Below are 72,089 nucleotides of genomic sequence, written 5' to 3' on the forward strand. Positions count from 1 at the left end.
CCCCAAACCTAACTTTTCAAATGACGGAAACATCTCTATTACCTTCTGCAATTCGGTTTTCTACCTTTTTGTCAAATCATGGAAATTCTATTTTTGATATTTTTCTTCGCTAACTTCTAAACACGTTACGCTTGAAAATATATCAGGAGCTAACGCGAATGCTTTCCAGAAGTTAACTCCGAAGTAGGCTTCTTGAAGTAGCGAAGGTACAAGATAAAAACGAATGGATTTGGTAGTGTTTTTGAAAGTCACTGGTAAAGAAATCGAACCTAATATTTTCTGCTTGTTACCACCCACCGTATATACGAGCGGCTGCAGTGGGTGATACTTCAGACCATTGGATTTTAGAAATTCTTCACAATTTTTTCCCAGGATAGAAACGTTAGCTCCAGGGTCCAGCAAACATACTATGAAATTGTTTTCTATCTTCAGCATAACTAGAGGTATTTCATATTCGGTAAGAAGAATCGTAGTACTCCGGAGAATCTTTCGCTCTTTTACACGTTTGGCATATCTTTTACGGCATTTTGAAATATTTTCCGACACCGTGAAATTGGATTGATTTTCAAAAATTCTAGATCTCACTAGCTCATAATTATGTTCTCTTTGTTCGAGACTAGGTGGAATTGCGGACTGGCAGGCAACATCCCTACTAAATGACTTCAACATTTTTACTGGCTTGGGAACTACACATGAAGAAGCTGGACTATCTGAATCTGATCCGGTTGAACTATCTGTACTATCAGGGAACGCTACTATGACCTTCGGAGGTTCCTGCGTAGGAGTGCTACTAACATTTCGTCGCTTGGCGCGCAATACCGCGTATTCGCAAAACGCAATACCGCGTATATTCCATAATTTCCAAAATCGAGATTTTTTTACCTTGACTAGGACTCATCGCCTTTAATGTATTTACGTTAAAATTCCGTCGTTTTTATCAACCAAACACCAAATAAAAATCAAAGGCAATACCGCGCATAAAATTAAAAAAAAAAAAAACGTGGGCGCAATACCGCTTATATTTTAGTTCTGACTATTACACAAAAATGTGTAGAGTTGAATGTAGGCCTTATTTTAGTAACTTGGTAAATATACACTTTGATTTTTTATACTCTATAAATTAAAGCATGCTTTTTTAGGAAAATATTAAACATTTGTCCTTATTTAAACCAAAAAAAGATGAATGTTATATCTGTATCGGATTCAAAGAAGGAAATATTTCTGAACATGAGTATAATAACCACATTGAACGAAAAAATGCGGCAACGGAAGAAGAATAATGAAAAGATAAGTTGTTAGCAATAAATGATGAAATACATTTAATTACAGCTAATATCCAAGCTCTTAAGTTATGCCCTAAAGTAAATGAAGAAGAAGCTCGCTGTAGATAACTTTACCATTTACAATTTATCTACAAAACAAGTTTTATGTTATTGGTTCGATGAAACCGAGGCCAATCTAAAATCATCCACTTTTACATCATTTTATGTTGATTACATATCTTCATTGCTTCGGGATGATCCAAAAACAGTTGTTGTATATACAGATGGATGTACCTATCAGAATAGAAATGTTGCTAACGCTCTTCTAAACTTGTATCAGAGTACAAAGTTGAAATTTATCATAAATATTTAGAGAAAGGTCATACTCAGATGGAAGTAAATTCTGTTCACTCAGTGATTGAGAGAATTGAAAAATAAGGAAGTATACCTTCCAAGCCAATATGCTCTTGGAACAGAGGAATCGCGAGCAAGATTGGTGGACCATACCTTTTTTTAAGATTATAGCAACAAAAAATTCTATACATACAGCTCTATACGACCTGGTATAGGAACAGGAGAACATGTCGTAAATAATTTGCGTATATTAAAATACTGAACAATCCAATTCAAACTAAATTTTAACGATGATTACAAGATACTACCCAGGCGATCTAAAAAGAATTTAGGAAAATATATACCCTCTGCACTCTACAACTCACGTTTGAAAATAAAAATAAAAAAATAAATGTAAGGCGCGATAACCTCCGAAGAGATCTAAGGCCGAGCTTCTCTTCCAATTTGCGTCGTGCTCCTCCTACATGTTTTATGCCGACTCCGAACGGCATCTGCGAGGCAGATGAGTTTTCACTGAGAGCTTTTCATGGCAGAAATACACCCGGAGCGCTTGCCAAACACTGCCGAGGGGCGACCCCGCTTAGAAAAATTTTCTTCTCATTTAAAAACTTTATTTCTAAAATTTTTGATGTTGCTTTGTCCGGGGTGCGAACCCAGGGCATACGGTGTGGTAGGCGGAGTACGCTACCATCACACCACGGTGGCCGCATAACCAAAACTAAATATGAACATTTACAACAACTTAAGAAAGTCATACCACCTGATTGCCACAACTTCTACGATAACTTAACTTTTGACGATAAATAAGCCATAATCGCTTAGTTGCTTAGTTATTTTAACACTAATTTAACTTTTTATAAAAAATATAATGTATATTTACTTTGCTAATAATAAATAAAATAATTTTTATGGAACCTATTTTCTTTGAAATAAAGCAATGCAATACCGCGTATTTTTCAAAAAGTTTTTTTTTTTTGCAGTTTTGAGTGCTTTTTTTTTGGTAAATTATTATATGTGCACGGTGAGGCAACCCGAAATGAAAAAAAGTTTGATCAGTTCAAGATTGGAACAACGGTTTGGCTAAAAATCAGTTTTTTCTTCCTCCTACACAATTTGGCTTCTATCAAATACGCGGTATTGCGCGCCAAGCGACGATTTGGGAACCCGCCATTCGTGTAGGCTCCATTAACTGGTTCAGCGCACGAGACAACTCGAGCACTGGCTGATATGGGGGCTATAGCCCCGAATGAGTTTCCCCTCTCTGTCTTCTCGCTCGGATTCTGGTTTCCCTGTAGACGATGAACCCTGGGAAATTTCGGAGAGAGGACTGCCTATAATCCGCACTTGAAACAAAACGGGGTTTTGATGTACTCTTCGCAATAGATGTACGAATACCCCACGCTTTGATAATTCCAACACTGGATGCCTGAATAATCCAGTCTCCTCGTCCTTATAAAAACCAATGCCTCGGTCTGCGGGTCTACTTCGCCGTCTTCATATTCGGGTCTTACGTCTGGTGTTATTGCGCGAGCCTCGTTAACGTGGCGACAATGAAACCCCGTTGTAATGCCCCTGCTTTCCTTTAGCACTTGTTTGCCTCTCTGCGCAACATCCCGAAGGTCGTGCGAGTTTCTGACGTCGGCATTAAAAAGCATCAATTTCAGACTACTGTTGACGTTCCGCTTTAATATGTCAATCAGTAAAGGCTCTGCCATGGGCTCCCTCAACCGGGCATTTAGCCTTATCGTGTCAGTGTGAAATATGTCATAGGATTCATTAGTCTTATGTTTGTGCATTGAGATCTCCATCATGATCTCATGATCGCTTTTCAGAGTACCGAAATTTCTTTTCAGTGAATAGCACAAAAATGCATAAGTCGCGTTTGGGTTTTGTTTGGTAAACAACCAGTACCACTCTTCGGCCCGCCCAGAAAGGAATAGGTGGCAACTAGCCATTATTTGGTCGTCAGAGCACTGTGTACGCTTACACAGGGTGTCTAGCTTAAACAGGAAATCTGCAAAGTTCCCAGTACCATCGAACGATATTTTCCACTCCTGGGGTTTCACTATTATGCTCCTCGGAACAGGGTTCGTTGGGGTTACAACCGATCGTCACATCTCCCTCTGCATTTTTTCCTGCGAGGTCCGGAAAAGTTGGTGTGACACTTCCACCCACCAATCTCCACGAAGAGCTTCGGCACGGATCCATGGGTTATGCGCCCTATCGCTTGCAGCCCTTCCAAAATTCCCATGATTTAATGGCAAAGCCGTAGCTCCGTCCAGTGCGTATGTCGACACATTGGTCATTAGTCCCAAGGTATTATGCGCGTTTATCAGGAGCGCGTTCAGATTGCTGGTGCTTCCCGGTCTATCCATTTTTTTGTGCTGGTCATTTTGGTTCGAGCTTGCATTCGCCCCCACTGGACCTCCATCTCGATTACCTACTGGTGTATGTATCACCAGGGGATGCTTAGCCTTCGAAAACGCACCCCTATTATTGCTACCCCGGTGCTGGTTCCCTCTAAAATTGCCTCCACCCTCGAACGGAGTGTTCCTGGCCATTCGCCCAAACTATTGGTCATGCGAAATTATAATCAAAAACAAATTGTGTAAATTGCTAAAGTTGAGTATTGGTATTTAAAAAAAAAAACGTTTATCTAAAGCAAAACGTAAGGCAGTTAGGGGTTAATTAAAAAGGTCAGAATTCACACCCCCCCCCCCTTCACCCTATATTACCAACGATTTTCTTTAAAAAAAAAGAAAAATTTATGTGCAAGGAAAAAAATTCGCGAGGATACAATCAATATTAATTCGATAATCCTATCGAATAAAAAAAAATCAAAAGCTGGAAGTAAATTGGTTATTGAATTATACGTGTTATATAATCAATAAAAAAACAGTATAGGTTTCGTAACACTACTTGTGCTTTTAGGTGTTAATGGTAATGCTGACATCCCATCATTAGCAGCACAGGTATGATAAAAAGATTTTGTTACAGAAAAAAATTCACTCATACTTGTCCCTAGTGCTCCCAACCGTAGTGCAAAGGAGGTCCTAGGGACCCACCTTTCAGACTGGTTGGGGCCGTTGGGGTCAGTTCCAGACACACACAGTTTGGTGCCAGCACACCCAGCCGCAACGCAAGGGCGATCTCCACGGGCTCACGTCTTGGACTGGCTGGGATACCCCTCTGGGGCCTCTCCGTTCACTCAAACTGGACACCCCTCCTGCCTCCGCCGCAATGGATGGAGCGGTTTCAGAAGCCGCTCCCCAGACTGGTGGGACAAGAAAGGGTGCCGCTTTGAATCCCAGCTCAACCCGTCGCAATGCAGGTGGTATTCATTACTATCACCTGGCACGTAGGATGAGCTGGGGTCCTTATAATACACACATTCTCACACTCGGACCAGACAACACAAATTCGGCATAAAAGAAGAAAAAAATTTCCAAAATTTAAACATTAAAAAAAATAAAACCACAATTAGCGGACATATCTATGCCAAAGCCGACTACGGACAACATCCGGGAAAACTAAACCCCAAATGTACAAAGAACTAAGTGCGTTCAGCACTGTCTCACCGGGTGAAATGCAAACTCCGGATGACACGACGTTCAGTCTAGTGGATCCCTCAGCTACTGGCGATGATGATAATTCCGGACACCCTGATCCGTCCAACCATCCCACCCCAACGCAGGGGCGGTCTCCAGCGGCCCACCCTGGAACTTGTTGGATGGTCAACTTCACAAGTTGACCCGGAATTACCCTCGCGACCAGCGCCTTCGGAGCCACACTGGGCGCCATCTGTTATGGCGCCCTCAGCAACTGTCAACGCGAAAGTGCCTCGGACACCAAAACGTTGGGCGCCATCTGTTATGGAAACGCTTCTAAAATGGAGCAGCAATAACGTCGGCTGGGCGGGGTTCTTGCCAACCCTGCTGTCCTTCGCCATGAACAGAAAAATTCCTATCTTGCCTATTCAAAACAAACTGTCAGAAAGCGCAGAACTCATTCAAAACGCTTAAATTTCAAAGTAAAACGACATCCGGCAGAACCGGATGCCACGGACAGACCGTTAAAGATTCAAAATTTAAAAATAAAAAAAAATCTAACGCAAAAAAATTAAGCGAACCGGCAATGACCGGTTACTAACTTGCTGAAACAAAAGAGAACTAAAACGGCTGAAAATAAAAATAAAAATAAAAAGGCCGAATATACATAGGGGCGCCGCGGGTGTTGTTTCGACGCCCGGTGCTTAGCCCCATCCTCAATAACCATGGCCACCGACGCCTATGTGCCTTCTAAATGAGAAGAGCCATCAGCAATCCCATTTTACAAAAATTTATTGACAATTCATTTTAAAAAAAGGAATCGTAAATTACAAAATACCTTGTATGAAACAAATTTTACTTTTTTCTTTACCTTTGTTTGATATTCATTTTTGATATATAAAAAAAAAAATTGTTAACTCCCCAATAAAAGGAGCTTTAAATGATTAAAAAGAAAATGCAAATTTAAACATAAGCTTTGGAGGTAAGTGTGTTTATAAACCTTAGATATATGTAATTAAGTGGTATGTTAGCTAAATTTGTATAGTATTTTATTTTAATATATTCTATTATATTTTATTTTTGGTATATTTAGTTTAACTTTTATCGTATTTAATTTAATTTTATTTTATTTTTATTATTATTGCATATATATAATATTTGTTATTTCATCAAATTTCATTTCATTATAGTTTATTTTATTTTTGTTTTATTATATTTTATTGTTTCCTTTTTCTTTTTGTTGGATTTATTTATTTTAATGTAATTTTATTTTATTTCAATTTCTCCAATTTTATGTAATTTTATTTTGTTTCAATTTTTTTCTTTATTTAATTTAATGTTACTTAGTTTAATATTACCTTCATATATATTTTCCTCCTTTTATTTCCCTATTTATAAACTTTCCTTTCTATTTTATTTAATTGAGTCTGTACTTAAAATTTACATTTTACTTAGGTATACTATGTAAATTTGGCTTTCATTTAAGAATAAAAAAATTTATATATAAGGATTCAGATCGAGCATGTCTAAATTAGTTACCTCAAATATATAGTATGATTACTTGGGAAGTCGAAAATTAAAGAAAACTCTAGTATACTTATGTATGTATGAATGTACTAATTTCCAGTAAGGCAAACGAAAAAGCTGGACGCTCTTTAAACAATATATTTAGCTTTACATTTCAATCCAGTGCATACAACATACAAAATTGCATGTCTAGGATTTGAAGCTAAGTATACATATATAGTCAATATATTTATCATGCTTATACATTTGATATCAAATCTTTACTTGTATTCATTTTGAATTTTTAAATTTAATAATCCGAAATTTTAAAATTGGGTTCACCCTAGATGTTAACATTCCGATAATCATGAACAGATAGTGCAGTGTTGTTGCCGGTAAGTTGTTGCTGCAGGTAGGTTGTTATAGCTGGGTGGTTGCTGTTGTTCAGCTGGCCTATGTATGGCGGCCTGCCGATGTGGTGCCGGCAATTGTTGGCGTTGGCCGGCGTCATAGCAGATGTTGTAGGCGGGCCTATGTATGCAGCCTGCCGTTGTTATGCCGGCAATTGTTGGCGATGGCCGGCGCGTTAGCAGTGTTATAGGCGGGCATATGTATGCGGCCTGCCGTTTTTGTGCCGGAAATTGTTGGCGTTGGCCGGCGTCGTGCATTGTTGTAGGCGGGCCTATGTATGCGGCGTGCCGTTGTTGTGCCGGAAATTGTTGGCGTTGGCCGGCGTCGTAGCAGTGTTGTATGCGGGCCTATGTATGCGGCCTGTCGTTGTTGTGCCGGCAATTTTTTCGGCGTTGGCCGGCTCTCGTATCAGATTTGTTAGGCAGGCCTATGTATGGCGGCTTGGGTTGTTGTGCCGGCAATTGTTTTGGCGTTGGCCGGCTGTCGTAGCAGGTGTTTTGGCGGCCTGCGGTGTTTAGAAACGACCGTTAAATTAAAAGACGGACGTATAATCCATAAGGATAATATTAAAGTAATAAATCATATCATTACAGGTATGTAGTGCACTCGGAAATATACGAGTACTCGTCATCTCCGATAATAGTTGTAAATCATGGGAGGGTAGCTATTGGAAGGAACATTTCTTTATCATCCATACCGTTAATTTAAAACAATATGAAGATATTTTGAAGGAAAATGAAGACCTCTACGAAGTCTACGGCAAGGAAAAAGGCGAAAAAGCAATTTTGGAACACGATATAAACTAAATTAAAAAGGATCTTTCTTTATTTAAAAATTCAAGGTCGAAAATATCTATTAATTTTATAGGATCTGTTTGGGAGCTTATATCTGGCTCCCCAGATCACCATGATTTGGGAATGCCACGGTAGAGGCTCTCATAGAAAATGGAAATACGCAATGGCGGCCACCGTGGTGTGATCGTAGCGTGCTCCGCCTACCACACCGGATGCCCTGGGTTCAAACCCCGGACAAAGCAACATCAAAAATTTTAGAAATAAGGTTTTTCAATTAGAAGAAAAATTTTCTAAGCGGGGTCGCCCCTCGGCAGTGTTTGGCAAGCGCTCCGGGTGTATTTCTGCCATGAAAAGCTCTCAGTGAAAACTCATCTGCCTTGCAGATGCCGTTCGGAGTCGGCATAAAATCATGTAGGTTCCGTCCGGCCAATTTTTAGGGAAAATGAAGAGGAGCACGACGCAAATTGGAAGAAAAGCTCGGCCTTAGATCTCTTCGGAGGTTATCGCGCCTTACATTTATTTTTTTTTTTTTAATTTGCAGGTTCAGATGAACGATATAACAAACAAAATCAATCAACTGATTAAAAGAACAAACGCAATACCTAATCATAATTGTGAAAGCAGTAAGCTAGTATAAGTAAGCATGATAAGAAATATAATTATAATATCCGGCTTGACTAATATTGTAAACAGTATAGCACTTTCTAAACTAAACACCATAAATCCTATGATATTTGACCTGTATGAAATAAATGAGTTAATAAAATTAGATTATATAATTTCAATAGCGGATATAATGCTGTGAGCAAAAGTAAAAATTTATGCATCGGAACACGCAATCAAATGCTTTGTGAAATGTCCTGATCGTAGTGAATCTTGTAACTTAGGTAAGATATACGCCGTTATTCTTAGCGGTTCATTTTTAAATTTAGAAACTAATAGTATGGGTAGGTGTATTGAAGCTGTGAAAGGGCTTACCGCATGCCAATCAGCCGCAGACATGTTAGTGTGCATCGAATCCGTAGACTCGCCATGTGTCACCGCATTTCTGAACAATAATACAGCAACATGTCAGACTATAACAGCAGTCGGAATACCCAAAATACAGAATGTTGATGAATGTCTCGTGATATTCAACGAAGCCTGGGCTGATGTGCGAGAAGATGGTAAAACTACAATGACACTAGTGAAAGGAACTTACTTGATTAACTTTAATAACAGTTTATTGATTAATGACTCAAAGTTTGAAACTAGCCAAAGCCCAACACATATCGTTGAGCCGCCAAAAAAGATATCGATAAACATCTCCGACCATAAAGAGCCCCTTACTATTGAGTATTTAAACAATCTTCATATAATCAACACTAAAAGGCTAAATCATATCGCAGTCGAAGCTGAGCAGAAAAATGCCGTAACCTGGCTATGGCTCTCACTTACGTTTATTTCAATATGTTTCATTACATTTCTCATGATTAAACTAAAACAAAACCCTAAAATAACTGTTAACAATAGCACCTACGGAGAAGGCCGTTCCATTAGTGTGAAAGAATTTCAAATAGCTACAATTAACACTATAAAACAAGTCAACCGAAACAGGGACGTCTCAGTTTAGGAGGAGGAGAAGTTAGCAACGCTTTTCTTCTCACGCCCGAAATTACTGATGATACGTCTACCATTGGACGCGTGATCTGATACTTCCTACCGCTGGCTACTAGCACTAACTTTACAACATTATTCTCACGCCTAAACTGCTGACGATATGTCTACCATTGGGCTTGTGACCAAACACTCCACATAGCTTGCTATAAGCTTTAACTTTAGCAGCAACAATATTGACTAAACCCGAAACTCACTGCCGTTCACATCAACGCGCAACAATAAGAATTCTCAAGCACCAAACTAAAGATACAGTGGCAACAACAACATCGGCTAACATCAGCGGCTAAGTGCAAGCAGTTAGGTTAGGTTAGAGCTAAGTTATATTGTTAGAATTAACAAAGATTATCGAAAAGTAAAGATGTTGCAGGGACGAAAAATCGTGTGAAGCAAGCTTCACAAAACTTCTAGTAGGTCATATTTACCACTTACCACAGCAGAATTTGTTAACTACCACTGTCTGTATTTGTTATTTAATAATTATTTGTACACTTTTTATTCAGGTAATGTGTTCAGAATTTTAACTTTTACTCTCTTAAACTCCAATCAGTGTATTTCTGTGCTTAAATTATGTTAAAAATTGTGTTAAAGTTTTTGGTGTGGTGAAAGTGACCTACTAGAATTTTGTTACGCTCCGCTGCTTTCCACCGAAGATTGCGCCTGCAACATCTTTACTTTTCGATAATTTTTGGAATTAATTTATTCTATAAAGAATCGTAATAAAGAGCCCAGGGCTCAATATAATAAGTGTCGCGTGTTTTATTTATTTACACATTTTTCAAAACCTTAATCCACATACATATCTATGTAAATTGGCAACGATAAACTTAAATTGCATTTTTGTATATTTCACATTTGCATTGTTTTTACTTATTAAAAATGTTTTTATTAAATCAATCGCGCTTTTGTAGCAACATGCACATTTATATATATATACATGTTTACAAACCATAGGCATGATAATGGAAGAAGGGAAAACGTATGTTAGCATGTAAGCGTATGTATGTACTAATAGAGTGCAGCGAAATAGCGTTAAACTAGTATTCGATTTTTGCGTTTCCACCTTTTATAATTGTTATAATTGTTATTGTAAAATTACTGGCTGCCTGCGCGCAGTCGTACATAATTTTATAACCGAGGAATTATTACTGATGAATTGTTTTTAGGAAATAACCGTCCGCCGGCATACGAAATGATATATAAGGGCGACAAATTAGCTTGTAAGATCAGAAGGTAGGAGATAGGCATATGAGTCAGTGGGCTTCTACGACTGACCAAAACACGACCTGAAGGTTTCTACTTCATTTCGCGATTAGTTTTATATTCAGTAGGAGGTTTCTTGTGCATCTGAAGGATAGCTTAGCAGAGGGGTTCTACCCCAGCTACTCTTATCTAGACAGGGACAGAGAATAGGAGTAGCTATTAAGGACATTGAATTTTTAAATAAACTTTATAACGTATTCGGAATGCCTTTGTTTATTTATTTCAATCGGAATAGGTTCTCCCACCAACTATAGGAACCCTGGACGGACTAGGCATACCTCAGCAGAAATAAGTCCGTCACATATGGCGCCCGAGCGGGGACGGTATCAAATCATATACTTGTGGCGCCCGAGCAGGCTTAAGAATCATCAAGGAAATCGTCAAGGCTTTACATAAAGGATATTCAAAGGAAGGTAACAAGGATATACGGAAAGCAGAATAACGAAGGCGAAGCACAGAAACTAAAAAGGAAGGATACAAAAATAAGAAAATGGTAAAGGTATCATGTGTAGAGAGATAATACACCCGAGAGGAGCTGGTAAGTTAACACTCGGAGTCTGGGATGGATGATACAGGAACGGTAGACGAAGTAAGGAAGCGACGCGCGGCGTTCGTACAAGCAGAAAAGTACAACGAGAAATGGCAGGATCGGCTTACAGACACGCAAGGACGACATCTACACTAAAAATACCAGAGGCAAGTAGCCCCAAGTGCTACGAAAACGGATGACGATAATACAACCGGCGCATCAAATCAACACGGGGTCCCACAACCACCACTATATGCAATGCAACAACCAGGCACATACGCAAACACTATGGACAGGGTAAGAAAATGGGGTTTAAAATACGACGGGGGCAAGGATCCTCTATGGTTCATAGAACGCGTTGAAGAACTAGCAGAAGGATACGTAATAAACGTCAACTCTATACCAAGATCATTGCCGGAGCTACTCAAGGACAAAGCGTTGGTTTGGTACCGAAATAACAACCGGAACTGGAAAGAGTGGGACTCATTCAAGAAGGATTTCGTAAAATTTTTCCTCAGCTCCAGATACTTCGAACAATTGGATGACCAGATACGGGCACGCATGCAAGGACCAGGAGAGAAGTTCAAAGTTTATGTCTAGCACTGCAAGGGCTGATACCACATGCCGCCTACACAGAAGATCAGAAGTTAAACCGCATATACCGGAACTCCCGAAGAGAAGTCCAACTGTATGTTAAAAGAGGCGAGGTCAGCAGCCTGGAAGAATTGGTAAGTTTGGTAGAAGATTATGAAAATATTACCCCTGACAGAGATCCGATGCGACCAACAGCAAGACCATTTGTACCAAGGCGTCCAGAAGAACGTTACCAATATATAAAGGCGGAGGAGCGAGAACAGCAGGCAGAGGAACAACCATCCCAGAAGTCAGACCCGGCACCAAGATACATCGATACAAGTACGGCGTGCATACGATGCGGAGGAGGCGGCCATGTCGAATACGGTTGCCGTAGCGCTCGCAACGAATTCTGATGGACATGCTGAAAAGTAGGCACACTCACACGAAACTGTTGTAGGCGAACGCAGGGAAATGGCCAGAGAACTCATTGGCACCGAGGAGTGGGGTCTCTCCAAACGCAACCTCGGGAAAACTAAACACGTTGAGACAGACAAAGGGCCGGATTTTGGCAAAAATCACATTGAATGGCGAAGAGGTGGTGGCCACAATCGATACAGGGCCGACGCGAAGCTTCGTGAGTGAAATAATGGCAAGAATGCTGAAGACAGGTATATTCAAGACGATGGAAACGCGAGTGATACTGGGAGATGGCAAACTTAAGACGATCATAGAAACGGTAGATGTAGAAGTGAGAATGGATAACCAATTGCTGCGAAATGAAATGCTAATCCTACCAGGACTAGTCGACGAAGTGGTGCTTGGGACGGATTACCTGGCGAAGCTGAACATGGAGATGAGATGCGGAGAACAAACACTAACCTTGAACACAGACAATCAGGAGGAGGAAGCGACCACATGTACAACAATGGTCGAAAGTATTCACGAAGACAACAGCCCAAAAGTTACGAATAAAGACTAGTCGGTGAGTAAATTTCTCAGCAAAGAATTACAGATGTTCGAGGATATAGCAGGGCTATCCAATGTGGCCACGCACAAGATAATGATGAGAGACAAAGGCCCCATAAAACAAATGTATTACCTGAAGAATCCACAGGGAAAGTTAAACGTGGTGACAGATGCACTTTCGAGGCAGCCGATGGACGTGCAACTAAGCACGTTGACGGTGGAGCAAGGAAAAGACGAGTGCGAGTGGCTGAAAGCCAAGATGGCAGAGGTGAGAAAGGCACCGGAGAAATTCCCAGACTATGTGATCGAGGACGGAAAGCTATACAGGAGAATAGAGAGTCAAGTTGATGGTGAAGACACAGTACCGTGGAAGCTATGTGTACCGATCCCACAGAGACGCAGAGTGCTGGCGGAAATTAATGACACACCAAGCGCAGGACACATAGGCGTTCGAAAATCTACTGCACGAGAGACGACGCGATATTACTGGACCGGAATGTTCAGAGACGTAAGGAAGTACGTACAGCAATGTCATGGATGTCAGATATACAAACCTAGTCAACAACAGGCCGCGGGTAAGATGTTAACTAAAATTCCAGAAGAACCGTGGGCAACAGTGTGTGCAGACTTTGCTGATCCAATGTCACGCTCAAAATATGGTAATTCAATGGCATTGGTTTTCGTTGACAGATTTTCAAAATAGGTCGAGATAATGGCAATTAGAAAGGCAAAAACAGAGAGCGTAATACGAGGATTTAGAGGGAGAATTTTGGCACTATTTGGCATTCCAAAGATATTAATCACAGACAACGGAGCGCAGTTCGTGAGCACACGATTTAAGAAGTATTTGGAGGAGCTTGGCGTAAAACACCAGCTGACAGCACCATACACACCGCAGGAGAATCCGACAGAAAGAGCGAACCGCAATATTAAGAGGATGATAGCACAGTTTTCAGGGAATGAGCAGAGAACATGGGACGAGCTGATACCAGAGATAACACTCGAATTAAACACAAGCGTATGCGAATCGACAGGGTACAGTCCAGCATATGTAATACAAGGCAGAGAACCAAGGATTCCCAATAGCCTTTACGACGAGCATACATTCGATACAGGTGAGAGAGTAGCTAATCCAGCGGAGAAATCGATGAAGATGAAGGAGATATTCGAGATGGTACGACGGAAGCAAGAGCGACCATCAGCAGAGCAAGCAAAGCGTTATAATTTAAGAAGAAGGCAATAGCGACCGGCTATAGGCGACTTAGTGCTGGTAAAGGAGCATCCGCTGTCAAAAGCGGTGGATAACTTTGCAGCCAAACTAGCGCCCAGGTACAGTGGACCCCACCGGGTGACGAACTTTGTATCACCAGTGATCGTAGAGCTAGACAAAGTTTTCAGAGGAAGGAGGACAGCCCACTTAAGTTAGCTGAAAGCATACCACGCAACCAACGCCGCCGACAACAACGAATCCAGGATGCAAAGTCATAAACAGAGCAACAAAAAGAACGCTAGTGAAGATCAAATCCCGTCAACATAATCCAATCGAACAACAAACAATTTCTCCGAGGTACAACAACAGAGAGAGAACAGCGAGGTAGCCATTTGTGGTACGCTTACACGAGTCAGCGAAGAGACCGAGAGACAACAAGGAGAGAACCAAAGTACAAGCCAACAACTGATAGCATACATAGACGCCCAAGTGCAAAACAATACGGTACAGGTTGTGAGGACCCAAATCCACCGGCTTTGGAGCCCACACATTCGAACCTACAAATATTTATCAAAACTCATTAAAACGTGTATAAATCCTACTTGAATTACAATGAATTTATACATATAGCATGTAAAATGTACAAAACTGAATTATATGAATTAAATTTACACATACAAAATAATCATTTTTCAATTACCCTAATATACATATAAACATTCATGACAACATCTAATTTCTTCGTTTAAATAATTGTCTCTGCCCGCATACGGTAAATATTTTTGTTGAACATTATAATTTCCACAGATAACCCATAACCGGCTGGAATTTTAAATAATGCTGGGAATACAGCAATGCAATAAGCAACACACATAAGCTCCCATTGCGAGAACACCAAAAACATACAAACATACGTATACCAAGCCATTGCGACCAAGCACAGCAGGCACTAAAGCGAACCGTCGGGGCGGACATCGCACAAAGAGAAACGAAAAAATGCAATGTACTAGGAAGCGGTCACGTTAGCATACCAACAACACAGCGTGGGTACTAGACACAAGTTACCTACGAAGGGCAACCAACTCGTCGACAACAACAAGACCCAATAAGCAAGCAGCAGAGGGAAAACAAAAATAACTATGCTAGCTAACTGGAGATGCGTACCAACGAACTCACATGTTAGGGGGGGCAGTACAAGAGGCATTTTTACATACGCTATTTGGAGATAAATACTTATAATGCGATATATGGGTAGAATAAGACAGTTAAATGTAAGATACCTTAAGTAAATACATATAATAAGTAAAATTTATTGTTGTAGGATAACTGTCCACCTGCGCGTGGATAAGTATAAAAGGGCGACAAATTTCGCGAATTGAGACAGTAGCCAGCTAGGTATAGTAGCCTGCTAACGCCTTGTTTAGCGGTGAATGGGACTCCTGGGATTTTTCCATCTAACGAGTTCTTTATTTTAGCAACTTTGTGGGTTTTTCCAACCCCATCGTTAGAGGGATTGTGGTGGTTTTTCCACCTCCGCAACCTTCAGGAAGGGCAGGGTATTCTTAAGCTATATACTCGGTGGGGGTTTTACCAACTCCACCGACTGGGAGGAAGTGGTGGTTCTCCACCTCCACTTTCTTTACGAAGTAGTCTGAGATTTTTAGTTTAAGCGTAGTCCAGGTGGGGGTTTTCCCAACCCCATCGGCGTAGAACCGACGGTGGTTTCCCACCTCCGTCGACATAGCTTTAAGGGTAGTTTGAATATTTTGGAATAAAGAGTTTATACCGTTTCTTTTTTTAACAACAAAACGGGATCTTTCTCTTTAAAAGGAGACGATAGGGATTCTTCTCTAATTCCACAGGGATCCTGGACGGACTGAGCATACCCCGGCGGTAGTATCACGCTCGAGGAACCGAAGATTACACCTAGGAAGGCAGTTTGCTATAGCAGCCCTAAACGAACACATGCCGAGACAACTCCGGAATAACGGATTATTACGTGAGATTCTCCTGCAACTCATACACGAAGGAATTTCATTTCAAGAAGTACCCGAACTTCGGATCAACCACTGAAGCCCGGTAAACTCTAACCACGATTACATAATCACATGAATATACCCTGTAACTAGGCTCATGATATATCACTCTTTTTTCAATCCACCATATATGGTGAGAGCACCCTACGGAAAGTCCACCAGTTTTTCATTTACAGTATAGACTGGCATCACACACACCACCGACGGGAAGGGCAGCGAAACGCCAGCAACGAACACAACGACGACTGTGAAATATTAAACCGTATGGCCAGCGAGGTCAACGGCAGCCTCAACGACAACAACAGCGACATATTGAGCCTGATGGCCAGCGAGGCCAGTGGTAGCATCAACAGCAGCAATGACAACCATGACGACAGCGACGACGTAGGCAGTGTGGGCGAACACTACTTCCGCGTACGGATCACACGCACCGGCATGGTGACCGTAAGCTTCGCTGTGGTAGGTGAGGGGGAGTATGAGGACCCCAAAACCGAGGGTTTTGTACCCTCACAACATATACCTAATTTTTTCATTTTTCAAGAAACATTTTATACAATAATTGAATTTAACCCTGAATTTAGCATTTATACATTTTTATGACATGAATTATATCTTTATGAATTACACTTCAAAATACATATATGCTGTTGTATATTGAATTATTATTTTCTAAATTGAAGGACAAACCAGACTTGCGCCCTATTGCATGCAAGAAAAATATTTACATTTTCGCCCACATAAATTTCAAATATAGGTCACCCTAACATACACTAAAATATTTGGAAGGGAGTTGGATACGCACAAAACACAAAATTGCGCCGGTCAACCAACTCTTTGCGCATCCAGTGCACTTAACTACAAATACAACATACATAATAATTTGGATAAACGGAGATCAGCAGCAAAAGCCGCCAAAATAAGCGCCGCTTCTAATTGGAACTTTTCTATACATACTTACACACGAGCATACGACACACCAACGCACGCCGTAAGCAGAAGTCGAAGGCATCAAGCGAGGCCAACGTACCATCAGAAACAAGCGACAGCGAACATACACATAAACACAAATGATTGAATTCAATAGGTAATGCGAAGATTGGAAAACACGTCAGGCATACAACAAATGTATGTACGAGATTAGGCACACTGTTCGCTATGTATATTAGGGCTCCCAAAATTGGGATAATAAATGCCGGGATAGCGGATTTTCCTACATGACCGAAAGTATGCATATATATATATATATATATATATATATATATATATACATTTGTACAAATCATAGGCATGATAATGGAAGAAGGGAAAACGTATGTTAGCATGTAAGCGTATGTATGTACTAATAGAATACAGCGAAAGTTGCCTTAAACTAGTATTCGATTTTTGCATTTCCACCTTTTATAATTGTTATTGTAAAATTACTGACTGCCTGCGCGCAATCCTACATAATTTTTTAACAGAGGAATTATTACTGATGAATTGTTTTTAGGAAATAACCGTCCGCCGGGATACGAAATCGTATATAAGGTCAACAAATTAGCTTGTATGATCAGAAGCCAGGAGATAGGCATATGAGTCAGTGGGCTTCTACCACTGACCAGAACACGACCTGAAAGTTTCTACTTCATTTCGTGATTAGTTTTATATTCAGTAGGAGGTTTCTACTCCAACTGACGGAGAGCTTAGCAGAGGGGTTCTACCTCAGCTACTCTTATCTAGACAGGGACAGAGAATAGGAGTAGCTATTAAGGACATTGAATTTTTAAATAAACCTTATAACGTTTTCGGAATGCCTTTGTTTATTTATTTCAATCGGAATAGGTTCTCCCACCAACTATAGGAACCCTGGACGGACTAGGCATACCTCAGCAGAAATAAGTCCGTCACATATGGCGCCCGAGCAGGGACGGTAATAAATCATATACTTATGGCGCCCGAGCCGGCTTAAGAATCATAAAGGAAATCGTCAAGGCTTTACATAAAGGATATTCAAAGGAAGGTAACAAGGATATACGGAAAGCAAAACAACGAAGGCTAGGCACAGTAACTAAAAAGGAAAGGATACAAAAATAAGAAAATGGTAAAGGTATCATGTGTATATTATCTCACCCGAGAGGAGCTGGTAAGTTACCACTCGGAGTCCGGGATGGATGATACAGGAACGGTAGACGTTCGTACAGGCAGAAAAGTACAACGAGAAATGGCAGGATCGGCTTACAGACCTAGCTCTACAACACGCAAGGACGACATCTACACTAAACATACCAGAGGCAAGTAGCCCCAAGTGCTACGAAAACGGATGACGATAATACAACCGGCGCACCAAACCAACACGAGGTCCCACAACCACCACTATATGCATTGCAACAACCAGGCACATACGCAACCACTATGGACCGGGTAAGAAAATGGGGTTTAAAATACGACGGGGCAAGGATCCTCTATGGTTCATAGAACGCGTTGAAGAACTAGCAGAAGGATACGAAAGAAACGTCAACTCTATACCAAGAGCATTGCCGGAGCTACTCAAGGACAAAGCTTTGGTTTGGTACCGAAATAACAACCAGAACTGGAAAGAGGGGGACTCATTCAAGAAGGATTTCGTAAAATTATTCCTCAGCTCCAGATACTTCGAACAATTGGATGACCAGATACGGGCACGCATGCAAGGACCAGGAGAAAAGTTCAAAGATTATGTGCTAGCACTGCAAGGGCTGATGCGACATGCCGCCTACACCGAAGATCAGAACTTAAACCGCATATACCGGAACTCCCGAAGAGAAGCCCAACTGTATGTTAAAAGAGGCGAGGTCAGCAGCCTGGAAGAATTAGTAAGTTTGGTAGAAGATTATGAAAATATTACCCCTGAAAGAGATCCGATGCGACCAACAGCAAGACCATTTGTACCAAGGCGTCCAGAAGAACGTTACCAATATATAAAGGCGGAGGAACGAGAACAGCAGACAGAGGAACAACCATCCCAGAAGTCAGACCCGGCACCAAGATACATCGATACAAGTACGGCGGGCAGACGATGCGGAGGAGGCGGCCATGTCGCATACGGTTGCCGTAGCGCTTGCATCGAATTCTGCTGGACATGCGGAAAGGTAGGCACACTCACACGAAACTGTTGTAGACGAACGCAAGGAAACGACCAGAGACCTCATTGGCACCGAGGAGTGGGGTCTCCCCAAACGCAACCTAAGGAAAACTAAACACGTTGAGACAGACAAAGAGCCGGAATTTGGCAAACATCACATTGAATGGCGAAGAGGTGGTGGCGGCAATCTATACAGGGGCGACGCGAAGCTTCGTGAGTGGAACAATGGCAAGAATGCTGAAGACAGGTATATTCAAGACGATGGAAACGCGAGTGATACTGGGAGATGGCAAACCTAAGACGTTCATAGAAGCGGTAGATGTAGAAGTGAGAATGGATAACCAAGTGCTGCGAAATGAAATGCTAATCCTACCAGGACTAGTCGACGAAGTGGTGCTTGGAACGGATTACCTGGCGAAGGTGAACATGGAGATGAGATGCGGAGAACAAACGCTAACCTTGAACACAGACAATCAGGAGGAGGAAGCGATCACATGTACAACAATGGTCGAAAGTATTCACGAAGATAACAGCCCAAAAGTTGCGAATAAAGACTAGTCGGTGAGTAAATTTCTCAGCAAAGAATTACAGATGTTCGAGGATATAGCAGGGCTATCCAATGTAGCCACGCACAAGATAGTGATGAGAGACGACCCGAAGAATCCAAAGGGAAAGTTAAACGTGGTGATAGATGCACTTTCGAATCAGCCGTGGGCGAGCAACTCAACACGTTGACGGTGGAGCAAGGAATAGACGAGTGCAAGTGGCTGAAAGCGAAGATGGCAGAGGTGAGAAAGTCTCCGGAGAAATTCCCAGACTATGTGATCGAGGACGGAAAGCTATACAGGAGAATAGAGAGTCAAGTTGATGGTGAAGACGCAGTACCGTGGAAGCTATGTGTACCGACCCCACAGAGACGCAGAGTGCTGGCGGCAATTCATGACACACCAAGCGCAGGACACATAGTTGTACGAAAATCTACTGCACCAGCGACGACGCGATATTACTGGCCCGGAATGTTCAGAGACGTAAGGAAGTACGTACAGCAATGTCATGGATGTCAGGTATACAAACCTAGTCAACAACAGGCAGCGGGTAAGATGTTAACTAAAATTCCAGAAGAATCGTGGGCAACAGTGTGTGCAGACTTTGTTGATCCAATGTCACGCTCAAATCATGGTAATACAATGGTATTGGTTTTCGTTGACAGATTTTCAAAATGGGTCGAGATAATGGCAATTAGAAAGGCAAAACAGAGAGCGTAATACGAGGATTTAGAGGTAGAATTTTGGCACGATTTGGCATTCCAAAGGTATTAATCACAAACAACGGAGCGCAGTTCGTGAGCAAACGTTTTAAGAAGTATTTGGAGGAGCTTGGCGTAAAACACCAGCTAACAGCACCATACACACCGCAGGAGAATCCGACAGAAAGGGCGAACCGCAACATCAAGAGGATGATAGCACAGTTTTCAGAGAATGCGCAGAGAACATGGGACGAGCTGATACCAGAGATAACACTCGCATTAAACACAAGCGTATGTGAATCGACCGGGTACAGTCCAGCATATGTAGTACAAGGCAGAGAACCAAGGATTCCCAATAGCCTTTACGACGAGCATACATTCGATACAGGTGAGAGAGTAGCTAATCCAGCGGAGAAATCGATGAAGATGAAGCAGATATTCGAGATGGTACGACGGAAGCAAGAGCGAGCATCAGCAGAGCAAGCAAAGCGTTATAATTTAAGAAAAAGGCAATGACGACCGGCTATAGGTGACTTAGTGCTGGTAAAGGAGCATCAGCTGTCAAAAGCGGTGGATAAATTTGCAGCCAAACTAGCGCCCAGGTACAGTGGACCCCACCTGGTGACGAACTTTGTATCACCAGTGATCGTAGAGCTAGACAAAGTTTTCAGAGGAAGGAAGAGGACAGCCCACTTAAGTTAGCTGAAAGCATACCACGCAACCGACGCCGCCGATAACAACGAATCAAGGATGCAAAGTCATAAACAGAGCAACAAAAAGAACGCTAGTGAAGATCAAATCCCGTCAACATCATCCAATCGAACAACAAACAATATCTCCGAGGTACAACAACAAAGAGAGAACAGCGAGGTAGCCATTTGTGGTACGCTTACACGAGTTAGCGAAGAGACCGAGAGACAACAAGGAGAGAACCAAAGTACAAGCCAACAACTGATAGCATAAATAGACGCCCAAGTGCAAAAGAATACGGAGAATCAGGTACGAACATTTCCAGAAAATCAGGTACAGGTCGCTCGAGGAACCCAAGATTACACCTAGGAAGGCAGTTTGCTATAGCAGCAAGCAGGGTGAGAGCACCCTAAGGAAAATCCACCAGTTTTTCATTTACAGTATAGACTGGCATCACACACCACCGACGGTAAGGGCAGCGAAACGCCAACAACGAACACAACGACGACAGTGAAATAAATAAACCGTATGGCCAGCGAGGTCAACGGCAGCCTCAACGACAACAACAGCGACATATTGAGCCTGAAGGCCAGCGAGGCCAGTGGTAGCATCAACAGCAGCAATGACAACCATGACGACAGTGACGACGTCGGCAGTGTGTGCGAACACTACTTCCGCGTACGGATCACACGCACCGGCATTGTGACCGTAAGCTTCGCTGCGGTAGGTGAGGGGGAGTATGAGGACCCCAAAACCGAGGGATTTGTACCCTCACAACATATACCTAATTTTTTTCATTTTTCAAGAAACATTTTATACAATAATTGAATTTAACCCTGAATTTAGCATTTATACATTTTTATGACATGAATTATATCTTTATGAATTACACTTAAAAATACATATATGCTGTTGTATATTGAATTATTATTTACTAAATTGAAGGACAAACCAGACTTGCGCCCTATTGCATGCAAGAAAAATATTTACATTTTCGCCCACATAAATTTCAAATATAGGTCACCCTAACATACACTAAAATATTTGGAAGGGAGTTGGATACGCACAAAACACAAAATTGCGCCGGTCAACCAACCCTTTGCGCATCAAGTGCACTTAACTACAAATACAACATACATAATAATTTGGATAAACGGAGATCAGCAGCAAAAGCCGCCAAAATAAGCGCCGCTACTGATTGGAACTTTTCTATACATACTTACACACGAGCATACGACACACCAACGCACGCCGTAAGCAGAAGTCGAAGGCATCAAGCGAGGCCAACGTACCATCAGAAACAAGCGACAGCGAACATACGCATAAACACAAATGATTGAATTCAATAGGTAAAGCGAAGATTGGAAAACACGGCAGGCATACAACAAATGTATGTACGAGATTAGGCACACTGTTCGCTATGTATATTAGGGCTCCCAAAATTGGGATACTAAATTCCGGGATAGCGGATTTTCCTACATGACCGAAAGTATGCATATATATATGTGTACAAATCATAGGCATGATAATGGAAGAAGGGAAAACGTATGTTAGCATGTAATCGTATGTAGTAGTAGTAGTAGTAGTAGTTTATTATTCATTTTGCTTATATCTACACAAATTTTAAATATAATTACAATAAGGCAAAGTATTAATATAAATTCAAGATATAAGAAAAGTTAGGGCACTTTATATGTTATGCAGAACATAGCGTCAAATGCCAATCCTATATTTGTTAATAATACAGTGGGGTGGACTGTTAAATTAATGGTAAATTTTTACATGAGGTTATAAAGATAACAAAATAACAAAACTTGTAAATTCATAACAAACTTGTGTACATAAGGTGGGTTGAGTAAAAGTGAATAGTATTCAAAAATAAACAGAAGAAATTAGTTAAATTACAACTCTTAAGAAATCAAATTTTTAATTATCTGTCCGAAGCAAAACTTCGATTTCGAGATACGACCTGCTTAGAAGGAAGGATTTCAAATATTTTAAAAACGGGCGAAGATTCCTTAAAGCCCGAACTTCTGCTGGTAGTGCATTGAATAGTTTACGAGACACTATTGTATAAAATTTGTTAGAGTGTGTGGTTCTCCAAGAAGGCACAGCGACGGTGTTGTTTGTGTTTCTCCTCAGATTATATACTTCAGATGCCATGCTTTCCAGATAACCACATCTAAGGAAAAAAACTTTTAAAACTTTAAAATAATATAGGTCTCTCACTGGAAGAATGAGTAACCTTCTAAAAAGCTCCCTAGAGGAGCGCATTCGGTTCACCTTGCATATTTTCCGTATTACACACTTTTGCAATGTTCTAAGTGGTTGAATTTTGTTCAAGCTGGCGCCTCCCCAACAGGTGATTCCATGTAGCAATTTTGAGTGAAATAATGCGTAGTAAACTGTTTTCATAGTTTTACTAGAGCAGTAATTCCTGAGTTGATAGAAGCAGCGTAGTGAATATTGCAAATATTTTTTCAAACGGGAAATGTGCCTAGACCAATTCATATTACAGTCAACGATTATACCTAGGTATTGAAATTCCTCTACTATGCCAATTACAAAGCAATTGGCGCTACAGGATGTAAGAGAATTGAAAGTACAAGACTTTAGCTCAGGAAGGGTGAATGCAAGATCGTCAGCAAATGCAGTAACATTTCCTTTAAAGGGTAAGTCAAAAATGGAATTTATATAAACTAGGAAAAGAATAGGGCCCAGCACGGAACCTTGTGGAACCCCAACTATTATTGATTTAGGATCACTGAGAGAGTCTTGAATTCTTACCCTTTGTACCCTACCTGTTAGATAAGATCTGAACCAGTCGTGTATAAACCCACGAAAGCCGGCACAGTATAATTTATCCAGTAAATATTTATGGTCAACTGTATCAAAAGCCTTCGTAATGTCAACGAAGAGACCCCCGCAGCTTTTTTTGCTATCCAACCCTTTGCAAATGAATGAACAAAATTCTAGGAGCGCATCTTCAGTAGAACGGCCCGACCTGAACCCGAACTGCCTCGAGCTAAAGAAATTTTTGTTTCAAGAAAAAGTAATATACGGTTTTTTAGTGCTGTCTCGAAAACTTTAGAGATGGATGGCAACAGAGAAATCGGTCTATAATTATTTTTATCCTTCTTGTCACCCCTTTTAAATAGGGGTAAAACTATCGCACATTTCAGCTGGTCAGGGAAGACACCGGTGTAAACACTGGTATTAAAAAGAAATTTCAAAATGTCTATTAAATTAAGGGCTGTGTTTTTAAGCAGTTTATTTGATATCCCATCAAAACCACACGAACTGGAGTTGTTTAGATTTTTAGTAATTTTTAGAATCTCTAACCCTGTGATGGGTTCAAACAAAAAACTATTTCTGGAACCGGATACGTCATTACTCGACAAAATACAATTGCATGGGGTAGAATGCGACTGCCCTACTGCTACAAAGAACTCATTAAGTACCGCGGAAACGCCGGACGGATCTGAAATAGTTTTGCCCAGCTCGTTTAAACAAATTACTTGCTCATCACTTGCGCCGTTCCTATTGACAACGCTATTAATAAGTTTCCATTCTTTTTGCGAGTTCCCTTGGCAATCTACAAATCTATTCCGGAAATAGTTATCACGATGTACAGCGATATCTTTCCTTAAATCTTTGCATAATTTGCTAAAACGAGAGTGGAGTTCCCGATTGAATGGATGTTTACGACATTTACTGCCAAATTTATTTTTAAGTTTAATTTTTTTAACTAAATTCAGGGTAATCCAGGGTTTTAGTTTGGTTTTGTCTCTTCGCGGGGTACAAGTGTAGCTTGCACATCTTATATGAAATTGCAATATACCTATAAACAGCGAGCACGCTTTTGAGATATCATGTTCCGTATTCACCCCAACCCAATCTTCGTGACGAAGCCTGTCATTCAGCAACGCATAATTTATTTTATGTATAGTACCTAGTTTTTTTGATTGTTTATTTCTCTGGTATAAGTTTTCTATTTTAATCCCGGTCATGGTATGATCAGTGATTTTAAGGTCCAAGTTTAGACCCCTGGAAATACACATGCTAGTAAATCTACAAAAGACATGATCTAAACAGGTTCCCGAAGAAATTCTGGTTGGTTCGTTGAGATAAGAAATAAAACCATGACTAGCCATAAGGGTTAAATAGTTTTCGGCTGTTGTATTTGACTGGAGTATATCCAGATTTAGGTCACCTAATAAGACTGTATTGCTTGATCTCTCATCATCTAAAAAGTTGGAAAATTCTTCCAGAAAACTCTGAATAGATTCAGCGTGTCGTCTTTAAACGCATGTTATGGTCACATTCTTATTATTATTTTTTAGAAGAACTTTTACAACATCCGCACTTCGCAGAATAAACCTCTCTATGTTGCAATCAAATGTGTCTCGTACAAAAACTCCAACACCACCTGCAGAGTATTCATCATTACTACTTGCATAAAAATTAAAATTGGGTATATGGAACAATTCACTCTCATGGGAATAAATCCATATTTCCGATACAAAAATTAGATCAGGAAAAGTTGGAAATGCCTCTAAATTACATATTAAGGAATCAAAGTTTTGCCGTAGACTTCGAATATTTTGATGGACAATGTAAAGACAATTATTATATGGAGTTAGAAAATCGATACTGTTAATAGGGCTGTCAACAAAAGTGTTTAGGCCAGCAGGCTAACCCCAAAGGAAAATTAAGGGCCGGCCACCCTAATGCAATTTAATACAAAACCGCTTATTTATTACGTCCGTTAGCACAGATACTAAAAGCAAAATTGACGTTTCGTTAAGTTACCCCGCCAAAGGCCTGTTAGCTTTGGGGGTAAACGGAATGAGTGGAAAGGGAACTCGTCCATTTGGATTAAAGCCGCAGCAGGATACGCAAGCTCCGATCGTCACCGCCAGAACGCAGAGTCCCCGCATATATTAAAAAGAGAAACTAATCTGGAAGCCGCCAGCTTACGTTTTCATGGTCCATCAGCGCCAGTAAGGGAAGCAAGCCTAGAGGAAATACAGTCCACTAACCAAAACCATAATATTCATCACGTTTGTAATCGTTGAGTACACAGCCATTCCGGACAACAACGGAATTTGTACAGCGTTAGAGTTCACAGCTCATCACTGAAGAATTTCATCAAATCACTTCAAAGCGTTTGGTTAAAAGGTATGTGCTCAAATTAAAAGTGACATAAATAAAAAAGTGTTTAAGTTTTTCATTTAAATCACATGCGGTGATAAAAGATTTGCTAAAAAAGTGACACAAACGAAAAGTGTAAAAAATATTTTTTCTTTTCATATAAATCACATGCGGTGATTGAAATTTACTGAATAAACAGTGTTATTACAAAGCCTTTTGTCTATCCGATACTCTCCCCCACCCGTGGTAAGAGGTATTGGACACAGCCTAAGGCTAGCAGTCAGTGGCATAAAATCTTAGTAACTTTCCTTAAAACGTTCCACTGCACTGCACTTTCGGTTCTTGCAACCATCGCGTTTATAAATCATTAAACATATTTTGAGCTTAATCGTGACAAAAGGTGCTTGTCCAACTTCTATGACACCAATGTGGTCGTTCTTAGAATATTGAAAAAATCGCTAACACAGTGCTTTCTGCTCGTTAAAAATTTAAACGCGCAAACACAAACGCTCATATTGCAACAGACCATTTATTGGCTCTAGCTACACGCGTTAATTGTGGCAAGCAAACTTTTCTTTGAACACTTAGCACCAGCAATATTCATTTTAGCGGAGGAGACATAACCTCACATATTATATTGCACACCGGTCACATATACAGGCTCACTGTGTTTTCCTTTTAAATGCAATATCTTCTTTTTCTTTAAAATCAATATAAATTGGGATCGAGTCGTTTAATCCTCACATTTATATTCGATTTTTTTGTTCACTGTATTTTTATATCACATATTTATCATACTTATATCACACACACGTATATAATTATTTTTCATAAAATCTGGTATTCAGTGGCGAAGAGCTGAAAATAACACTTTACTGCATATATATACATATATATTTATTTATAATAAATTTTAAAAAGATCATAAAGAGGTGATTCCAAAATTTTTCTTTTGCGTAAAAATTTTTTTTTTTTTTGAGTGGTGGTGTTAGGTTATTGAAACCCTTCCCTTTGCTTCTGAGCATCAAACTTAAATTTTCTAATTAGGCTCTGCATAGTAGCTATTCTCTGTTAAATATCAAACGATATGGAGAAATTCATTAAAGCAGCTGATGAGGTGGCACAGTTTGAGGCTGAGTTCAACAACAGACCTCAAGCTGAACACACAAAATATACTCTAGCCATTCACCAAGAAGAGTTAAAAAATAATTGGAGAAAGGCAAAGCTAGCTTATGAGGATCTCTTATACTCTGAACCGGCAGAGAAAAAGGTGTTAGCGCAGGCCAAACCTAAATACCAGGCAACGTATTCCGTATATGTACGCGGCAGTTCAACCATGGCTGAACTAATAGCAAAACTAAATAAACGCGATAAGGAGGGAGAAGATACACCTGACCCAGAACACAGCATGCGACTACCTCCGTGCGATACGGATGTATTCAAAGGTGACTACCTCTCTTGGCCAACGTTCCGTGACATGTTCACGGCAATATACATACGAAATAAGCGCCTCACCCCAGTTGAGAAGTTATTTCACCTCAACCAAAAAACGCAGGGTGAGGCAAGGGATATAGTTAAAAAATGCCCCCTTACAAACGATGGGTTTGACACAGCGTGGAAGAATTTAGGGGAAAGATATGAGAATAAACGAATTCTCGTCAATACCCAATTAAAAATATTATTCAATCTTGAAAGCGTAGAAAGTGAGTGTGGCACCGCTATTAAAACACTTCAGCGGGAAAAAATAACTGCATCTCAGCTCTAAAAGCTCATCAAATTGACATAGGCAATTGGGATGCGATATTCACATATCTATGCTCCACCAAACTACCCGAGAGTACGCTAGCTTTATGGGAACAGACCATAGAGAATAAAACTGAAATATCGAAATGGGAAGATATGGATAAATTTTTATCGAATAGGTTCCAGACATTGGAAACAGTCTCGGGATTAACAGGTAGCAAAAATACCAAAGCTCCCAAACAACCACCACCCAAACATAATAATGATTCGTCTCAAAAGAAAGTAGGCGCCTACCAAGCAAATGTAGCTAGAAACACTTGCAGATGCTGTAAGAAAAATAACCACAAGCTGTCACAATGCCAAAGCTTCCAACGGCTCTCTATCGTAGACAGAGTGGCGTTTATAAAAGACAGTAGGGGGTGTCTGAATTGCCTCTCAGCGAAACACACAGTATCCAAATGTACGTGCTCCTTTAATTGTAGCATTTGCCATCTCAGGCATCATACACTCCTGCATATTCAACAAAATGCGGGCACGAGTGCAAGACCAACCACAACCCAACAAGCACAGTTAGATCAAAGACCATCTACTTCGGCACAGGCTCAGGCCCAACGTCAGTTTGCCACGGCAAACAATCAACCAACCAACTTCAATTCCTGTTTTGCGAATACAAGCAAAGGGGTTCTATTAGGCACTGCGCAAGTCAATATATTTTATAACAATGAACACTTTTCGGCCCGCGCCCTAATAGACTCCGGATCAGAGTGCTCGTTCATTTCGGAACGACTTAAGAAAAGGATAAATTTGCCCTGTCGGAAGCTAAATGCACAAGTGTCAGGGATAAACAACACGGTGTCAGCCCAAGTGAAAGAGGCATGCTTCATTCAGTTGCGGTCATCAATAAACCCGAATGTACGCATACACACTACAGCATTGGTTTTAGCCCAGCTCACCGGCAATCTGCCAACCTGTCAAATTGACCCCATGACACACCAAGTTTTCCCGGACTTGGTGCTAGCAGATCGGAGGTTCTTTGTAAATGAACAAGTAGATCTTATTTTGGGTGGGGATATTTACGCGCAGATAATGCTAGGCGGTATACGGAAAAATGTTTTAGGCACCCTCCTTGCGCAGGAAACAGTATTTGGCTGGATATTAACTGGCCAAACGGAAGCGGCCAGCCCAGCCGGCAGGTGTGTGTCATTTTTTAATGAGGTATCACTGGATAAACAAATAGCGTCATTTTGGGAACTGGAAGACATTCCCAAAAACCATATTTATACCAAAGAGGAAAATTACTGCGAGGAGTTGTATCAAAAAACCACCAAAAGAAATGAGGATGGCAAATATATCGTGTCTTTGCCTTTTAAGCAGGAATTTAAAAAGGGTGTCTCATTAGGACCGTCGCTAAAGAGCGCGTGCTCACAATTTTTCAGAAATGAAACCCGGTTAGCCAAAAATCCCGAATTGCAGACGGAATATAACCGAGTCGTATCAGAATATGAAACATTAGCTCATATGGCACGAGTAGAAGAGCATGTTCCGGCAGATACATGCGACACCTATTTTTTACCCCATCACGCAGTAATTAAGGAAGAAAGCACCACCACTAAAGTGAGAGTTGTATTTAACGCCTCCTGTCCCACTGCTAATGGAATCAGTTTAAATGATGTCCTTCATTCAGGCCCAGTCCTTCAGAGTGATCTAACAATTCTCATACTCCGTTGGAGATTGTTCCGATACGTATTCAACAGTGACATCGAAAAGATGTACCGGCAGATATTGCTAGAGCCCAGGGACACCAGGTATCAACGCATCGTCTTCAGGTCATCCACCAGCGAACCCATCAGCATATACGAATTGAAGACGGTGACCTTCGGAGTAAACTGCGCGCCCTACCTGGCCATAAGGACCCTTCTTCAACTAGCAGAGGACGTAGAGGAAACCTATCCCATCGCATCGGACATCCTACGACAGTTTATGTATGTCGACGACGTTTTAGCGGGCGGACACACCATTGCCACCGCCACGAAGGCACGGGACGAAATCCAAGCGGCATTACAATCAGCCGGCTTCTCCCTCAGGAAGTGGACTTCAAATTGCGATCAACTATTGGAAGGTATTCCAAGATCGCACTTATTAAATGAAAACTTCTTAAACTTTGAGGATGCTAGCATGGTTAAAGCCTTAGGGATCAGGTGGAATGCCCACTCTGACTATTTCTATTTTTCTACGAAACCCATAGACAACCAAGTCGTGTTCACAAAGAGAACAATATTGTCTGCTATAGCAAAATTATTTGATCCACTAGGTTGGCTAGGACCATTCATTATTACCTCGAAAATCATAATGCAAGGTATTTGGCTGGAAGGCACGGGCTGGGACGAAGCCGTATCTCCCGCGATATTAGACAGATGGCATGATTTTTTAGAAAGCTACCGAAATATTGAAAGCATTCGTATACCCCGTTGGGTACAGTTTTCCCCGGTAGCGAGCAGCGAACTACATGGCTTTTGCGACGCTTCCGAGAAAGCATACGCAGCCGCAATATACCTGAGGGTACAAATCGAGAACCAGGTGTTCGTAAGTCTGCTCTTCGCAAAAACCAGAGTAGCCCCGGTCAAGACTATATCTCTACCCCGCCTTGAACTATGTGGTGCGGTTCTGCTAGCAGAAATAGTAGAGTCAGTCGCAAAAAACCTCAATTTTAACATTTCTACAACCTATCTATGGACGGATTCGACAATCGTCCTGGCATGGGTTCGCAAACCCCCATGCTCGTGGTCCACTTTCGTTGCCCATAGGGTGACAAAAATAATTGACAAAGTAGGGAAGGAAAACTGGCTTCATGTCGACTCGGCATCAAACCCGGCAGATCTCGCAAGTAGAGGTATACCCGCTGAAGATCTTATCAACAAAGCCCTGTGGTGGGAGGGCCCTTCTTGGCTTCATGAAGATAGCTCAAATTGGCCTACCCAAGAAACAGAATATACCACCACGTCAGAAGAAAAGCGGGTCCAGGTACACTCATCAATAGTAGATACAGACTCTGATATCCTCACAAGATTTTCTGACCTCTCGAGAGCTTTGAAAGTACTATCCTACGTCTGGAGATTCTTTCAAAGAACTAACCCAAAAACAAGAGCCTCATTTCAGGCGAATTCTTGCTCAATTTCATCGAGCGAAATAAAAGCAACGACCCAACGTCTGATTGTTATCTATCAAAAGAGGCATTATGGGGAGGAGTATGCAGCTTTAAAATCTAAAAAACTCATAGGAGCAAAGAGCGAGGTACTACCACTGAACCCATTCTTAGATGAAAGGGGGGTTATGAGGGCAGGCGGCCGCCTCGAAGCTTCCGAAGATATCCCGTACAACGAGCGACATCCAGTCATTTTGCCGTATAGTTGCCAGTTGTCGCGTCTTATTGTAAAGTTTACCCATAGGATCTCACTCCATGGGGAAAACCAACTTATGCTACGCCTCATCCGTACGCAGTATTGGATACCACGGGTCAAGAACATGATAAAATCGACAATCCACAATTGCAAGGAATGCACGATTTACCGAAAACGTGTTCAAACCCAGCTAATGGGAATTTTACCCAAGGAGAGGACTACGTACTCACGGGCATTCACAAACACAGGAGTTGATTTTGCGGGACCCTTCGATATAAAGAACTTTCGAGGGCGAGGTTGTAGAGTGTCGAAGGGGTATGTGTGCTTGTTCGTTTGCTTTGCAACGAAAGCGATTCACCTGGAACCCACCTCCGACCTCAGCACCCAATCATTTTTAGCAGCATTTGCGAGGTTCGTATCGCGAAGAGGCTGCCCTAGTAAAATTTTTTCCGACAATGGCACGAATTTTGTCGGGGCTTCGAGAGCACTTAAAGCGGAAATGAGGGAATTCCTACAAAATGCCCGCGATAACACCCTATCCAAGTACTCCCATCAATCCATATCATGGCACTTCATTCCCGCATCAGCTCCTCACATGGGGGGACTGTGGGAGGCGGGAGTGAAAAGTTTTAAAAGCCACTTCACAAAAATCGCTTCAAGTTGCAAATTCACCTTTGAGGAGTTTGCGACTTTGCTATGCAGAATTGAAGCCTGCCTCAACTCCCGACCATTGAGCCCTGCGTCAAACAATGCATCAGACCTGGAGCCACTAACCCCAGGTCACTTTCTGGTAGGAGGACATCTCTTATCTCCACCAGAACCTGACGCCAGCGAAAACTCTGCCTCAATCATAAATCGATGGCAAAAGTTAAAATCCCTACATCACTCCTTCTGCAAGAGGTGGAAATCGGAATACCTCTCTGAACTGCAGAAAAGAAATAAATGGAGATTTCCCAAAACGAACCTAAAAATCGGGGACCTGGTCGTAATCAAGGAGGACAATTTGTCTCCAAACGAATGGAGACTAGGACGGGTGGATAAATTACACCCAGGACCTGACGATCGCGTCAGAGTGGTCGATATCATGACTGTGAAAGGTCAGATAACCCGACCCTTGGTAAAACTCATCATCCTACCTTACAATCGCGATGAGGCAGAAGAATCTGCGGCATCGAATTAAAAATCTTTCCTATTGTATCCCACTTCACGAAGGACCAAACTAATGAGTCTACGTCGTGAACAAAGTCAACTTATAAATCTAATGCAATTTCAACCAAAACAATGGTCACAAGAGTCATTGCTTTGACATCTAACGTGATGAATAGTAAAAGACTTGATCATAAGGACCTTCAAGTAACATATTTTATTATTAAAAGCTGGCGCAAAGATTTGCAAACCACCACTTTTAAAACAACACGCTTATTATATTACATATATATCAACCGCACTCTATCGTTACAATGTCTGAGAAAATTTATTTCGGTAAACCAGAAAATCAACGCGACCAACAAGCGCTTAACAAGCACGTCGCCAAACCGAAAGGTAACCAAAATAAACAAGCGGCAACTAACAAGCCACCAACCAGGCCGATGCCTGCCCCACCCAAGCTGGAGACAACAACCAATCTCCGCACCGGTGACCCCTTTGCTGAATCGATATTTGGTAGAGGCTTAACCGTTCGGGAGTTTAACGCTCGTACGACATTTTCTCCTAACCTCGTAGCTACTGTCGAGATTTCGCGAGACATACACCAACAGCTCCGAACCGACGATATCCAACTAATAAAACAGATTACTCCTGAGTATCTGGATTATCATCACACTTTCTGTGTCTGGGCACGAATGATACAATTGAAAAATTCAAACCAAGAACCGTTAACAGAAGAAGAAAACTGGTTTCTTGATGTTATTAGAAATCGAGAGTATTCGCTTCGAGAGCCCATGTCAACTTACCTCCGTGGTATTGGCAACATCGTCACCATTACAGGTGAACACCTGTTCCCTTCCTTCCCACCACTGCCAACTGCGCAAGTTAGTGGAAAGAAAGGTTTCTTCGGAAACATAAGTGTGGACACCCACAATCTCTATGAAGAGATTCCCTGTTTCGGTGTTTTAGCCGAAGCAGTTCAATACGCTGTCCCCAACAGTCCACCAGGAGCATACACAAGTGTATTGTCTACTGCCACTGTACCTGTTAATAAAAATCTAATTGGATTTAAACCATTATTAACTAGGCGCAGCGAAGCTAAAGATTTAGCTCTGGCCCATGGCATAACATTTCATTTGAAGAATCTAAAGTTAATACAGCTATCAGTATCGGCTTTATTAATGCCATCTCTGATATTTTAGCGTCCACTAAAACGTTTAAAGTATCACACTGCAATTTTAGCCAATTAAGTGCTAATGGATCACAATCCCAAATTATTATTTGTAATAGTATAAACCCAAGTGATTCGCAGTCCGATGTAGTTCCTGAACTACAACCCCATTGTCTCATTAAAGAACGAGACACCCAATTTGGAGCTGCCATCTTTTGCTCCTACCAACTGGTTAAATCAGAACCAAGATCTAATTGGCTGTGCGTGTCACCACCAGCACCACCAGGAGACCAAGATGACCCTTATGCACCATACGATCAAAATCGTAATAATCGTCGAGATCTACCCACCCATTATAGTGATAAAGTATTCATCACTACCTCTCAAAATGCGCGTACTTTCCGTAGCGACATCATCAATTCACAGGTAATAGCTAAACGCTAACCCTACCTCCATTTTCTTTGGTTTATTGTACCTTAACAGAACACAGTCGTTGGTAATGCGATAATTCCCCCATAAAGGCAAGAAATTATGTAGGAATCTCTTTTTCTAATTGTCGCCGACCATCACTTTTTTTTTGGGCCCATTGCCATCGCTCTTTGGTATCAAAGGAGGCATTCAATCATATAAAAGACAATGGCACAATACCACACAATTTAGCACAACTATTAGTATTTCTATTATACAAATTTTGTATTCCGTATCTTGCATGGTTTATGTTGAATTACACGCTTGCTGAAAAATGGACACAAGCCATCACTGAACTAAAATACGTACATATACAAATACGCAAGTTCCTTATCCCAGTAATGGAAGTGGTAGTAATAATACACATTACTCTATGTATCCCAACACGTATTAGAGTCAACAAAATAATGGAGATGCGACTTCAAATAATTTGTAGCAATCAAACCATAATCGTCTTCTACCAGAAGATGACAATGGTGGTTTCGGAAACGAAGATGGCGCAAATGGAACTTTAAGCGGTTCTAATACAAATAGTAATGCTACATATATCAATATATATATAATTCAACGCACTTACATCATACCGCCAAATTAGAGCTGCTGTTTTGTGGAATTTTTGCAAATCGTGTGATGAAAATATTATTAATGATATTATTGACGGTGTCAAATGGAGGAATCTGGAGGATACAAACCAAAAGTTCTACCAAACACAGGCAAATTTCAGTCAGATACACGCGCATAAGGTGACGACTTCTTCAATGGGGCAGGGTATCGACAGTCACGAGGAAAGGGACAAAATTGATTCCAAATATGGTTTCAATCGTGTGAAGGATAGTATAGAGCGCACTGGAGATCTAATAAATATGCATGCGACTGAAATATTAGATGAAGATCGTCGTTTGGTTGCTGCCTTAGATCTGTTTTTCATACAAGGATGGGTCGCGTTTCAAATGCACCGTCGCTTATAAACCCTAATCTTGAAACGCCCTGAAGAAAAACAGACACGCGTGGCACGCTTTCTTCGTCACAAATACTCAGGCCAATTGGCTAATGTAGAACATATAAATAAGGAAAATATTTACCAAATCATTTAATAGGCAAGTATCAACATTTTCTAAAGTCGTCATTTTTAAATCAGACAGTTAGGCACAATACAGAGCGTGAGAGGGCTAACACTTTTTATAGGCAAATGTTATCATCCTCATTAGCGGCATCTCTGATGAATTAAAAAAACAAGATTATATGGATCTCATAGCGGATATACGTGAGCATGATGTCCCTTATCATGTACGTGTATCCATTGATTTGAGCATCTTTTGTGGTCAAGGGTATAATATACGTAGTCGTAGCGGTGGTTTGGAGGTGCCAATAATAACACCACGTCCTGATTTACTCTAACGGCCTGAACCTGTAGTATTGGCTTTGGATATTGAAACCACTAAAATTTCCCGATGCACAAACAGATCAAATTATGATGATATCATATATGATCGATGGTCAGGGATATCCAATAACAAATCGTGAAATTATTTCAACAACTGTTGATGATTTTGAAGATACGCCTAAACCGGAGTTTGAAGGTCATTTTATAGTGTTTAACGAAGAAGCTGAAATGTTCAAGTCAAACGAATTTGACAATCGAAACATTGCCTAGAAAAAGCACACTCGTCGACTGCTCAGCAGTTACATCGAAATATTCACAATCTTACATACCTAAATACCGAAACACTTACCAGTGAGGGCATGAGTGCAACTTCCCAATCGCGTAATTGTAGTCCTACATTGCCCACGTCTTCTTATACATCTGGTCTGCATGTAGAAATTTCAACGACAATGATACCAGCCTACGATAGTCTACGAAAAAATAATCTTACAAACCTTCTTCCACTGCATCTTGCGAACAATCCATTGATGTGACATCGCACATTTTAGATAAACTCGAAAAATCAATGGTCAAACGGCCCATAACACGTTCGGATAAGGGCCAAATTACAAGCACCGGACGACTGTCAGGAAATCTAACCGTTCCACACGCTGATAACTTACTATACCACCATCATCATTCAATTCACCAGCGCGATCAAATCCAGTCATATAGTGGATGAGTATAACCAGCATAATCCAACCGTTTTGCTAATCTGTTTAATTGCGATTGTGAACTTTGGTGAAGCGGGAATCGTCGGTAAAATATACCCAGCGTAAATACATACCCCACCGGCATTCAATACAACTGCACATTTATGCGTTCATTATAGTCGATCACATTGAAAATTCCACCAATGCATGCCACGCAAGAAAACACTCAAATTCAACGAGGTAAAACCGAGAATGGCATATAGCCAATAAGCTCTCAATTGTTATATTTATAGCAAAAAAAAGAGAAGATAGCTGTCATGCCATTATAAGAGGCCATGGTACGCAATTACGATTTACATTCAATTTCATTTGTGGATGTGGGATGTGCATGCAAGTATTTGGCAGCAAAAACCCAAGCGGCCTTAATAATGCAGTGCAGAATTTGTCCTGAAAATAGATAGAAGAAATTAAAAAATGATAGTAAAAAGAAATCACAATCGATTTACTATACTTACCGCTGCTATGCCACCGTACAGCCTCGTGGAATTTTTCACAATGACATTTCTCATTCAGGAAATGCCTTTAATAACTGATCGACAGTGATGCCAATACCCATGGCCGCAATTAATGAGCACTTGACTCACCCTGCACCATTTTAGGCCAAAAAGCCAAAGGCACCAAATAATCTGGTAGATCGTTAATAGCAAATAAGTCGTTACTATTCAATGAAATACCAATTCAGAACTTAGACCAACTCGTTTACGAATGAATGTATGAGGTGAAAAATTAGTACAAGGGAAGGGGTAATAACCGATTAAACCACCAGTGTAATAATGTCCACACATTAATCCAGCAAAGTTTTGCACCTTGTTGGTGCCCGGTAAAAGCGCTCTCGTCAGTCCACGTCATCTGACTAGTCATTTTACGATCATGGGTTGTATTCATAGTCACTTTTGCATGGGCGTGGTAAAGTTTTGTGAACAAATTTTTTGTTGGTGGGAGCCCAGGGTGGTTTATAGTAAACATCACCACCATTTATAGCAAGGCTCTGCACTTTAAAATACACCCAAACCCCAAATCTTGAGCTTTGTTTCTCAGTTTTGTATACCTAAATTTGTATACCTAATTTTGTATATCTAGATTTGTATACCTAAGTTCGAAATTTGTACACCGGGTTCTGAAATTTGTATACCTAAATTTGTATACCTGTTTCTAAATTTTGTATACCTAATTTTGTATGCCGTATACCTCATTTTGTATACCGAAATTTGTATACCGGGTTCCGAAAAATTTTATAAGTCACAATTTTGAGGTAATCTCGTCACTCAGCCACAACCAGATATTTTTTTTGAAAAATAATCGACACGTATATAATATGACTTAATGAGTCTAATTGCAGGCATCATGACCCGCTACGGCCAATTGCGCAAGGCATATGAAAAAAGGGCCAGCTATTTCAAGGTCCCATGCCATTTGTGTTCGGCTAGGCATCCGATCCGTTTATGCCCAGTCTACCGTTCAAAGACGCCTGAGGAACGGATGCGCGAAGCTCTTCTGGGCAATTATTGTGGCAATTGCCTCTCCATGGCGCATCGCACGGCTGGTTGCACAAGCAACGGGAGATGTCGACGATGTGGCGAGAAACACCACACCACCCTTCACGTGGATGAGCAAACCAAAGCCTCACGTGAGCCGTACAAGTCGTGGAGCGTACAGGTAGAGGAGGAAGAACGCGATAACCTCGAAGGGGCGTTATCACTATACGCCTCCGATATTGAGGCGGAGGAAATGGGACGAGAAATCACGGAGAGGGACACCTATTCTCAACCGGCCAGCATGGTCCCAGAGAGATCGGAACCACTGCCCTTCCGACTCTCCGATAGACCGGAACCACTGCCCTTCCGACTATCAGGGGGATCGGAACCACGGCTCTTCCGACCCCTGCTACAACATGAGCGCCAACAGTCGAACAGAACCCCCCACCGTCGTCGCCGACACCGACAACGCCCCCAGCTGGCCAACAACAACACAAATCGCCGTCACGAAGCCATCACGACCAGCCTGCCTCGCTCTACGCCGACCGCCGCCGATTCTCGAGGAGTCATTGCCACTCGCCAGCTAAGGACGCCGCTAACGTTCCGCAGTGGACGTACAGGGCTGGACCCCGTCGCTGGACCGGTACTGCGGCCCATGATCTCGCTTTCGCCGACCGCTATCGTCAAAATAGAAGCTGGAGGACGACTACATCTGGTGCGAGCATTGATCGATGTTTGTTCGCCGTCAACCGTCATATCGGCCGACTTGGTCCGGGATCTGCGGCTGGACGAAACTCGAGTGGGTAGCCAGACAGGCTGTGTGGTGTGTCTGCGGGGGAAGCACGGCGATAACAAACGCATTGCGACCCATGCCGTCGTCACACCACATTTCCACCGAGTGGCGCCTAGTCACAGCCTGGATCCAGCCATCGCGGCTATGTATACACACATCTGTCTCGCCGATCCAAAATTCTACGTCGCGTCGCCAGTACGCCTAGTTCTCGGGGCAGACGTATATGCCGACATTATTCTAAATCAAGTTCTGCCAGCGTCATTCGGCCCGCTCTTGGCGCAAAGCACGATATTCGGCTTCGTGCTTTCTGGAGTATCTAGAGCCTAAATGGTCGCAGATAAATATCAAAAAAATGAAATTTGAATTTGAATTTCCATTATGAATTTTGTAATAAAGAATATGTTATACTTTGAACTCATGCGTACAGTCTGTCCATCCACAAATTTCTCATCTTTCTCCCTCTAGATATTGTCTACTCTATCAGCAGAGCCAGGCGAGGTTGCGTACCGCAAGGGGGCCGGCATGTTTAGGCCAGCAGGCTAACCCCAAAGGAAAATTAAGGGCCGGCCACCCTAATGCAATTTAATACAAAACCGCTTATTTATTACGTCCGTTAGCACAGATACTAAAAGCAAAATTGACGTTTCGTTAAGTTACCCCGCCAAAGGCCTGTTAGCTTTGGGGGTAAACGGAATGAGTGGAAAGGGAACTCGTCCATTTGGATTAAAGCCGCAGCAGGATACGCAAGCTCCGATCGTCACCGCCAGAACGCAGAGTCCCCGCATATATTAAAAAGAGAAACTAATCTGGAAGCCGCCAGCTTACGTTTTCAAAAAGGATTGTTGCTGTTGCGAGGGAGCAATAAATTCATCATTTAAATCTTAAAAAGGATATTCACAAAAAAAAATAATAATAAAAAAATAAAAAACTAGTCTGGTAACCCAGACAAATCATCAAAAGATCTCACAACAACAACATCACTTTTGTCTGCCTTTCTTAACATTATTTTTGAGTTTCTAACCCACAGATATTTGTAATGCTTCTCTTTCTTAATTTTATAGGCAGCAGCGTAGAGAGCTCTATTATAGTAACTAAGGCTATCATTAATGTATATTTTTTGCCTACTGTTATCGGAAGAGAAAAGCCCAGACGTGAGTTTTTTCTTTGCTAACGATTTCGCGCGCATTATACTCTCCTTGATAAGATGTGAGTTGAAACGTACACATATAGCGGTGCGCGGGGCAGGGGAAGCACTGATCGGTTTTAGTTTCTTGATGTAGCTTCGCTCAATTTGATGGGTTGGTACTGATAAGCCTAGTGCATTCGTAAAAATACACTCAAGACATTCGCTTAAGTTATTCGCCTCTGCATTAGGTACACCAACTATCTCTATATCATTTTCCAGCTGCTTTTGCGAATTGAAATTCACCTGACGTTCAAGCTTAGCAACCTTCTCTTTTAATACTTTCTTCTCATCTTTCAAGGTGTTAATAGTCGCCAAAAAATCAATATTGATTGCTTTTAGGCTCATAATTTCTTTGTATAGCAGCTGAAGAGTTACACCTTCTCCATTCTCGTCGCTGCTCACAGACTTTTCGTTTTCCGTACCTGCATTGTCATTGCTATTCGGTTTTTTATTGTTGCTTGTTGATTTGTTTTGTTGTTGCTGTGACTGAGCAGGTATTTGCGCATTTGTTATGTCTGATTGTAATGCTTTAGACTTACATTGTTGCTGCGATCTTGATGAAAGTTGTTGCTGCGGTGGTTGAACTGCTGAGAAAGCATCACGATGCATAGAACCTCGTCGGGCAGATGTGCACTGATTTCAGCGATATTTAACGTTGTTCGCCTTCATATAATCAATTTCCGCTGTTGTAATTTTTACGCAAGTTCCGTGGAAAAAGAATTTGCATTCGATGCACACAACTTTGGTTGAATCCGCACGCTCAACCTTTCCTTTGCATATAACACAATACATTATTTTAATTAATACTTTTAGTTAAATTTGTTTTACGAATATTTAGATTATACAGTTAGCTGATTGTGTTTACCAAGCGCGCACCCCACAGCACAAAGAAAACACGACCACTTCACTCAAGTGTTGTATGTACTAATAGAATACAGCGAAAGTAGCGTTAAACTAGTATTCGATTTTTGCATTTCCACCTCTTATAATTGTTATTGTAAAATTACTGACTGCCTGCGCGCAATCCTACATAATTTTTTGACAGAGAAATTATTACTGATGAATTGTTTTTAGGAAATAACCGTCCGCCAGGATACGAAATCGTATATAAGGTCAACAAATTAGCTTGTATGATCAGAAGCTAGGAGATAGGCATATGAGTCAGTGGGCTTCTACCACTGACCAGAACACGACCTGAAAGTTTCTACTTTATTTCGTGATTAGTTTTATATTCAGTAGGAGGTTTCTACTCCAACTGACGGAGAGCTTAGCAGAGGGGTTCTACCTCAGCTTCTCTTATCTAGACAGGGACAGAGAATAGGAGTAGCTAATAAGGACATTGAATTTTTAAATAAACCTTATAACGTTTTCGGAACTCGTTTGTTTATTTATTTCAATCGGAATAGGTTCTCCCTCCAACTATAGGAACCCTGGACGGACTGGGCATACCTAAGCAGAAATAAGTCCGTCATAGAGTATAGATTCGGATATAGCAACAGATAATAACTGTCTTGATATAAATCCTAAACTTTCAAAGAAAGAATATAGTTGCATGAAACTATTAATTGAGAATAGCTATATTAAGAATGACGTTGAGGTCGAACCACTTAAATACCACATGAAAATTCATCTGACAGCAGATGTGCCGTTCCATTGTGCTCCTCGACGTCTGTCTTATGCTGAAAGAAATCACGTGCAATCAATAGTAAATGAACTGCAGAAGGAAGGAATAATAAGACCAACCAATTCGCCATATGCCTCCGCTATAGTCCTGGTACGAAAGAAAAATGGAAAGTCTCGTATGTGTGTGGATTATCGACCTCTATATAAAATAACTGTTAGGGACAACTACCCATTGCCCCATATTGACGATTGCATCGAGTTCTTAGACAATAAAAAATATATCTCCGTACTAGACTTAAAAAGCGGAAATGTCACCCGAATCCATTCCATACACTGCCTTTGTGACCCCTAATGGGCAATACGAATATTTGAAAATTCCGTTCGGTTTAAAGAATGCCCTTGCCGTATTCCTACGATTTATTAATACAGTGTTCCGAGATTTAGTAGACCGTAGAGCAAAAGTAATATACATGGATGACATTGTTATTCCCACAGTCGATATTGAAGAGCATAGGACCCTATTGAAAACCGTTTTGGAAAAATTGTATTTGAGAGGACTAAAACTTAACCTAGATAAAAGCAAATTTGGATACCGGGAAATTGATTATCTCGGGTATGAAGTGACCCAATATGGAATCCGGCCAAACGGATCCCATATCCGAAGCATCTCTAACTTCCTAATACCTAGCAATCAAAAGCAGCTGCAGTCTGGTATAGAATTATTTTCATATTTTCGACGCTTTGTGCCGTCATTTTCTCAGATTGCTACTTTTCAAAAACTGCGTCCAGTGCCGAATCCAGATACCATAGTTTTGAGCTTGAGACTCTAGCAATAATTTATGCCCTAAGGAGATTTAGAACCTATCTTGAGAGTATGCAGTTCAAAAATATTACAGATTGTGATTCGTTAACCATGACTCTTGGAAAGAAACAACATAACCCTAGAATTGCTAGATGGGCTCTCGAACTTGAGAACTATAACTGTAAAATACAACATAGGAAGGGCACGTCTATGGCACATGTCGATGCTCTGAGTAGAGCGCAAATTTCACACGTCCTTAACATTGAGGAAGTTAAATTTCATGTTCAGATCGCCCAGGAACGCGGTGAAAATATAAGTATTCTTCGACACCGTCTTTAAAATGGTTCAGTGAAGGACCATGAGCTGATTGAGGGCCTTGTATACAAATGTAAGCCTAATGGAAGGAAAATGTTGTTTATTCCGCGCAAAATGGAATCTAATATAATACGGCTGATTCACGCAAAAATAGTTCACCAGTCAGTCGATAAGACTATTAAGAAGCTAGTAACGTATTACTGGTTTCCCAATATGCGAACGAAGGTAGAAATATTTATCAGAAATTGCTTAGAGTGCCTTATGTTTGCTACCCCTCCTCACTCCAAGGAGAGGAATTTATATCCCATCCCTAAATCTCCTTTGCCGTTCGATAAGCTCCATATTGACCGCTTCGGTCCCCTGCGGTCTATAAATTCAAAACGAAAACATATTCTAGTTGTGGTCGACGTTTTTACCAAGTTTATGAAACTGCACCCAACTAATTCGACCAGCACACGAGAAGTAACTTGTGCCCTCGAAAAATATTTCAGCTATTATAGCCGACCTAGATGGATCATTAGTGATCGTGGTACGTGCTTTACATCGCTAGAGTTTAGTGATTTTATGTCTAAGCGAAATGTCGCTCCCGTGAAAGTAGCCACCGTCTCTTCTCAAGCGAATGGCCAAATGGAACGGGTTAATAGAACCCTCAAGACGATGTTAGGTAAAATTACCGATCCAATTAACCATGCCGACTGGTGTAAGAAGTTACAAGAAGTATAATATGCTGTGAATAATTCCGTACATAGCACGTGTCGAGATACTCCTAGCCGACTTTTGTTTGGAGTTGAACAACAGGGTTGTATAGTCGATGAGTTTACTGAATATTTTCAAGTTATGTCCTGATGATGATCGAAATTTAGCATCCATCCGTGCACAAGCATCAGCCGCTATCAAAGCTAGACAGGATTACAACTCGAAACGACAGCTCGAGGATGGAACTTGTTGTAAGAAATATGAGGTAGGCGATTATGTGATGATAAGAAATATAGATACGACTGCCGGAGTCAATAAGAAATTTATACCTAAATACAAGGGACCGTACGTTATTCATAAATTCTTAGGGAATGATCGATATATCGTCCGCGATACGGAGAACTGTCAGTTAACACAGTTATCATATGGCGGGGTTGTGGAAGCTCACCGCAACCAACGGTGGCTAGAAAAACCTAATCACTTTAAGGATAGAGGTTCTGAAGTAGATCCTTTAGAAATTAGTTAGACATGCGTATGTAAACAAAAAATAGTAAATATATCTATGATCGAGGTCGATCTCTTAGCAGATTGGTTGTAGGGAGTTGTAAACCCATTATGTACATGTAGCTTAAGTTATTAGAAGTTAAGCAACCCTATTGTAAATATTGTAAAACTATCGATATGAAAATAGAGGGCAACCTTGCAAATAAATATGGTGGCCGGCACTTCCAGTAAATCTAAAGACTAGAAAAGTCGTGTTTCAACTTAATCATTAAACATGGTATAAAATAATTCAAATACCTAACCAATAGGTTATATCTCAGTTATAGTCGCAATATTATTTAATTGCAAATTTTTTTATGTTTATACCTAATAATAAAATGTTACGTATACGCACCGTCACTCATATTTTCAGGTGGTGCGGAAATACGTCCGTGTAATTGGTTGGTGTTTAATTAAACAACGTGCTTATGAATAAAAAATAATATTGCGAATGATATCAAGTATAGCACATCACCAGGCCCGGCGAGAGGGGGGGGGGGGGGTGGGGATTACCCTCGGACCCGGGGTTTCTGAGGGGGCCGCGAATTAGAAGTACTAAGACATTTTTTAATTCAGGAGAGTCTTTAGTTGTTCCATGTGCAATTTTTAAGCCGAATTTCAAAAGCAACGATTATCTGCATTTCGTTTTAATATTATAGTGAAGTGTGAAAAATAAAAATCTGTATATATAAAAGGAAAGGCTAAAATGTGTGTTAGTTGGTCGCCGGTGTTTGAAGAGATGCGTCGGTCGATTATGTTCAAACGTGGACCCGCGTAACCCTAGAATGTGTTTATATAATATGGATATCAAATGAAAGCCGTTGATGAACGGTTTAGTACAGGGTAATATATTATACCGCTTCTTTTCTAGGGTTTCAAGATATAGGCCAAAACGTGGATCCGGATACCCCTAGAATGTGTGGGTAATATGGATATGAAATGGAAGCTGTTGCTGAGAGCTCTAAATTAATTTTCATTGTGATATTCGTCGCATCAACCTGGCGAAATAGAGACATGAATTAATAATACGCACATACTTATTTACATACGTCCTAATCGATTTGCCTGAAATTTGGTATATAAATTTGCCTATATTAGTATTTACGATCCTTTTTTCCGGGAATTAGACCAGAGACGGACTGGGATTGGGATTAGGACTAGGAGTGGGACTGAGACTCGGAGTGGGACTGGGACTGGAACTAAATACATACCACCCTCTGGGACAGGAAATAAGGGATGAAGAAGAATGAGAAGAACGTGAGAGAAGAGAAAAGAGAGAAGTAGAAGGAGACTGAGAAAGAAATAGAATGAGACGAATGGGGAGATAGATGAAGCGAAAAAGACGGAGGGAGGAGTGAATAAAAGGATCAGGAAAAAGTGAAGAGTGGTGGGGGGAGGGCAGAATTATACGGAAAAACTTATTAAAATGTATGCAGATAGGCCAAATTTAGAGCAGAACAACGTCTGCCGGGTCAGCTAATTAATTCATATTTAATTTTATTGATCGTTTTACTGGAGGGGAAGTAAATGTAGGTTCTATATTTAGTTGTTTATTTTATTTATATTAATACTTTTACTTGTTTCTTACTTGTGATATTTCAATTTTTTTTAAATAATTATGTCACCTTTTTTAAATGAAAATTTCGGAATTTATCAAAATAAGAAAATTATGTTAGCGTATTAAATGTTGTTATAGCTATTAATATTTAAAATAATTCAATAAAATATTTATAGAATTAATAATTTATTTAAAAAAATCTATAGTCGATCATGTGCAGCTCTCGCCTTCGCTTAATCTCGCCCAGTCTAATTGGGACGTCTACGGAGCATGCTTCAATTCAATTTTTCATTCCCATATATTCCCATATGCCCTGGGACCCAATATAGATGTATACTTCTCCCTGTCCCGATTAACTCCAGGGACTATTTACACTCCAACAGGCATTTAGATGCTGTGCTATGCGAGATTATTGCCTTAATTGTTGCTTGACTGTCAATGTAAAAGTTAACACGGTTGCAGCTTGGGCTATTTCTTCCAGGGGTTCTACTGCTTTGGTTACGGCTACTATTTCCAATTGGAAAACGCTACAGTAATCCGGCAGCCTGTAGTATCTGTTTATTTCCGGATCAGCACAGTATATCGCAGACCCTACTCCTTCCACTACTTTGGAACCATCTGTGTACACATGTATCGCCTCGTCCGCCATTTGAGCACCCTTGCGCCAACCGTCCACCTCGAAGCGCAGATAGGGATTCAGGTAGTCTGTTCGTCTTGTGATTGATGACGCTATACCACTATGACCGTATAGTCGGCGCTCAAGCTGCCCCGAGGCACCGAGCCTGGTTGCAGTTGTTAACGCTATGTTTTTTACTACCAGGTCTACAGGTGGAATTGCAGAATGGCACACAGTGCAGCCGTCGGGATTGTTTTTAGATCTGATAGTCTGTATACCCCCTCTATTTTTTTGAGCTAGATCGTTTTTTGTGTGGCTTTCCACCAAACGAGAACTCCATAGTATAAAATAGGCTTACAATCGCTGTAAAAACCCAATGAGAAAGAGAGGGCGATAAGCTGCACGTACACCCCAGCGCTCTTTTACATGCATAAAGTGCCGTTGAAGCCTTCTTCACCCTCTCCTCCACGTTGAGCTTGCATGACAGCTTACTGTCTAGGATGATTCCTAGATATTTTGTGCAAGGTTTCTCCCTCCTAACTTAGGCCTGATCCAATTTGGGACATTGTACCTCTTTGTAAACAAAACCATATCCGCCTTATCCGCGTTGATTTTCAACCCGACATTTGACGCCCAGGTATGATATTTCATATAGAAAGTAATATAAACTTTTAAGAGTTCGAAGTTTGTTTCAAAAGTTTAGTGCACCCTGCCCAACTATGTGGGTGGATTATATAAATAACTTTTAAATTACTAGAGTAAATATTTTAGGTTCTCTAAGATTTCTTCCGAATTATTTGATTTAAGATGTGGGAAAGTGAGGAATTTTTTTCGAACACTGGGAATTTAAAGCGAAAATATAATGATAAAACTACTAAGTAGCGGAACATTCACTATCAGGCTCCTTTGTATAGCGTAAGGGACGTGTTCACCATCTTCAGCTAGCTGCTTATCTATAATTATGGTCATTTTGGCTATTTTCATGCTAACTTGCCATGAACTTACCAAAAATGGTGCCACCACGTGGTAAAATATTTGTAAATAAAATAGTACACAATTAATTTTACAGTTTATTTATTGGCAATTTTAGTTTTATATGAACAAAAGCGCCAATCAATAATTTTTTTTTTTTAATTAAAATATTCTAAGAAAACAACGCCGCAGGCTCGATTTATTATGAATCTTATTTTCTTACGATATTAAATTTTTCTATGAACAAAAAATCCGCTGGCGAAAATTTAAAATTTTTTATTTCTTATTTATTTCTAATTTTTAATTTTGTGAAATCTAATTTTTTATGAACAAAAACTGCGCAAACGAACTTGGATTTCCTATGATGGTTTCTTTTGCTGGTTCATTCCGTAATTTATCCGAGTGTTTATGGCATTTAGCTGAGTGTTAGTGCTATGAATTTTGAGGAAGCAATGCTGATGGGCCGCTAAGCGAATATTCGCAGTGAAATGGGGGAACAGAACGGTTTCGCCTTTGCTACTGGCGAGACGAGAGCCATCGGTTGATATTACTCACCTTCGATAGATGGTTTTCCAGGACTTACTAGTGGGACTATCCTTGCTATTTTCCATTGTTCGAGAATAGTAGAGGTCTTCTACCAAATGTTGGAAAGGTGCGTTAGATAGATTGCTCCGTTATCGCTAAGGCGTTTCAGCACTGCAATGGCTACACCGCCTTGGCTTATTTATTTAGAGGAATTGTCCTTTTTAACGACATCTTCAACTCCTGTGGGGGTGATGGTAACAGTTGGCACATCGTGTTTGTGATTATGTGCCCATCTGTTGGCACGACGTCTAGCCTTTTCAACTAAAAGATGCATGACAAATTGCCGGCAAAAAGCGCTCGCTTGCCGCATTACCGATTTTGCTCTTTCTTTAGATTCCCTATGAAAAGGTTAACCATTTTTGATTAATGAGCAATAATATTGCAAAATTGATGTATTGAAGCTGTATTATTTACTGTATATTCAAAGTGGGCCTGCTTATCGTTCCATTTCGCTCATTTTAATTAAAAAAAAAAATTAATTAGGATTGAGATATCTCTAAATTTATTGAAGCTGTCGTGTTTGCCGTTGGATAGACGGATGGACGTGGCTTAGTGAATGAAAATGAGCAACCCATTAAACGAGCGTGAAAGCTTTATTGAGCTTTATCATCTACAGCCTAACACAGATATTAAAAAGGCTCGTTTCCGCGCAAGCAAATTTCGCTTGCTCGAATAATAATTTGTTCGACGTTCAGCATATAAGCACGCAGGAAAAGCGCGGACTGAAGCATGGGCCTCAAAATATCTAATATTATGTGCAAATCCTACGAGTTAGACTCACAAAGTTGCTCTTATCTCTAAGGAGACAAGACTTAATACTCACGATTGGCATACTAAGTATATAAGTTAGGCCTCGTCAGTAAAAGCAGATGTAGGTAGGGTGAACTGCAGGAAGAAACAATTGAGCACGTTCTGTGTGTGATGCGCTCGAGAGTTCAAGGTTCCAGCTACTAGAGGCGACAGAGTTGCCAGATTTCGAAGCAGCAATTAAGCTGGGTCCCAGAAAGTTTTAGTATTTCCCAAAGGGCCGGAGTTATTCCTAAGCATAAGTCCTGTTGCCTAATTGAGGGTTTTCCGTTTTGTCGTCAAACAAGTTCTGATAAAACTATGGACACTCCGTCTATGAGGGGTCTTTATTGCCCGACCAGTTCAACCTAACCCAACTAGCGTCTAAGTCAGAAATTAAGCTGTTGCTGCTGCTTTAATCTCTGGATAATTGCTTATGTGTCCGCCTAGAGATGTTTTTGTTCTTCTTGTTTCGAACTTAGCTATTCTGTATTAAATGGTAAAGCTAAAGTCGTTATTTCAAATTCCAAAACATTTCGGTATTAAGAATTAAAAATGTTCAGGTATGGCGAAGGATAAGTTACTGCCATTAGAAGCTACCATTATGGAGATAAAATGTTTATACTCTGAAAGCTTTTCTCAACTGAGGCTAAAAATATTCAAAATAGGATTTTTAGACCCCTGTAGCCTTGCAGGACTGCCGCTAGAGATGAGAATTCTGATATCCGACATAGCAGGAGTTGACGGGGGGTCTATACACATAATATGCCCTTTCTAAATTGGCTTGTTATTGGAAGTGGCGTCCATCCACACGTTCAAAACTAAATACCTTGAGAAATATCACGCCCTTGCGCTTACAACAAGGGCATCCAGCCACACACTACGGATTTTAGGGTACAGCTTTTCGCATTGTGCCACACAGTGCAGATTTTAGGGTATACTTTTCCTCAATATCTCCAATATTATAATCTAAATGCCTTGATAAAACACCCCGAAAGACTTGATAAGAGGCATGGTAAAAGACTATGAGAAAATGCCTGTCTTACTGGGTATCTTGCCAGTGCGCAAAACGACTGGCAAATATTTTAAATTTGGCCACTTTAGCTGTGATGAGCTGTAAAATTCGATGGATGCGACAAAAGTAAACTGTCATATATTGCAGGTATAATGTAGTAAATGTGTTTCCATCCCTTAAAATTCATAAATATGTTCATCTGCTTTGTTGATTTGTCGTTAGGGTCGGGAGTAAAACATATGCTATTCTAAATAAAAACAAGTAAGGAAGGCTAAGTTCGGGTGTAACCGAACATTACATACTCAGTTGAGAGCTATGGAGACAAAATAAGGAAAATCACCATGTAGGAAAATCAACCTGGGTAACCCTGGAATGTGGTTGCATGACATGTGTATCAAATGGAAGGTATTAAAGAGTATTTTAAGAGAGAGTAGGCCTTAGTTCTATGGATGGACGCCATTTAGGGATATCGCCATAAAGGTGGACCAGGGCTGACTCTAGAATGTGTTTGTACGATATGGGTATCAAATGAAAGGTGATAACGAGTATTTTAAAAGGGAATGGGCTTTAGTTCTATAGGTGAACGCCTTTTCGAGAAATCGCCATAAAGGTGGACCAGGGGTGACTCTAGAATATGTTTGTACGATATGTGTATCAAATGAAAGCTGTTAATGAGTATTTTGAAAAGGAGTGATCCTTAGTTCCCTAGGTGGACGCCGTTTCGAGATATCGCCATAAAGGTGGACCAGGGGTGTCTCTAGTTGTACGATATGGGAATCAAATGAAAGGTGTTACTGAGCATTTTAAGAGGGAGTGGGCATTAGGTCTATAGGTGGACGCTTTTCGAAATGTCGCCATTAGGGTGGGCCAGGGGTGACTCTAGAATGTGTTTGTATGATATGTGTATCAAATGAAAGATGGTAATGAGTATTTTAAAAGGGAGTAATCCTTAGTTCTATAGGTGGACGCCTTTTCGAGATATCGCCATAAAGGTGGACCAAGGTTGACTCTAGAATGTTTGTACGATATGGGTATCAAACGAAAGGTGTTACTGTGCATTTTAAGAGGGAGTGGGCATGAGGTCTATAGGTGGACGCCTTTTCGAGATATCGTCATTAGGGTGGGCCAGGGGTGACTCTAGAATGTGTTTGTACGATATGGGTATCAAACGAATGGTGTTACTGAGCATTTTAAGAAGGAGTGGGCATTAGGTCTATAGGTGGACGCCTTTTCGAGATATCGCCATTAGGGTGGGCCAGGGGTGACTCTAGAATGTTTGTACGATATGGGTATCAAACGAAAGGTGTTACTGAGAATTTTAAGAGGGAGTGGGCATTACGTCTATAGGTGGACGCCTTTTCGAGATATCGCCATTAGGGTGGGCCAGGGGTGACTCTAGAATGTGTTTGTACGATATGGGTATCAAATGAAAGGTGGTAATGAGTATTTTAAAAGGGAGTAATACTTAGTTCTATAGGTGGACGCCTTTTCGAGATATCGCCATAAAGGTGGACCAAGGGTGACTCTAGAATGTTTGTACGATATGGGTATCAAACGAAAGGTGTTACTGAGCATTTTAAGAGGGAGTGGGCATTAGGTCTATAGGTGGACGCCTTTTCGAGATATCGCCATTAGGGTGGGCCAGGGGTGACTCTAGAATGTTTGTACGATATGGGTATCAAACGAAAGGTGTTACTGAGCATTTTAAGAGGGAGTGGGCATTAGGTCTATAGGTGGACGCCTTTTCGAGATATCGCCATTAGGGTGGGCCAGGGTGTCTCTAGAATGTGTTTGTACGATATGGGTATCAAATGAAAGGTGTTAATGAGTATTTTGAAAAGGAGTGATCCTTAGTTCCCTAGGTGGACGCCGTTTCGAGATATCGCCATTAGGGTGGGCCAGGGGTGACTCTAGAATGTTTGTACGATATGGGTATCAAACGAAAGGTGTTACTGCGCATTTTAAGAGGGAGTGGGCATTAGGTCTTTAGGTGGACGCCTTTTCGAGATATCGCCATTAGGGTGGGCCAGGGGTGACTCTAGAATGTTTGTACGATATGGGTATCAAACGAAAGGTGTTACTGAGCATTTTAAGAGGGAGTGGACATTAGGTCTATAGGTGGACGCCTTTTCGAGATATCGCCATTAGGGTGGCCCAGGGGTGACTCTAGAATGTTTTTACGATATGGGTATCAAACGAAAGGTGTTACTGAGCATTTTAAGAGGGAGTGGGCATTAGGTCTATAGGTGGACGCCTTTTCGAGATATCGCCATTAGGGTGGGCCAGGGGTGACTCTAGAATGTGTTTGTAGGATATGGATATCAAATTAAAGGTACTAATGAGGGTTTTAAAAGCGAGTGGCCCTTAGATGTATATGTGAAGGCGTTCTCGCGATATCGACCAAAATGTGGACCAGGTGATCCAGAAAATCATCTCTCGGGTACTGCTAATTTATTTATATATGCAATACCACTAACAGTATTCCTGCCAAGATTCCAAGGGCTGTTGATTTCGCCTTGTAGAACTTTTTCATTTTCTTCTACTTAATATGGTAGGTGTCACACCCATTTTAGAAAGTTGTTTCCAAAGTTATATTTTGCGTCAATAAACCAATCCAGTTGCCATGTTTCATCCCTTTTTTCGTATTTGGTATAAAATTATGGCATTTTTTTAATTTTTCGTAATTTGCGATATCGATAAAGTGGGCGTGGTTATGGTCGGATTTCGGCCATTTTGTATACCAAGATAAAGTGAGTTCAAATAAGTACGTGGGCTAAGGTTAGTAAAGATATATCGGTTTTTGCTCAAGTTATTGTGTTAACGGCCGAGCGGAAGGACAGACGGTGGACTGTGTATAAAAACTGGGCGCGTCTTCCACCGGTTTCGCCCATTTTCACAGAGAACAGTTACCGTCATAGAATCTATGCTCCTACCGAATTTGAGAAGGATTGGTAAATTTTTGTTCGACTTATGGCATTAAAAGTATTCTAGACAAACTAAATGAAAATGGGCGGAGCCACGCCCATTTTGAAATTTTCTTTTATTTTTGTATTTTGTTGCATCATATCATTACTGGAGTTGAATTTTGACTTAATTTACTTATATACAGTAAAGATATTAAATTTTTTGTTAAAATTTGAATTTAAAAAATTTTTTTTTTAAAAAGTGGGCGTGTTCTTCATCCAATTTTGCTAATTTTTATTTAGCACATATAGAGTAATAGTAGTAACGTTCCTGCCAAATTTCATCATGATATCTTCAACAAATGCCAAATTACAGCTTGCAAAACTTTTAAATTACCTTCTTGTAAAAGTGGGCGGTGCCACGCCCATTGTCCAAAATCTTACTAATTTTCTATTCTGCGTCATAACGTCAACCCATCTACCAAGTTTCATCGCTTTAACCGCCTTTGGCAATGAATTATTGCATTTTGTCGGTTTTTCGAAATTTTCGATATCGAAAAAGTGGGCGTGGTTATAGTCCGATATCGTTCATTTTAAATAGCGATCTGAGATGAGTGCTCAGGAACCTACATACCAAATTTCATCAAGATACCTCAAAATTTACTCAAGTTATCGTGTTAACGGACGGACGGACGGACGGACGGACGGACGGACGGACGGACGGACGGACATGGCTCAATCAAATTTTTTTTGGATCCTGATTATTTTGATATATGGAAGTCTATATCTATCTCGATTCCTTTATATATGTACAACCAACCGTTATCCAATCAAACTTAATATACTCTGTGAGCTCTGCTCAACTGAGTATAATAACAAACTTAATCAGAAAATGCCCCAAAATTCCTTGACAGTTGAATTCATGATGTATTACTTAAGTTAGCAAGTTATTATTTGCCAAAATATGTCAGGGCATATACTAGCCCAGCGGCAGTCCGCATAGAACCAGAATATGTTGTTGTTGTTGTTGCATTAACGATAAAGACACGCGCCGAAGGTTTTGGGGAGTGTTATCGATGTTGATGGTCCTTTGTCGGATATAGATTCGGCGGGTTACCCCTTTTATCCCCAAAATCTAAATCCCCAAAACAAAATCCCCAAATTGTAATCCCCAAAATCAAAATCCCCAAAATCAAAATCCCCAAAATAACAAGTAAGGAAGGCTAAGTTCGGGTGTAACCGAACATTACATACTCAGTTGAGAGCTATGGAGACAAAATAAGGAAAATCACCATGTAGGAAAATGAACCTAGGGTAACCCTGGAATGTGGTTGTATGACATGTGTATCAAATGGAAGGTATTAAAGAGTATTTTAATAGGAAGTGGGCCATAGTTCTATAGATGGACGCCATTTAGGGATATCGCCATAAAGGTGGACCAGGGCTGACTCTAGAATGTGTTTGTACGATATGGGTATCAAATGAAAGGTGATAATGAGTATTTTAAAAGGGAATGGGCTTTAGTTCTATAGGTGAAAGCCTTGACTCTAGAATATGTTTGTACGATATGGGTATCAAATGAAAGCTGTTAATGAGTATTTTGAAAAGGAGTGATCCTTAGTTCCCTAGGTGGACGCCGTTTCGAGATATCGCCATAAAGGTGGACCAGGGGTGTCTCTAGTTGTACGATATGGGAATCAAATGAAAGGTGTTACTGAGTGTTTTAAGAGGGAGTGGGCATTAGGTCTATAGGTGGACGCCTTTTCGAAATGTCGCCATTAGGGTGGGCCAGGGGTGACTATAGAATGTGTTTGTACGATATGGGTATCAAACGAAAGGTGTTACTGAACATTTTAAGAGGGAGTGGGCATTAGGTCCATAGGTGAACGCCTTTTCGAGATATCGCCATTAGGGTGGGCCAGGGGTGACTCTGGAATGTGTTTGTACGCTATGGGTATCAAATGAAAGGTGGTAATGAGTATTTTAAAAGGGAGCAATCCTTAGTTCTATAGGTGGACGCCTTTTCGAGATATCGCCATAAAGGTGGACCAAGGGTGACTCTAGAATGTTTTTACGATATGGGTATCAAACGAAAGGTGTTACTGAGTATTTTAAGAGGGAGTGGGCACTAGGTCTATAGGTGGACGCCTTTTCGAGATATCGCCATTAGGGTGGGCCAGGGGTGACTCTGGAATGTGTTTGTACGATATGGGTATCAAATGAAAGGTGGTAATGAGTATTTTAAAAGGGAGCAATCCTTAGTTCTATAGGTGGACGCCTTTTCGAGATATCGCCATAAAGGTGGACCAAGGGTGACTCTAGAATGTTTTTACGATATGGGTATCAAACGAAAGGTGTTACTGAGCATTTTAAGAGGGAGTGGGCACTAGGTCTATAGGTGGGCGCCTTTTCGAGATATCGCCATTAGGGTGGGCCAGGGTGACTCTAGAATGTGTTTGTACGATATGGGTATCAAATGAAAGGTGGTAATGAGTATTTTAAAAGGGAGTAATCCTCAGTTCTATAGGTGGACGCCTTTTCGAGATATCGCCATAAAGGTTGACCAAGGGTGACTCTAGAATGTTTGTACGATATGGGTATCAAACGAAAGGTGTTACTGAGCATTTTAAGAGGGAGTGGGCATTAGGTCTATAGGTGGACGCCTTTTCGAGATATCGCCATTAGGGTGGGCCAGGGGTGACTCTAGAATGTTTGTACGATATGGGTATCAAACGAAAGGTGTTACTGAGCATTTTAAGAGGGAGTGGGCATTAGGTCTATAGGTGGACGCCTTTTCGAGATATCGCCATTAGGGTGGGCCAGGGGTGACTGTAGAATGTTTTTACGATATGGGTATCAAACGAAAGGTGTTACTGAGCATTTTAAGAGGGAGTGGGCATTAGGTCTATAGGTGCACGCCTTTTCGAGATATCGCCATTAGGGTGGACCAGGGTTGACTCTAGAATGTGTTTGTACGATATGGATATCAAATTAAAGGTATTGATGAGGGTTTTAAAAGCGAGTGGCCCTTAGATGTATATGTGAAGGCGTTCTCGCGATATCGACCAAATGTGGATCAGGTGATCCAGAAAATCATCTGTCGGGTACTGCTAATTTATTTATATATTCAATAACACTAACAGTATTCCTGCCAAGATTCCAAGAGCTGTTGATTTCGCCTTGTAGAACTTTTTCATTTTCTTCTACTTAATATGGTAGGTGTCACACCCATTTTACAAAGTTTTTTCCAAAGTTATATTTTGCGTCAATAAACCAATCCAGTTACCATGTTTCATCCCTTTTTTCGTATTTGGTATAGAATTATGGCATTTTTTTAATTTTTCGTAATTTTCGATATCGATAAAGTGGGCGTGGTTATGGTCGGATTTCGGCCATTTTTTATACCAAGATAAAGTGAGTTCAGATAAGTACGTGGGCTAAGTTTAGTAAAGATATATCGGTTTTTGCTCAAGTTATTGTGTTAACGGCCGAGCGGAAGGACAGACGGTGGACTGTGTATAAAAACTGGGCGTGGCTTCCACCGATTTCGCCCATTTTCACAGAGAACAGTTACCGTCATAGAAGCTATGCTCCTACCAAATTTCAAAAGGATTGGTAAATTTTTTTTCGACTTATGGCATTAAAAGTATTCTAGACACACTAAATGAAAATGGGCGGAGCCACGCCCATTTTGAAATTTTCTTTTATTTTTGTATTTTGTTGCATCATATCATTACTGGAGGTGAATTTTGACTTAATTTACTTATATACAGTAAAGATATTAAATTTTTTGTTAAAATTTGAATTTAACAAAAATTTTTTTTAAAAAGTGGGCGTGTTCTTAATCCAATTTTGCTAATTTTTATTTAGCACATATATAGTAATAGTAGTAACGTTTCTGCCAAATTTCATCATGATATCTTCAACGACTGCCAAATTACAGCTTGCAAAACTTTTAAATTACCTTCTTGTAAAAGTGGGCGGTGCCACGCCCATTGTCCAAAATCTTACTAATTTTCTATTCTGCGTCATATCGTCAACCCATCTACCAAGTTTCATCGCTTTAACCGCCTTTGGCAATGAATTATCGCATTTTTTCGGTTTTTCGAAATTTTCGATATCGAAAAAGTGGGCGTGGTTATAGTCCGATATCGTTCATTTTAAATAGTGATCTGAGATGAGTGCTCAGGAACCTACATACCAAATTTCATTAGGATACCTCAAAATTTACTCAAGTTATCGTGACGGACGGACGGACGGACGGACATGGCTCAATCAAATTTTTTCTGGATCCTGATTATTTTGATATATGGAAGTCTATATCTATCTCGATTCCTTTATATATGTACAACCAACCGTTATCCAATCAAACTTAATATACTCTGTGAGCTCTCCTCAACTGAATATAAAAATCCCCAACACAAAATCCCCATTTTATGTGTGAAATAAATTCAAATTAGGTTTAAAATCGCCGCGACCAAAAAAGTCTAATAATCCATAATACCAACTTTCTGCATAGGCGGCTTTCGGCCGCGCTTATAAAAAATAACCCTGGGCTACGCCATGGCAAGTCCGTATGTGTAGTATAACCGTGGCTACCGCCACGGTGATGTCCTTCTGCGTAGTACACGCTTCTGTTAGCTTGTTCGAATTAGAGCGACTAGCATTCCTATATATGGATAAGTAAAAATATGTTTTGCCAAACCTGAATATATAGTTGTACATACATAAATATGAATGAAAGAGGAAAGAGATATGCTATTTTTTACACCGTCATGATGTTTATCATAGCACTGGGATTTTGTGTTTGGGGAATTTGATTTGGGGATTTTGAATTTGCGGATTATGTATTTGGGATCTTTTTTTACCTGGGTATTCTGTGTTTGGGGATTTTTTTTTGGGGGGATTTAGGGGCACTACCGATTCGGCACGTTCCGGTAAAAAAGAACCAATAAGTTACTAACTAGGCCGACCATCTCGGGAACGATTAATATGACCAACCTTCTAGGCCATCCCGCCTCCCCACCCACCATAAGGAACTTGGGGTCGCCATGGCCTCGCCTGCTAAATATGTGTATAAACATTCATATTGTCTCGAGTAGGTGAGGTTGACAAATGGGTTGCGGAAGCATTATAGCTATAAAGCTTTGTATTGCGCTTATCAACCCCTTGAATCTCCGGATCAGAAGATGCTGATCCGAAGCGAGCTGGATTCACATATTCTAAATTACCACCCTTAAGCGTAACATTCCTCTCATCTTAGTGGTCTGAGTTTTAGGGCAAACCCGTAACATTGAGTTAAAATTTTTTGTATATTTAGAATAATACTGTTTTAGCAAAGCATTTTCAAAATAAGGTATAATACGACAATTTTGGTGTTCTTGTAGGAACGAGAAAAACATTCTTTGAAAGTCTTCACTGGCACTGTACAGGGGAAGCTCATTGCTTGAATATGACGTGAATGCAAATAGTTTGTTTCAACAAAGACCTGTTTCAATTTTTTTTTCGAACAAATTAAACATATATAATGAAAACATTAAAACATGGACATATTAGTTTGGCACGGCCTTACTAATACAATCCAGCACCAAACGAAGCATATCTGTAATTAAATCCAGTAAAGGTCAATCGATATTCACCTAATAGTTTGTGTGAAAAAAGTACTAAAAGTGGCATATTTTACTCCTGAAAAATGCAAAAAGCAACACTTTTTCGGGGACAACATTGGTGAAAAATTCTCAGATAGCCGAATGACAGAACAAAGAGGAATTTAGAGCGAGACAATTGACGGCTTACTTCACCTGGTTATTCCACCATAACTTTAATGAAAGGCGCTGAACAATAATGTGTTGAATTTAAAAAAATTCATAAAATCTGAACAATCAGTTTTATGGGATATATGTATACTATATATACGACCGATCCACTATGGCCGAAATTGCGATTTTAGCGGCAAAAATACTTCCCGACAAGCTAGCATCACCAAATTTGGTGTGTAGACTTCTATTGATAAAAAAATCGATTTGAGAAAAAATGGGTGGGCCACGCCCCCTTTTTTCAAAGTAGTGGCAAAACGTACTTCCTGGCAAGCTAGCTTTACCAAATTTGGTGTGTATACTTCTAATGATAAAAAAATCGATTTGAGAAAAAAATGGGCGGGCCACGCCCCCTTTTTTCAAAGTAGTGGCAAAACGTACTTCCTGGCAAGCTAGCTTCACCAAAATGGTTACACGGGCAAAAAAACAACTTGAGAAAAATTTAACGGTCCACGCCCTCTTTTTCCTATATCCAAAACCCAAATTGTCGCCAAAAATACTTACCAAAAAGCTGGCTTCATCAAATTTTGAAAACGGACTTCTTCTGACAAAAAAAACTTTAGAAAAAATGGGCGGCCGCGCCCACTATTAAAAAAATATTGAATGCTACCAAGAAATTAATTTATTTTTTAATTCATAAATTTATAATTTTAAAGAAGTTGTAAATGCTTATGGATTAATCTGAAATTAACAAAAATAACATACATATTGTCGAAAGATATAGGGCTTAATTATTCGTGGTCTATTTCTTCGTTTTCAGCCGCTTCTAATTCCAATGAATAATTATTGATCGACTCTAAGCTTACATCAGAATTATAACTATAATTGCAGCTGGAGGCTTCTTGAGATGTTGAAGGTAATAAAAGTTCTAGTGGCAATTCAGGCATTTTAAAAAGATCAATGACTTCTCTAGGAAAAGGAAGTTTTTTGAACTATTTGTAGGTTCTTGCAAACATAAACTTGAAATATGTGGGTCAGAGCTATCCATAGTTATATGATACATGTCAAGTATGTTGTGCACTCTTGAATCCTTTCGAGTGTGACCAGTTCGATCATTTTTATAATATTTGTTTCGCGCCTCAGATGCATTTTCTGCCAGGACACCTACGGGTACTACCGAAGCCTCAATTATTTGTGACGAATGCACTAATATTTTGTGTATTGTGGCAGACATAGAGTACCATTCTTAGTTTTGCAAAAATATTTCACTGGTTTTAATGCAATGATCACGAAACCGTTGAGCATCAATTTCAAATTCAGAGGAGAGAGCAATTAAGATTATGTGTAAATGTTTCAAAAAATCAATCTTTATACCAGTAATAGATGCTAAAGGGTCCGTGAGAGAAAATGCTCTTCTAGCTGTGTTGCCATCGTTGGTGTTGCAAGTTTTAAAACAAACTCGAAACTACGAATCCACGGATGCAAAGGGCTTAATCCATATTTCAAAGCGTCGGTCTTCGGTTCAAAATTAAGAGAATCAAAGTTTCTTATAGTTCTAAATTCCTTTCTACCGGCATGACAGATGGGACCTTGCTGTGCACTTTTAGTTTCTGTCAACACATTTAAGACTTTCCCAACTATTAATGTCATATATAAATTATATTTTACTTTAATTTTTTCCCATTACTTAGTGTGTATTGTAGTGGTTTCAACCCGTCAATCTGTTTCTTTATGTTGTGGTTTTCAATTAAAATGTGCTCTTTTGTTTCTTTAACAAACTCCACTTTTAAAGGTCTACAAAAGCGTACTGACTGAGGTGTACGGTTTACCTAAATGTTATACCCTGCTGATGAAATTATTTTTATTGGATTGACTGATGTCACAAAAAGGGAATGATCGAAACTTTCCGAAGTATTTTCCACAAATTTTTGTTTAAACAAGCTGTGACCGGTAGAACCATCAAACCCGTAGCTCGAAATTAGGATCGATTCTTCAACATCCATTGTACACAATACTTCATCTTGGTATTCAAGAATTCTTTTAGCTGTGTGGTCTAACAAATTTTGCAACGACACTTCGACAGAGCTTTCATTCGCTTTCATTTCATCCGGTCTACATTTCAATTTGCTTTTATAAACTTTATCATAAGTCGGATAAATACTACAATTGTGTTTTATGTTTAATTGCCGCATATTTGAGTACACCTTTTTAGTTAATCCGTTTTCTAACACAAACATTAGAGCTTCATCAGGTGATACTGGCGTAACTTTTTTGTGGCTAGTATTAAGAATTTCTCGAATTTCGGATGGCCGATTTGGAGATATAGCAACTTGTTGTAGGACACATTTCAAATCCGTTGCGTGGGATTTTTTGGCAGATATAGAGGCAGCATGAACTAATAATTGCGCATTGTCTCCTTGCTGGAAGCTAATTCGGAAGCTAATCTCCTTTTATTTCTTTCGCAGCTATCATCATACGTCAGTTTTGGTCGCCCAATAGTATTAATCTTTTTCGGTATTACAAAAATTGTTTCTCGACTAAACCATTTTTTATTATATTTTCTAAATGCATTATCATTTCTGGTTTGTTTATTCCATTTAAGTTTAAAAAAATTAGATAAGTTCCGAGCTTTAGTACATATCAATTTACTTAATTCACTGTCAATTTCGTATGAAATCTTTCCTTTTATGTAATTCGAAACATTCCTCTTGTTTCTCAACCAAAACTCAAATATTTCAGAATTTTTGAACCTGAGTGTTTCTACAAAAGTATTAAAAATTCGTTCATTAGCAGTCAAATGCATACACTTTTACCATGACATAAAACTTGAGTTTTCTACAAACAATCACATGTAAATAGTTCCAATGAAACTTCAAAACATGTTTAGTTTTACTCCACGAAAAACGATAAAACTCTTCAGAATTTCACAAAAAAATACATACAAAAAACCACCAAAATAAGTACGAAATAAAAACATTTAGCAAACTATATTTGTATATAGTAAAATTATTCACATCGAGTAATAGAACTCATATTTACAAAGTTTTTTTACAAGAATATATTATTAATTAATTTAATTTTATAAGAATTTTGCTGCTTCACTAGTATTAACACGTACTAAAAAATTTGTAAACATTACCAGCTATTTGTACATAAACAGGGTTGCCAACAGTAAATTATTTTTTAATTTTTCTTATCAATATGTTGGGTATTGAACACCATCAAAATAATTGCAAAAATTTAAATTTGAAAAATTTACTTTTTGCCGCTAAAATCGCAATTTCGGCTATAGTGCGATCTTAACGATATTTTCAGACCACGTATGCCTTATTGTAAACATGCCTTCATCTGAACACTCAGTTTTATTGAATATATAAAAAGATAAATAAATGACAAAAACCCCTATTATTAGAAAAATCGGTTGTATGGGGGATATATGCTATAGTGGTCCGATGTGGTCAGTTCCGAAAAACGATTAATTGGTCAGCCAAATATATCAGATCACCAAATTTCATCGAGATATCTCAAAAATTGAGGGACTAGTTTGCGTTCAAACAGACAAACGGACGGTCGGACAGACGGACATGGCTAAATTAACTCAGATCGTCATCCTGATCATTTCGGTATACTTATTGATGGGTATATCGTGTCTTTTTTAAGGACTTACAATTTTGAGATTCGTGACAAACTAAATATACCAATTCATTTTCTTGAATGGTATAAAAACGTAAAAAAAGTGGTATACTTATTGATGGGTATATCGTGTCTTTTTTAAGGACTTACAATTTTGAGATTCGTGACAAACTAAATATACCAATTCATTTTCTTGAATGGTATAAAAACGTAAAAAAAGTGGACGGTGTAGATTCAAAAATAAGATTTATAACATCGTAACTCATGAAACTTTCAATGTAGACATAATTTCAACAATTAATAACAGTGACTTGAACTCGGGAAAATATTTATTTACGCACAGCTCAAAATTAGACAATGGTAATAAAAAGTAAATGTAAGGCGCGATAACCTCCGAAGAGATTTAAGGCCGAGCTTCCCTTCCAATTTGCGTCGTGCTCCTCTTGATTTTTCCCTACAAATTGGCCGGACGGGACCTACATGTTTTATGCCGACTCCGAACGGCATCTGCAAGGCAGATGAGTTTTCACTGAGAGCTTTTCATGGCAGAAATACAATCGGAGCGCTTGCCAGACACTGCCGAGGGGTGACCCCGCTTAGAAAAATTGTCTTCTAATTGAAAAATCTTATTTCTAAAATTTTGATGTTGCTTTGCCCGGGAGTTGAACCCAGGGAATACGGTGTGATAGGCGGAGCACGCTACCATCACACCACGGTGGCCACCTCGTATATTGTTGCGTCTAACCAAAAGATCTAAGATCGGATCGTAATATATCTATTCAATTGTTTTTTATTACTTTTATATTAAGTCCCTTTCATGTTTGTCCCCTCATTTCCATACGAATTTTTGACCCACGGAAAAGTCTTTTTCGGTAACTTCCCGTTGAGCTAGACTCTTGATACTTAGAACATAGTTCAGATCTGGGGGACATTACAATGCATGTGAAAAAATCTGCTAGGTGGCGCACGGATCGAGATATACAGAAAATTAATTTTAAAATGGAAATTTTTCGATCGACTTTTAACTTCTCGGTGATCCAGAGACTTGAAATTTAGCACATAGTTTGCGAGTCGATGGCACTACAATTCGTGGAAAAGGCCGCCAGGTGGCAGACGAATCGAGATAAACGAAAATCCCTGAAAAAACGCATGGAATCTTGCGATCGATTTTTAAGTAACTTCCCGGTGAGCTAGAGACTTGAAACTTGTGCCGTAAGTCAGAAGCCGGTGACAGTACAATATTTGATCAAAAAAATTTCTCTAGGTGGCGCATGGATGGAGATATTAAGAAAATTAATTTTGATTTGGGAATCTTTCAATCCATTTTTAACTAACTTCCCGGGGATCTAGAGACTTGAAACTGACACACAGTTCGAGGCTTGGTGACAATACAATTTACAGAAAACAAAATTCCGCTAGGTGGCGCGCTAAGTGAGATAACTAAAAATCTCTGAAAACCGAGGGCAATCTTGCAATCGTTTTTGAGTAACTTCCCGGTGAGCTGGAGATATGAAACTTGAGCCGAATGGATCCAGATATTAGGAAAATTAATTTTAATTTGGGAATCCATTTTTAACTAACTTCCCGGTTACATAGAGACTTGTCGGTACCCGGTGACAATACAATTTAGAGAAAACAAAGTTCCGCTAGCTGGCGTGCTAATTGTGATAACTACAAATTCTTGAAAAACGAGGGGAATATTGCGATCGATTTTTGAGTAACTTGCCGGTGAGCTAGAGACTTGAAGCTTGGGCCGTGGGTCAGAACCCGGTGACAATTCAACATTTGATCAACAAAAATCCGCTAGGTGGCGCATGGATCGAGATATTAGGAAAATTAATTTTAATTTGGGAATCCACTTTTAACTAACTTCCCGGTTACCTAGAAACTTGTAACTTTGCACATAGTTCGAGAGTCGGTGGCAATACAATTTATGGAAAACAAAGTTCCGCTTGGTGGCGTCCTAATTGAGATAACTACAAATCCCTGAAAAATAAAGCGAAATATTGCGATCCATTTTTAAGTAATTTTCCGGTGAGCTAGAGACTTGAAACTGGGACCCGGTGACAATGCAACATCTGATCGCTAGGTGGCACACGGATCGATATAGTAAGAAAACACATTTTAATTTGGGAATATTTCACTCCATTTTTAACTAACTTTCCGGTTACCTAGAGACTTGAAACTTGCCACTTAGTTAGAGGCCTGAAGACAATACAACTTATAGAAAACAAAGTTCCGCTAGGTGGCGCGATAGTTAAGATAACTGCAAATCGTTTAAAGACGGGGGAATCTTTCGATCGATTTTCGAGTAACCTCCCGATGGGCTAGAAACATGAAACTTGGGCCGTAATTCAGAAACCGGTGAAAATGCAATATTTTATCAAAAAAATCCGCTAGGTGGCGCATGGATCGAGATATTGAGAAAACTAGTTTTAATTTGGGAATCTTGCAATCGATTTTCCACTAACTTGTTGGATATCTAGAGACTTTAAACCTGAAATATAATTTAAAACTCGGTGACAGTGCAATGTTTGATCAAAAAATTTGAGCTACGTAACGCACAAGTCGAACTATTTAGAAGATTAGGTCATACCTTCATGGCTAGCCTCCTGAGTGTTGCAGGCGTTGTAGAATTCCACTTCGTTGAAGGCCCAAATGCACGTCCTTGCATACTTTTAGGCGTACATTACTTTCACCACGATTCTTTTATAATTTCAGCCGTATGCGAATTTCACCACGATTTTCAACTGTGCAAATTAAGTAGCTGACAAATGAGATGGAATTCTCTTGTTATGATGGGAGGTGGAATTCTGTTGTTTTCGCCAGTGTTGTCAGTGAAAATTCCACAAATTCTCTTAAATCTTGCAATTTTGAACAAATAAAAAAGATAAAAAATTTCACTTAGGAATTACTTAAATTACTAATCAAAGTTTCAATTGCATTTTTGTAGGCAGTACTAAAAAATTTTAAATAAAAATATGATAAAAAAATTTTAAGGACCACCTTTATATAAGTGGACCAAGAAATAGAAGGTAATTTTTCTTTTAATACATACATAGTCTTGTTGAATTTTGACTATAAAACTTTATCAATAGCTCTCGTAAAAGAATTTTGGGATTAATATTATAAAGGTAGAGCGCGTGTTTAAATTTTAAATAATCAATTAGTTAATCCCAAGTACACGGTTTGCCTTAAATTGGAAGATTGTCCACCTTTATAGTTTTTAATGCCAAAATTCTTTTACAAGAGCTATTGTTAAAGTTTTTTAGTCAAAATTCAACAAGACTATGTCTGTATTAAAGGAAAAATTGCCTTCTATATTTTGGTCCATTTATATAAAGGTATTCCGTGATTTAGATAAATATGTATTTCTTTCGCGACCTATTAATTCTTATACAACATAATTCTTTATGAACACTGGCTGGAGGTCAGATGTATTAAAAACTCAACGTTTTTTGTTTTTTTCCGAAATATTTCAATCTCCTTTGGAGATCGTCTTCAAGGGCTACAACAAATATTGTACAAAGAATTTTCAATAAATATATTAAACACTATAATTAACATATATATACATACATATATCAGTTCAATTTTAATTGTTATCAGCAACTGCTTAGTTAGCCTTGCAATTTCACATGTATTGTTTTCCTCACCAGCACACGGGATCTTGTATATAAGATTATTTTTGTCCAAGGTTGCCACTTTAGTTTTCATGTTGTTAAAGAACATGTTAGTAATGTAGGCTGGTGTATGTGCTATGTTGGTTTTTGTTCTATCATATATATCCGAGTATATTATTCTTTCGGATAAGCCTGGTATGCATAACATTGATTTATAAGTTGCCGTATTTTTAACGTATCCTTTACTTTTTTATGATATGCCTTTTTTTATGATGTTTAGATTTGAAATTTGTTCTTCTACCTGACGACGTAGGCTTTTGATACCAATTCAATTTTATTTTATTTCCGATTTTGCATACCAAAGAGTCCAGGATGTGTAATCTATTACCCACTTCCAGCTCCATCGTAAAATTGATGTCTTTATGGTATTAGTTTAGTAAGGCCTTTGTTTCTTCCAACTCATCCTCTTTAACTATTCCAAAGACGTCATCTACATATTTCGTAAGACATCTCGTGTTGGTCACTTTCATCAGAATTTCTTCCATGATAATATCGGCTATTATCAGTGATGCCGGGGATCACACCGGAAGTCCTTTCATTTGTGTATAAATTTTGTCTTTATACTTAAAATATCTGTTTTCTGAGATACAAAATGTCACTATTTCCATAAAAACTTTTTTGGAATATCCGTGTGTTCCTTTATTTCCTCACACTTTGTCTGCATAGTTTGTATTGCCAAGTCGGAAACAGTGACACCACATCAAACAACACAAGACGTTCATCATCACATATATAGGAGTCATTGACCTTGTCTTTAAACTCTATTGCAATTTTAACATCAAACTTAGATTTTCTTGTCAAGTTTTTTAAAATATTCGTCAAGTACTTACATAAATTATAGGACGGAGCATTGATCATTGAGCAAATTGGCCTTAGTGGCATATTGTCTTTGTGCACATTTGGCAAACCATATATACGAGGTGAGAGGGCTGTATATGTAGTCATTTTGTATTTTTCGTTCTAAGTTATAATACCTAATTTACATAACCTCCATAACGGATCCTGACGTAAGACTCTGTATGTTGATAGAACCTCTAATATATCATTCATTTTTAAGTGGTACTCGTCTTTTTTCATTGCAACAGTTACGTTGCCTTTGTATGCATTTAAAATAATTATGTCTTTATTTTTGTTGAGGAATTTTCGCGTTCGCTCCACGGTATCTCGTATGGCCCTATCACTTATATTCTCCCTGTGCTTGGTCAACCTATCTTTTATAAGTATTAATAATTTTGTTCTCGCGGATTCCTGCTTCTCTTTGTTTTTCACGCTCTGTATTAATTCTTCTCCATCCGCTATACATTTCCACTCGGAAAACAAAAAGCGGATAACACATTTCCTAAAAACTAACGATTTCCCACTAGGATTAATAAAAAACATGATAAAGGCATATCATAAAAAAGGCCTAGAATACGTTAAAAAAAACGGCAATTTATAAATCAATGATATACATACCAGGCTTATCCGAAAGAATAAAATACTATATATGATAGAACAAACACCAACATAGCACATAAACCAGCCTACACTACTAACATGTTCTTTAACAACATGAAAAGTAAAGTGGCAACCTTGGACAAAAATAGCATTATGTACAAGATCCCGTGTGCTGGTAACGAAAACAATACATGTGAAAAGATATCTGTAGGTACAACAAAAAACAAACTTAAAACAAGAATAGCAGGCCATCGATCAGATATAAAATGTAGAACATCTGATAATACACAAAAAGCTGCACTAGCGGCCCACTGTGCGGAGAGCGGCCACCGACCAGATTTTGATGATGTGAGCATATTACAGAGCGAAAACAATTTTAATAAAAGGTACACATTGGAAATGCTTCATATTACAAATACACCATCAAATAAGAGACTAAATTACAAGTTTACGTAGAAAACTGCGTACACATATATCGGCACTTAGTAGACGCTTGGAAGCTCAGTTCGAAATTGCACTGTTAACTAAGCAGTTGCTGATAACAATTAAAATAGAACTGATATATGTATATATATATATATGTTAATTATAGTGTTTAATATATTTATTGAAAATTCTTTGTACAATATTTGTTGTAGCCCCTGAAGACGATCTCCGAAGGAGATTGAAATATATCGGGAAAAAAACAAAAAATAATCTGTTTTTTAATACACCTGACCTCGAGCCAGTTTTCACAAATTATGTTCTATAAGCGTATTCCTTAAATTCTTTTTATCATAATTTTATTGTAAATATTTATGTCAGGTTTGAATATAGCAGACAATTATTTTCATAACATATACATATGTATGTGTGTACCTTAACCTCGGTCGATTTGTATGGACGAAAGTTAACCGATATCGCGCCATCGATTTTTCGATAGGATTTGGGCTCAGGAAAAAAAATGTTCCACTACCCATACCCAAAAAAAATAATTTTGGAGCCTGCGAAAAAAAATGGCGAAAGGGTAAATTTTTCCACCAAAACACTCCACAAAAAAAAAAACACTCCGCAAAAACTGTTGTAAAAACGTTGACGATAAAAGTTTTTTGACAAAAAAAAAAAAAATATTGTGACGAATATTAGTGACACTAAGTGATACTCACATCACTAATATGATGCTAAGTAAATGAAGGCACAACAACAATAAAGCAGGCAGTCACTTGCATCTACATAAACGAATCAATAATTATGTCTACACATATGTACGTACACGCAGCAAAGAGAGACGCACAAACACATGCATATATCTTATATGAGATTCTCCCAAAGGTAGGCAATTATCTGTGGAAGTATCACACACATATACAAGCGAATATGGGAAGCTATAACGTGCATCTGTAGTTATGCTATAGCTGGTAATTTTATAGCTGGTAAACAAGTGGCAAATTCTAGAAATAGAAACGCCAAGAAATGTATCAACGAGGAAACCAAAAAGTATAAAAAGTAAACAGCAGCTGAGGCACGACGAATCAGTTTGATTTAAGCACGCTATCTGTTGAGAAGTAGAAGTGTTATTGTGAAGTACTTTAATAACCGCTATTTTGCATTATTATATTAATAGTGGAGTTATTTATTCAACAGTTTAGTGATTCGAACGATTCGTAGAAGGTTGCAAATAAGCGAAATTTCCCTAAATTTGTTACAATTGGTGTCAGAAGAGGAATTGTTGAATAAATTCCGAAGATTGCGAATACAACTTGGACATGGAAAAGTTGAGTGAATTGAAGATCAAACAACTGAAGGAGTTGGAGAGCCGTAGATTGAATACAACCGGCAATAAACTCGAACTTTAGCAACGACTACGAGACGCTATTGAGTCTGAAGGAATTAGTGTGGATGATGATTTCTTTCATCCTGATGGGGACGAGAAAACAACAAAAATTTAATAGAAGAACGGAAGTTCGAGTCCAGTCGCAGGCGGCGAGAATAATGCTATACTGGCTTTGTTATCACAGATATTGGCAAAAATGGAAACCCAGGAAACACGCATAACAGAAATGTCATCACAAATATCCACAAACATGGCATCCCAACTGGAATCACAGGAAACACGTGTAGTATCTCAACTGAAATCGCAGGAGAACCGCATAACATCGAAAATTGAAGCGCAAGAGGCACGAATATCCGAAATGTCGGCACAAATTTCAGCGCAGATCTCTGCACAACTGGAAGAACAAGAAGGATATATTTCTTCGAAAATGGAGGCACAGGACACAAAAATTTTGCAACTCGAGAGCAAAGTCGATGCCGAGATTGAAACATTGCGAGGTCATATACAGGAGTTGCAACTAAATCGCCCAGTTGTTTCAGCAAGCAATACGAAAGTAAAAACTCCACCTTTTGACGGCTCTGTTCCTTTCCAGGTGTTTAAGATTCAGTTTGAGAAGACCGCAGCAGTGAACAATTGAAGTGCTGAAGATAAAGTTGCTGCACTATTCGTGGCATTGAAAGGATCTGCTGCTGAAATCCTACAGACTATTCCCGAGGGGGGCGGAATAACTACGAAACATTGATGAGCGCTCTAGAGAGGCGATACGGAAGCGAACACAGGAAGCAAATATACCAAATAGAGTTGCAAAACCGCTACCAAAAAGCTAATGAGACTTTGCAGGAGTTTGCGTCAGATGTCGAAAGGCTTGCACATTTGGCGAATGCCGACGCACCCGTGGAATACACCGAAAGGGTAAAAATTCAGAGCTTTATAAATGGCATACGGGATGTCGAAACGAAGCGATCCACATACGCAAACTCAAGGCCAACATTTGCAGAAACGGTATCAGATGCATTGACCCAGGAATCTGCTTCACTATTGAATACACCAGCATACAAAGTCCATTGTGTGGAAGTGGAAAGACAAGATTGCGTAGACAGAATTTTGGAAGCACTGAAGGGATCACAGCACAAAAATGCCGGAGTTATGAAATGTTTCAAGTGCGGTAACCCAGGTCACATTGCTCGCCATTGCAGCACCGGTCTGGTAGTTCCAACTTGGGTGGTCGTACACGCAAAGCTGGAGGAGATGAGCAAGAGCATGTCAAATGTAAAAATCGAGGGCTAGCTCCAGCTATTGAATGTACTGTGATATCTATCTCGCAAATTGGAATGAAATCAAGCAGTCTTACCGTCAGATGTGGATTGTGGATGGCAAAGAACGTGTACTGACTGTAGGTACGGGCGCATCTCATTCCTTGATTCGATCTGATTTGGTCAACAGGAGAGCAAAGGTTGCGTACGGTCACTGGCGAGTATAACCAAGTCCGCGGAGAAGTGATCTGTGAAGTTTTAATTGGGAAGGTCATGGAAGGAACGAATTTCGCAGAAAGAATGCGAGGGTAGTTTCAAGCCAGGGTGTACTACTGTTGTGACACGTGGGAATGATACTGATTATGCGAAGCCAGTCCTTCAAGCGCAAACTCTACAAAGTAGTTCATTGGCCAAACAACAGAGTGCGAGGGAACGACCCAGGATAATGATTAGTAAGATGAAACGCAGGTACGATGAGAACAATAATTCGGAAGGTTTCTGGGAAGGATATTTGGTACTTTTATACAACCCTCACCGGCGGAAAGGTGTTCCGTCTAATTTCGGTGCAGTTGGGAAGGCCCGTACAGAGTTGTGAAGAGGATCAGTGATGTCATCTACCGCATACAAACAATTGGGAAACCACGAAATAGAAGGGTGTTTCATTTGGAGAGGCTAGCAGCGGTTAGATCGAGAGATTTGTCTGATCGAGACTTTTACCTGAATAAGTTAACATGCCAAATGATTACATTTCGTTATGGCAGCTCCATTATTTACTAATGACATTTTTACGTGAATCGATTTAATAGTCGAGGTTTTGACGTTGAACGATGAATTTTAAATTGGTTTAGGTTTTGTATATTCATAGGTTTACGAAAGTGCACGATTTCTTGGTGTCCTCACTTTTCATAAAATTACCTATGTTCAATGTTCAGCCATACTAATGGATCGAGGCATAGTTAATAAATTCACTATAAAATTTAAAAAAATATTCTAAGGAATTATGCCGTTTAGTACTTATCCGGTATTTGTAAACTGATTGCTTCCTATTTCTACTATTAATATTTTTCGAAAATTCACAAAGAAGCAACACAGTTAACGGATGTCAATTCGATTTGGGAGCATAATGGCCGCAATTGTCAAAAAATTTGTCTGTCGAGCAAACCACTTGTGATTGAATCATGAGGTTACTGTGCCTTTTTTATAACTTTGTTTAAGTTTGATTTGAAATAAATGTGAAAACTTGCATTGAAAAATATACATACATTTACTTTTAGTTATGTACATATACATGTGAAGATGCATAATACACGGCAAATATATATTTGCTTATGTCTATGCTACATACTAATTAGAGGTTTACACCGATCACTTTATCGGCGGTGGCGGCGTAGGCCCTATTATATACTGGCGGCGGCGGCGTGGTCGGCGCGCCGGCGTACGCAGTTGTTCTTACTTTAAAAAGTTTGTTTTTCTATTTAAAAAAATTATATTTAGGAAAGGTTTTGTTTGTATGTATTTAAGGAATTCAACGTGTTGGCCATTTCGGAAAGATCCGGGGTTTTGCCTCAAGATCTCGCAGACCGTTCAAACATTATCAGGAGTAGCTCCTTGCGGAGGGATTATCCCTCGTTCGTTTACTCCAAAGAGGCTTCGAATCTAACAGAGGTCTTTGGAATTGGTACTGCTGCGTCTGTTGAAAAGAAATAGAGATACATAAAATAGTCCCACTTTTGTCTGTATATCTCGTGCAAAGCCTAGTTTCACCTAGGGGATAACTCCTAATAATCGTCGGGAACACAATTTCTTTAAATCATTTGTGGCTCCTCGACGGTCACGCACAAAGGCGACCTACGGTTGCTATTAATGCCCTATTAATGCTCATAACTCTCGGTGCTTCCAGTTTTTCGGCTGTTTTTAAGAGCTACAATTCCCGATGTGAGAAAAGTAGTAATCCCGACCACCAGTCGCTACCACGGCTCCTGACCGTCACACCATATGCCAGCACAGAAGCTATAGGACTTCGACTTCGAGCTCATACCTTCGTCGACGTCTAGAGCTCTAGGTGTAGCTCCGAAGACTTTCCAATGTATGCTTTTGTCGGCTATGCTGCCGAGCTACACCAGGGAAACACCTTGTAACGTTAGGGAGTAACTATTCGGCCAAGGATGCCGCCCTCGAAATCATAAGCAGTCTAAGTGGATGTCATTGCGTAATGGGTGAAAATCGGCGCATCTACATAATTTAAATTTTACAAGGACTCTGGACAAAATTTTTAAAATGTAT

The 72,089-nt window shown here is 39.8% G+C and overlaps 1 protein-coding gene and 1 pseudogene across 1 annotated transcript; one reads left to right on the forward strand and one right to left on the reverse strand.

The window, feature by feature from the left end:
- Positions 1 to 25,840: 25,840 nt before the first annotated feature.
- LOC137236001 (uncharacterized) lies at positions 25,841 to 39,407 on the forward strand. Its single transcript, XM_067758723.1, has 2 exons — positions 25,841 to 26,328; positions 37,703 to 39,407. The coding sequence occupies exon 2, from the start codon at positions 37,708 to 37,710 to the stop codon at positions 38,956 to 38,958; it is 1,251 nt and encodes a 416-aa protein (XP_067614824.1). The 5' UTR covers positions 25,841 to 26,328; positions 37,703 to 37,707; the 3' UTR covers positions 38,959 to 39,407.
- Positions 39,408 to 58,689: 19,282 nt separating this feature from the next.
- LOC137236000 (uncharacterized) lies at positions 58,690 to 61,020 on the reverse strand (annotated as a pseudogene).
- Positions 61,021 to 72,089: the final 11,069 nt, after the last annotated feature.

Source organism: Eurosta solidaginis, unplaced genomic scaffold (genome assembly GCF_040869045.1).
Source record: "Eurosta solidaginis isolate ZX-2024a unplaced genomic scaffold, ASM4086904v1 ctg00001146.1, whole genome shotgun sequence".
In the NCBI taxonomy this organism is placed as follows: Eukaryota; Metazoa; Arthropoda; class Insecta; order Diptera; family Tephritidae; genus Eurosta; species Eurosta solidaginis.

Coding starts and splice junctions, on each gene's coding strand:
- LOC137236001 (XM_067758723.1), top strand. CDS start 37,708: ATGACCCGCTACGGCCAATTGCGCAAGGCATATGAAAAAAGGGCCAGC.